Source organism: Cyanistes caeruleus, chromosome 1, assembly GCF_971803275.1.
Source record: "Cyanistes caeruleus chromosome 1, bCyaCae1.hap1.1, whole genome shotgun sequence".
NCBI lineage: Eukaryota > Metazoa > Chordata > Aves > Passeriformes > Paridae > Cyanistes > Cyanistes caeruleus.
Window position 1 is genome coordinate 21357880 of NC_141701.1, and position 71798 is coordinate 21429677.

Consider the following 71798-nt stretch of genomic DNA (forward strand, 5'->3'; position numbering starts at 1 on the left):
GCAGGAGAAAATATGTTTATGCATTGCTCTCCTGCCTGTGAGAGAGCAGGGTGGCCTTGTCCATCTCCAGAGGTCCTTTGCTTTAGCTGATGCTCTCTGCCCCTACCTGGCAATCTTGCCATGGCCATAGGAGCCATCTGTGTTTGTGTGATGGATGCACTTTCAGCACTGCAACAGCTTTGAGCCAACCATCCTCTCTTCCAAAAAAGAGCTCAATTGAAGAGCAGTTGGTGATGCTGCAGATCTGCTCTAAAGGCCAGTAAGCAATAACCTGCAATTAATGCAGAGGAATGGAAAGGAGGTAGAAACAGAGAGAAAATCCCTGACCTCCTTTAGAGCCACCGCTTCTCTTCATCCTTGCCAAGAATTCTGGAGCTCTTCACCCTGTTTGAGCCTGTCACTTGAAAGCATTTTACTTACAGATCCTACCAGATGCACAAACAATTTGGTATCTCCTCCAGGTGCTTTGGACTTCAGTAGGTTAGGAACTGGGTTCAAAATTCAAGTCATATTTCATCCACCATATTCCAGCCCTCAGTGAAAGGCAGTCACTTACGGGATGGGACAATGGAGCTTTGTAACAGCTCCTGCTGGCATTAATTACCAGCCTCCACAGTCAAGGGCTACCTTTTTGGCCAAATGGACACACAGACAATTGCTAACACTAAGCCACTTCTGTTTGCTCATCCTAAAGCAGCAGCCTCTATCATTCTCCCACAATCTCCTGCCAAACAGAATTAAACTGGCTACTCCCGATATAAATTTGTGCAACCTTATATGTAAGTTGTCTTTCTAATCAAAACCACATACATATATTTGATTAGTAATATAGGATAATATGGTGTGCAAAATGATACCAATACTTTCAAAACAATCCTCTTTTGGAAATGGGCCATTCTGAGTCTTTTGTTCCCAACAGCATACAAATAATTTCCTTCAGAGTTTTCAGCCTTCACCTCTATACACACTCTGAGTGCAGGTACATGATAGTCCACATATTTTATTAAATATTTTCTGTGTAAAAACCAACAAAAATCAAACCGATGACAATTATTATGGCAGTTCTTTCTCTAAGATTATGGAAGGAACTAACCTCTGATAAAGGAAGACAGTTATGTCCTGAGCCAGTAAACAGTTGTCTAAGTGTTCACTAGCCCATTTTACAGAGGGGTTGTGTTTCGAAGAGGCTCTCATCCTAAAATCATGCCCTCTGTGTAGATGATCCTGTAGCCTTCATCATCTGCTGCTCTCTTGTTTCAGTTCTGAATGAAGAAATAAAACTATTCTTGCACAGTTCAAAGGACTAACTTCCAAAGAAATCTTACAGCTGCATAGAAGACAGCATGGTTCAGCCAGCAAAGAAATGATGGACTGGCTTTAACAAGACTTACTCCATCACCACATCTCTCTCTCTCTTCTAATGGCAATAAAGAAATAAATAATGATACTACAAAAGCCAAGTTTGGCACTAGCTTTGTGTAAAAAATGAGGATGCTTCATTGCTGTCAGAAATTTTTTAATTAGATGGATTATCAGCTACTAGGCTACAATTTAAAGTGTTCTTTTGGCCAAGTGCCCCTGTAGACTGTAATAAATTGTCCAAAACTCTCTTCTCCCCACTATTCCCAAAGCTAAAACTTTCTACAGCATTTGCAAACAGCTGCACTTTTCAGAAAGGTAGAAATACTCTCAAATTTAGCTACATTTGGCAACCTCTATCCCAGACATTGACAGGACTCCAACCATTGCTTCTCCCACCTCATGAAAAGAACTGCTTTTGAGTGACAAAGCTTGCATTTTGACTCAGCCAAACCACAGTGCAGGTACATAAAATCCGTGGCCAGTTGGCACTAGCTCAATCCTGGAGTTGATGGTACCTGCCCTTCAGATTTTCCAAAGGAGAATAACCCTTGCGTCACACTGTTCAATGCCTCTTTTGTTCTGGTTTTAATCCTGTGTCCAGCCATGAGTTTTTGTGACTCCTGAACTGCTGTCAGCAGGAAAGATGCCACTCGGTGCCATTTACAAGAGATTCAGCACCTGCAGGCTCAAGCTATGAGTCAAAAACCACAATTACAGGAAAGTGAGTTATGCACAGAGCAGCAAAAGCAAGCATATCGGAGTAATGCCTATTATTCAGAGAAAAGCCAGTGACATAAAGACAACTGTGTTGTTATGATACATGAGAAAGAGAAAATGTAGGTATATAGGCTGAAACAAACTCTATTTTTATTAAAAAAAAAAAAAAATATGTGAAACAAAACCGTATTTGGTTTATTCTAGAAAAGGACACACTTGGTCCAAGTCATACTATCTTCATGAGGCAAGAAGATTATGGTATCACTTGTTTTTAGCGGACCAGCTGTGCAAGAGGACGGTCCGGGACGGCTGGACCGGCCCCAGCTGGGCGCTCAGGAGCTCCCGTCCTCCCAGGCGCAGCCATTTCCTGTTCCTTCCCAAGGTTCCTTCCCGAGGCTCCTCTCCCGGGTCCCGCCGTGAGGCGGAGCGAGCAGGCCCGCGCTCGGCGCCATGGCCGCCCCGGGCCCGGCGGCGGCGCAACGCCGCCATCTCGCGGCTGCGAGCGCGGCGCCATGGCCCCCGCGGCGGGGAGCGGGGCTCTGAGGGGCTCTGAGGGGCTCTGAGGGGCTCTGAGGGGCTGCGGGTCAGGGACAGCGACGGCTCCGCGGGCGTTGGGAGCGGAGGGGCTGGGAACAACAGAAGGATAAAACCCGCACGATCGGGGCGCCTCAGTGACTCACGAGTAAGGGCCGTGCTGCAGGCCGCCTGCATCCCTCCATGAGGGGCGCGCCTCTCGCCTGAGGCGAGCAGGGCAGCTTTTACTTTACATAGAAATTGACATCTTCCCTGCAAATTTAGTTGGGGGGGGGGGGGGGGGGAGGCGTGGGGGGGGGGGGGGGGGGAGGGGAAAGGGGGGTGCGGCACAAATGTCAAACCCAGAAAGGCAGATCTACATCTGATGGGAAGAAAGAAGGACTTTCTTGCTCTCTGCTGGCTCTGTAACAGCCAGATGCGCTCGTGTTTTTTCACAGAATCACACAGTCAATTAGACTGGAAAAGGCCTCTGAGATCATCCAGTCCAACCTATGACCAAACCACCGCCATGTCAACTAGACCAAGCACTGAGTTCCATGTCCGGTCTTTCCTCAAACACCTCCAAGGATGGTGACCCCACCACCTCCCTGGGCAGCCCATTTCAGTTCCTGATCACCCTCTCTATGAAGAAATTTCTCCTAATGTCTGACCTGAACCTCCCCTGGCAGATTCGGTCCTTTTGTCTGGTTATTGGGAGAAGAGGCCGATCCCCATCTGGCTACAACCTCTATTCAAGGAGTTCTAGAGAATGGTAAGGTCCCCTCTGAGACTCCTCAGAGCTTGCAGATACCATGTAGAGAGAGGGCTGCTCCATCCCATTTCCCTGTCAAACTGCATTGCTTTGAAATTTCTTGTACCATTTTCCTGCATCTGGCTGAATTTCAGCTTGAAATTTTCAGCTTGAAAAAATAGTTGTGCCAGGACCAGGTAGGGGTGAAGCACTTCTTCTTGCCCATGTTAAAAATCACATACAGTCATTTTGTACTATCAAACCCCAGAAATTTGTGTAAACTTGAGTGAGTCCCTACTTTGAGGCATGAATTTGGTAAGGAGCCAAAGAAATGTAACTTTAGCTGAAACAATTAAAATGTTAAAACATGTAGAAAATGTTCTGCTCAGTTGGAAATTTTTAGACTTTGGCAGCTAAAATCCTTGGAGATATATTAAATTGTAGCATAGGACAACGACGTATAAAGGTGACTCTCCCAGTGCTGCCTTTGGGTGCTGCAGGCTGCAGCTGTATGGCTGGGTGTCTTGAAGCACTCTGTTTGGTGTTTTGTGTGCTTAACTACTCCTAGTGATGGTTCACAGAGAGTGGCAGCTCAGTGCCATCAGCTCAGGGACTGTCACACCCTCCACTCAAGCAGAGGTGGGTGTCATACCATGGATGTTTCAGCTGTGACCCGTGTCACCCATGTACCGTGACCCATACAGGTGTGGATATGAGGTCATGTGGTGGATTTGTTTTCCAGTTTGGTCTTTAAAAATCTGGGCAGTTAAACATTCACAGAAGTTAACATTAAGGTCACGAAGCCACCTAAACCACTCTGAAATGAGAGGCTGGCTGTGCAGCCATCATTCCAGCCCTTGTTTGTCAGCATTACAAGATGTCTGAACTTCAGACGTCTGGCTTTGGCTGGATGGGGTTCAGTCTGTGGTACCCTCTATATCACAGTGATGGAAGCCCTGGGCATGTAAAGATCAGTGCTGTACCAAGTCCATGTGAAACCAGAGAGACCAAGCTAGGAGTCGTGCAGCTTCACATTGTTCAGTGTCTGAGCAGGAGGAGCTCAGGTGCAGCCAGACCACAGTCCTACCTTCCCATAGCTCCGTATGCCATACTTCCTCGTGGGTCGGCAGGCTCATGTTCTTCATAGGCACGAGCAGGACAAGTAGTTTCGTGGTCTCTGAGAGGTCAGATGTTTCTAAACCTAAGGTGGACATTAAGAACCCAGCATTTCTGCTGTTAAAAATGTGCATCTCCAAAATAAGAGAGATCACTAATTAATACAAACATGCCTTTTCAGTTTGAAATGAGCTCTGCTACTGAGGCCTCCGTGACTTGGATTAGGACAAGGACGTTCAGCTCTATGGGGGAAACCAGCTTTCACCCACCAGAACCAGACAGCAGTGCAATCTTAGAAACGCGGGCCATTGCTTCCCGCTTCTCTCCCACAGAGGAGTAAGTGGGGCAGCGGCGGGGAATTCCTTCTCCCGCAGCTCCTTCCTGTGCGGTCAGAGCCCACCCCCTGCCGGGGACTGGGCTCCGGCTGCCGGCGCGGCCGCGTTCCTGCCCTCCAGCCCTGCGCTCCGCAGGCTCGTGCCGTTTGTCTCCGCATCACACAGTTTCCGGCTGGCTGCACAGCAGGCAGCTCTCTGGAGCACAAACACCCGGCTTGTAGCTGACAGCGCGCTGCTTTCCTACACACAGCCGTGCTCTGCTGTCTCCAGCAAAAACTGGGGAGACAGTCAACCATTAATTTTGAGGACCTGTGAAAAATTTATATCGCAAGAATCCTTCCCTTCTACATTTTGTTATATGCAGATAATGATGAGTTTGTTTTGTTTGTGGTTTTTAAATATATGTTTTTGCTGTAGTTTTAGAGTTCACTGAAGATGTATGAGTATCAGACATCATTGCTGTAGCTCCAGTAGGGAAGCGGCTAGAGGGTCAGGGAAACCCCAACCTCTGGTTGCCCTGGTTTCTTTCAGTGAGGAGGGAATGCTGAGGCAATAAAAATTACCAGCTCTTTGTCACTGGATATCTCACATGTTTGGGAAGTGACTAAGTTGTGGTTTTGGGGAGACTACCTTTTAGAGGTGAACAAGAAGAAAAGACTGCTCAGTTTGTGTGAAGTTAGAGATCAAAAATCTGTAAATGGTAGCAGAGCTCAGGAAAGCCTCTGGAGTGGGTTGTCTCTAAGAGCCAATAGGGTGAAGAGAAGGTACAGCAAATAGCAAAAACATTTCTTGTGTAGGTTTGACTTCTTGATTTTTTCCAATGAACGCAGAAACAATTTCATACCCTGAAACCCAAGTGTTTAGTAAACTGCAGGTCTTCCTTTATGTATCCAGTTGTGATACATATGAGAATATTGCTTGTTAATATTATCACCAGATTAAGTTGACTGTGAGAAGGCAGTCCAAATATGTTTCAGAGGGCACGTAATGACGGTCTTGATAGTCCTATATCTAGAACAAACCAGAAAATGCTGTCAATTGACCAGTTTCCTTTCAGACAAATTCATAAGATCATGTTACCATGCAGTTCTCATGACAGGCTGCAGAGAGATCTCCTGTGAGTTTCCATCTTGCCTATTCAGTAGTACAAGAAATTTCTCTAGGAGCATCTGGTGGGAAGACCATTTCCACTGTAGCCTGAGATTACCTAGACTACAAGGCTTCCACAAGAAACTCCTGCTCCAGGAGGTCCAACAGATCAGCTGTCTAAGCAGAGTGAGTATTTCTGCTTTAATTCTGTTTGCATTGATTTTCAAGTGTGCTCATGTTTCTGCCAAGACTCACTAGAAGGAGGGCCTGCAGGGCTTTAATCATCAGTTTGAACTGAATTTGTGCTGACTCTTGGACCCACAGGATATAATTTCTGGTCAGCTGTAGCCTTTCCAGCATGCCAGCACATTAAGTGGTGGCTCTCTGCATTTCTGAAAACTGTAGGTTATAATTTCTAGTAAAATCAACCATTTTTTTCTATTCTTCTACTATTCTGCTGTTTATTGGATGAATCAATAAATGATTTGAGCTCCAATGTCAAGCATTGCTGAACCTTGACTAGAAGCCTGAACTGGCAGCAGTGAGGAATTTCCACCTGCAGGATTTGCCTTACCTTGTACTTCTGTTCTCACCTTTGACTTGTCCAAATGTCCTACCCCTGGGGCAGGAGCTGATTTCTGCCTTGTGTTTGTCCTACACCCAAATGATCCTGCTCCTTAAACAACAGGCCTTCTAATTCTTTAACACGTTTTCATAATCCTATGGGAACCTTTAAATCCTACTGGGTTAAGAGGTGCCACATAGCCAAACAGATTGCAGGCTATGTGGTAGCTAATTTATTGGCACAAAATTACAGGGTGGCCCAGGCTGATCTGAGCCATAGCCTGCTACTGCATATCCATCCAGGTTCTTTCCAATTTTTTTAAATTTCCTGGTTTGGCAGGATTCAAGTTTTTTGATAAAGTTACAAACTCAGTTGACAGGCTAAACCAAAATAAGGTCAAAGTATACAGAAATTATAACTGGAAATAAAGGTCGGTTTTCTGAAATAAATACTAATTTTGACCTCTGATTTTTTAACGAAAGCAAGACATTGAATTCTACCTCAGTTCCCACCAGGGCAGCTAGCGAGAACCAGAAAAGCACATAACTCTGACTAGTCATGCACACGCATATGTAGGAGCCAGGTACTATGCAATGTTCACAGTCCAGCGGGATGGAAGCAGGCTTCAGCTGGGGCTTCAGGGAACTGCTGCCATGCAAATTAGAAGTAGCTCTGTTCTGTCTCCACCATAAGTGATAAACAAGGCATGAAAGTGGTACAGTTGAATTATGTCATTCTTGAGCACAGTATGCACCTTTTAGTGGGCTGAAATTTGTTCTACTAGCTTTGGAAGTTAGCATGCAGGTATTTCATGCTTTTGGTTAACTATGCATTATGTTAATGCATAGTTAATATGTTAGTATTATATATGCATAAATATGCATTTGTTGACTTCTTAGATGTCATGTGAAGGGCCTGCTCTCTGTCTTCTCTGTCTGTGACAGCCATATAGGCTATGTCAAAAGTATAGCCAAGGCAAGCACTTTGCTCCAGATGTAAGCTGCCCCGATTGTAACTCCTGCACACTGTTAACAGGCTTCTATAAGTTTGAAAACCAGCATAAAACACAGATTTCTCTGAAGTTAAAACTTTGCTGTTTTTACAGTGTGTTACGTTTCTGAGCAGGAAATCTTGATCAGATGCCAAATTGGTAGGTTATTCAATACCCCCCTATAAAATGTTTATAGTTGGGCATGTATATCTAAATGGACCTTTCTGTTGCTAAGTGAACATGATTAAAAGAATCCCCCATCTGAGAATCACTTAGGCAGCTGCAGAGTGCAGAGAAATTCCAATAAACAGTGTAAGCATGAGAGCGCCATTCCTGTCAGGGTCTCAGATCCAGAGTTCCCCACAGTATCTTCAGCATTTCCTGGTGTATAGACTTGAGTTTTAATTTGGTTCATCATTTTAAATGACAGAACTGTGGTTAAAGCTATGCACCTCATTTGCTTTCACAGTATAAACCAGAAGCTTGATCCTACCCTAACAAAGGCAGATCCTTAGTGATTCTAGTATTGTAACTACAACAGTAACTAAATGGCAGACATCAGATTATTTTTCATAAATATATGCTTTTACAATTTTTCAGAAGTATAAAATTTGCATGTACATTTGTAAATTATGTATGTGGTTCAGTTGCACAAAACAATGTGTCTTCTCATACTAGGTAATATATTTACATGATACCATTACAACTATAGGGTTGTAGAAGGTTAGCTTTACAAATACCCTGTCCTCATTCATATCTTATAAGGACATGCTAAAACATCTCCATTATGTAGTTTGCAAACATGGCAAATCACTGTATAAAGTATACTCCATGGTTAAATGATCTTACTATTCCACGAGCAGGAACCATGTGACCATCCTCACATTAAAATTAGCCTCTTTATGCCACTTTTACATTCAAAAGTATTTGCTCATTTATAGAAGCTGAAATAAGTTTTAGAGAGCCTTTACAAAAGTATCCTTGGTTTCCATTTGCCACCCATTATTTCAGAAAGCCTTTCTATAAGCTGAATATCTTAGTAAGGAGACTTGACAGAGCAGGCACATGGATGTGCCAAGTGAGCTCCTCCCAAAGCTGCGATGTCCTTCGGGACATGCCAAACCTCCACCAGCCATTGTGAGCGCCCAGCTCTGTTTTTCAGTCTGGGTGTCTTTGGGAGCCCCACCTGTTGTTCAGTGTCTCAGGCCTTGCAGAAGCATGTTTGACTGAGGAGCGGATCCACAATGGCTGTAACCCATGCATGTTGGCTGTGTCACTGACATCCTACAGCCTGTGTGCTGCTTACAAGAGGTCACTGATGACAGTGCATTTGGTCCTGTCACAGTCTCTTTTTATGTGTCTCTAACCCCCTGTAGAGCATGGCACATTAAGCAATCAGCTAAGCAAATTGGACCCAGGAGTGCAGTAGAGCATACTGCAGAGAAAGGCAGCAAGCTGCTAGGAAAGCTGCACGTGTGACCTTACACAGCACTAGTCCTTTTATGACTGGCTGAGGCCAGTGATGCTCTCAGGAGGACAGCTGCATACTCGCTTCTGGAGGGCTGGTGCCAAGCCACTGGAATTCCACCACTGTAACTAATGAACTCCCTTAGGAACCTCTGAGTTAGGTTTAACATTTTGCAAAATGCTTTTATTCCCAAATGCACCAATACAGATGTCCAGCTGGTCTGGATACACAAGACTTCACAGGACACACAGTACACAGCCAAAGGTTAATAAAGCTAAGGGACAAACTTAAAACCACTTTTGTTCTTTGAATAGTTCACCAGACAGTGTGATTTCCCACCAAATTAGCAGCAGATGAGTTATCAGGGTTATACTGCTTGAGGAAAGGAGGAACTTTCACACAAGTGTGCTAGAGAACATGCAGCTGGGGAGCACTGCTACCTCGCTGTTAGTCAGACAGAAAAATGCCCTTCTCCAGCACAAACTGCAGTTCAGCTAGAACACTCACCCTAACAGTCTCTGCCAGGTTCCCTAGATAGTGTCTGTAAGAACAATCAGTAAGTAGAGAGCTGGGTGCATTTAGTCTGCTGTGCAATTCATACCTGGACAAGGTAAGCTGTGACAATCCATTTCCTTGGCACCCAACAGGCACTAATGCCTATGCAAAAGAGGTGTAGTAGTAGTAGTAGTATAGGTGTATAGGTAGTTCTGTTCAGCTCCAAGCAAGCAAAAAACACTCTGCAAGCATAGGATGATGATAAAACCAAAGGGAGTTCTGATGTTGACTTTGACCAGCACAAAAGCTGATGCATTTCATTAGGGACTCCATGGTGAAATTAAATTGTCCTCTTGGCACTCTTGCTGCCCCTTGCAGGTAAAATCATGTGTGTTTTAGCCTCTGCCTAAGCCTAAGGCTTTAACTACAGTTTACCTTTATTCTCTGATATAATTCCTGCCCTTAGGTACTTTGCCAGTAGCTTCCTTAGAGTTTAATGTACCATCTTCAGCCTCACATTGGCAAGACTCCTCAGCTGTCTCTCAAAGTTCATTAATAGAGTGGTTTATATATTTGTAAAGCATTACAGTGCTTTAGTAAGTGAAAAAGTTAATAGCAAAAGGCAGTTTTGTATGTAATGCTATCTCTGCACAATCGCTGTTTATCTTTTGGAGGGAACCTGCAGTATCTGTTGTTAATTCACACCACAAAGGAATACTTCCTTTCCTGCTCTGTCTACACCAGAAAATAAAGGGTGGCTGGCTGGAAAAAAGGTGGAGATACAGAAATAATCGTAAGTGAAATGGTCAAGAAGCTAACAGCATTTAGTGTTTGCAGACTGAGAGAAGAAACAAATTTATCTGTATCAAAGGTTTTGAAGATTTGATGTATAAAACACAAGTTTTAAAATTAAGGAGTGCTGCAACCTGACAGCAGAACAGTAAGCGCCATACCTATACTTACTAGAAACACAGAGATTATCTTGGCAGAGAATTACCAGTCTTTCTACAATCATAAGCAAGCCTTAGAACAATTTTTGAAGGAGTGAATAATTAAGACCTAAAGGTAAGTAAAAAATATGTAGATTAAATGATTAGGGCAAACTCAGCTGGTATCTCTCATTGATTTCCCAGGCATAACTTTTTTACCTGGATGCTAAACTGTCAAGCTAATTTGCTAAGCCAGGTTGATCTGATCACTTGCAATGATTCTTGTCGTGGACCAGACAAATACCCTTAGAACTGGGTATCAAAGTGTATAAGGAGCCAGCACAAGACAACTTGGTCAAGGAGTTTCTGTGTGGGAAGGAAAATAATACTGGCATTCTTCAAGTTGTTGTGCCTGATAATCTTAAAGATTTTTATTTATTACCATGGCACAGGTGAAAAAGTTCTGAAGTATTGTCAGCATGAAAGAGGGAGGGAACATTAAAAGTACTGCATACCACTGGTGCCTAAAGCAGTGCAAATAAGGTGGCATTTTTTGGGAAGAATACAGGGCATATATGAAAGTAGGAGCTGTTTGGAGGTTAGATGTCAAAAACAAACAGTTTATTAGGCTTCTTTGTTAGTGATACAGAAAGAAAAGCACTTCTGGAAGTTCAGTCTTAGTACTTGAGAAAATTTATCTGGCATGAATCTCCTGTGGGAGGTGTCTCATGCACTCAAAAGGTAGATATGAAACCTACTGTTCAGTCAGCTAAAGCTGTGTCAGATTAGTTTGGTATTTAGAAGAGGATCTGCTCCAAAAAGGCCACCCATAACTCTGAGGGGGCTGCAGCAAGGAAGGAATGAGGGCAGTTATTGATCATATAATGACGGTGATGGGTTGGTTGTGAAAAAAGCAAACATATTTTATGTATCCAAAAAAGGTTTTTCTAAAGCAGAGTACTGACTTACTCCCAGGCATATATAACCAGAACTCATAGGTGTGAGTTCAACAGACCTGTACTCAAAGAGGAACAACTCAAGACTGCACCATGGGCAAAGAAAGCTGCAACCATCCATGGGAGAATGAAAAAGAGATTTATTAACAGTGTCTGAAAGAACTGGGCTTCTTTTCTCTCACAGAGTGAAGGTTGAAGGGGCCTCTGTCACCTCTTTAAATGTATTATAGCAAAGGAAGAGCTTTAAAATAGAATTGTAGTCTGGTTAAGAATAAATTTGAACCCAAAATACAAAGTTCTGAAACTGTCAGAGCTTTTGGTATTGTCCAATGACCATTTTCAAAATGTTGCTTGGTATGTTTGTAATCAGAGGTTTTTCTCTGAGATAAATATCATAATGAAGGTTCCTGCAGAAACAAGGATGTTCCACTGTTATTTAAGACCCTTACAATGAAATCTTGCTACATCCTCTTAATTTCTGCTTCAGGCTTCAATATTGTACCTTCTTGAGCACATTCTCAGTATCAGCCTATTAAAGAAGTTTTAGTTGTAAAGGTTATTTTCTGATAATGGATGAGTCTTGCTGAGCTGCTAGTCTTGCCTGATAAATGCTTACCAGTATCTTACACCCAGAAACTCCTGTGCCCAAAAGGCAGGATGTCAGGGGAGTTCTGATGCTCAGTAGGGCATAAATAGCAGGGTGCCACTAGACATTAGGAATACTTGGTAGGTCGTAAACTGGTACTGTCTGTGACAAGTTACCCTAACAGCCAGGAGTTGCTTTATAAATCAGCCTGTGTTGGAAGCTGAATGAGTGAATGATGCTTCTGGACTGCTTGCAAGCATTCTGACTTGTGGTCATCATTAAGAATCAGCCCCACTAGTCTGGGTTCAGTGTGTAAGAAATACTTCCTTTTGTGCTGACAATTCTACAGGTTCCTCAGGTAGAAGTTTGCAAGTGCAAATAAAGTGGAAGGAAGAATAAGAGCCTATTAAAATTTTACTTGGAAGAAGAATTGCAACCCAGTTCTTTTCATGAGCTTTTAAAGATCTTAATTTCAGTGATACAGATGTTACCTAATGTTTGATTAAAATCTAACATATAGACAGATTAGAATTGTGAACTCAAAGCAGTTGCCACAGATCAGGACTGTCTTCACCTGGAAATACAGTCCAATTGGTGCTCTCTCCTAGTACATGGTAAGTCAAGGATTTTCAAAGATAAAAAAAGATGAAAGCACTCTCTTCTTCAGAACCCTTTCTCTGAAAGTAAGGGTGAACTGGATGAGGTACAACAGAACAAATCACCCAGTTCGCTGTTGTTTTCCCATCACCCTGTTCCGAAGGATCACAAGACATGGGCTAGTGTGTCTTGCCACTGGTAGGATGAACATCTGCAGGTTGGGTCCTGTAAGAAGGATGCCAAAATGTTATTTACATTGGAATTTTTGGTCTGACACTATGAAAAGGAGAGGATGTAATAGAGTTCTGACCATGATGCCATATAATGGCTGGGCTCTCAAGTTTTTCAGTGGTATTCTTGATGGGTGTGTTGTTAATGCACATCTCCAGGTACGTATTGGTGTCATGGTGACAGAATTTGTCCTCTAACCAGTAATAAAGGCCTAAAGTGGAGTTTGCAGATTACTTCTTTATCCTCTCTGCACCATCATTTTCTGTACAGAAATGTAAAACCTTCCTGTTACATGCTTGTGAGATTCATAGAAAGTCTCAGATATGCTCCTTCTCTGCCTCATGCAAGTCAGGATCAGCTCTTACTCATGCAAAGAGGAGTGAAAAATGTTGTCTGTCATCTTTCGATTTCTCTTTGTATGGCTTAATGAGTGCTGCGGTAGTGCAGGTTGCTCAGAATTGCTGTTGGGGGCATTGTGAGAATGCAGTGAACTTTTGCAGTTTTCCTAGAAAGTAGGACAGGAGCAAAGAGGCAGCAAGAATCAGTTCTGCAACGCAGTAAAGAAGTGTGAGACTCCTCTGCGGGGGCTCTTCCTCACTGACTCATCTGAGAGCTGTACTCCCACTTTTCATTTGAAAATGAACCTCTACCCCTCCCTCAACTGTAGTTGTCCCTAACAGTGTTGGCGTCACCTTTACACCCTTCTCTCACAAGTGTGTGTGGGCGGTGCTAGCTTTGCTCATGAAAACACTGGCTAGTGCACAGCCTTGCTCTTTTGTTCTAGTAGTGGTCACCATTGGATACACTTTCTTTTGTACTGTCAAAAATGTTTCTGTCGTGGCAAACATAGGGATGGAGACTGCTGTGAGGTGAGGTGCTCGTCCTAGCACACAGTGGATAACACCAGCCAGCAGAGACATGGGAGGAAGGTCTCTGCTCTGGAATTCTAGCACCTGCCTCGCTTTTTAAATACCCGTGAGACAGTCTTGTATTATGTGTGAGATGATTCCATCAAAAATTATGACAGGGGAACATGGATCAAACTGCCAGATGGAGGAAAGGCATACTTACAAGACTCCTTGCTAATCATACCGAATGTTTCAGATGGGAGCATGGTGACTCACAGAAGGGAGCTGCTCTTCTTCTGTCCTCCATGCAGGTGTACTGATGGTGACAGCATATTGCCATTCCATGTGGGTGGAGGCTCTTTGAAACATGAAAGGAAGGAGTAAAAAGTCCTGGAAATTTGGATACTAGAATTACTTACCCTTAGGTTAATTCCGTCCTTCAAGCTTTACATTGTCTTCTTCAGACACTCTGATTCTACAGCTGAATGTGATGGCCAAGTCACAACTTGGCAAGTCTGGCACTACCCAGAGTCAACGACTTGAATCCTAAATGCTGACTGCAGGCACATCCCTTGCAGGGAATGGCTTTTCAAGGATGTGACAGATGTGACCTCACAGTCACCTTCCAGCCATGGGCTCCTGCTGCTCATGAGATCCATGTAAAGCATCAATTTGTACTGAAAATCACACTGTGAAAAGCCAGTGTCCATAAAGGAGATGGAGGAATTCTGCAACTTTCTTTGAATAAAGGGAGAGAGTCTGGGCATATGCCCACAAGGCTTTCTCTCTCTCAGTTTTGGAGGGCACAGCCTCCTTTTATCTTAAACTCCCAGCTGCATGTTGCCCTCTTCGTTTCCCCATTGGCTGAGGTTCTAGGAAGGTACAGCCTTCCCAAACCACCTACTACATATTCCACCCTTGAACCTGTCATTTTCTCCCAAAGTTCAGAAACTCAGGCTTTTGGAGACCCATTTGGCTATTTCAGGAGTCAAAGTGAGTTCTGTAACAAACCCGTGGCTTGAAGTTGGTAGAGATATTAAGACCCATTTTGAAGACATTAACACCCATAGCCTCACCAAACATGGAATTGTTTGTAAAGACATTAGCATACATCTTTCCTATCAAACTCATGTAAACCTGTAATCTCTTGGAAAGTTACTGAATGGTACTTAGCCTTTATGGGTCAAATCCTTTACAAAGATTAGAAGCAGTGAGTCAAGGCATCTCTAGAATCACAAAATCTGCATCTTACCCCAAAACCATTTGCTGTTAGAATGGGCACACAGGAAGCAGGAAACAGAACTCAGCCCATCACTCCTGCACAAACAGGATGCAGCAGCAACACACCCAGAAAGCTTTAACGACATCTCACCTGAAAAATGAGTCAACAGATTAGCATTTTGAGGAGTGAGTAGAAATTTTCTGTTCCCAGGACAACAGCACTAAGCAAGGCTGAAAAATGGTATTTTCTATTATTGTGGAAATGCAGTCTAGTCTTCTACATCCAGGATGGAGTCAGGCTGATTTCAGCATTAGAGCTGACTTAATCAATAATAGTTTAATATCCTTCTCTGTTGCTGTTGTCACAGCTGCTGCTTCATCTTAGCAAGCGCGTCTCAGCCCAGTCCATCTTTTAGACCACTTTGGTTTCCTCAAGAATGAGGACATAGCCATCACAAAAAGTGGTGTCCCATGTAAAGACCAAGATCAGGGTTGCAATATCCAGCATGAAAAATACACAGGAATTCAGTGGTAATTGGAGAGCTATTTCTGTCCACAAATGTTTCATGAGTGGTTTTGGTTTTTTTTCTAAGCTGTAAAAATAGAAGGCATGATGCTGAAGAAAGACATGCTTCTTTTAGGCACTAGAGAAATTGTGCAGCAAAAATTAGCCTTTATGCAAAGATTAATCCTTAAGTAAGGAGGTATGGGTCTCTTTTAACGCTGCTTGACTTTTCCACAGGAGGTTTTGTATTTATAAGTGATTGTTCCTGCTCACACAGAAAACTTCTCTCTCTTCATCTGCTTCCCTGGAGACTTCTGAACTTGTCATCAACCTGATATCCCAGTCAGAGGAACACTTCCCCACTGTGCAATGAAAATTTATCAGCTTGTCCTTCAGCATGTCTCAACAACTCAGAGACTATTAACTCATCTTTCAAGTGATTAATACTTCTGGGTGTTAGAGAGGCATAACTCTGGTACTTGTGAGCTGCTGAGAGGCCACAGAAAAGAAGACAGAAAGGGAATGCAAAGTGTGACAGTTTGGATTGAGGGGCAGACTAACCTTGTTCCAGTTCAAGTCTTGTACCCACTCCACCTGGGTCCCATTTTAACTGACCTCTGTAGCCCCTGCAACACAAATAGTGAGCAGCCCCTTTTAATCTCCTTCCTTTGTATGACAATCCAGATCTTTGGATTCTCAAGGGAGTACATCTGAGAAAAAGTCATTTCACTTAGAGCTGCCTAATTATAGCTACATTGACAGCCACAGTTGTAACTCCTCTGCTAAGAGATTTTTAGTATTCATTGGTAGGCACCTCATTGGTTGCTGCAGAATACCTGTCAGTCATGATAATTACTAATTTGTTTTAACTTGCCTCAGAAGCATTCCTAGAATTTATGGCTGTGCTGTGAGTTGATACAAGCCTTGCTATTCCAGCTTTGCCTTCTACTATGACAGAGATATGGCAGAAATGCAACACATATAGTCATCATGGCCTGTCTGTAAGTGATGCACTAAGAAAATGCATGACCCCATGTTTCCACCATGTACAACACCCAGCAGCAACTTACTGTGAAATCACTCCTAGGGTTGCTTTTGTGGCTCTGCCTGCATTTTGAACATACACACTCATAGGTATGTGTATATAATTTTCCAGAAAATACTGTCTGTCTGTCCTTGCACATATGACTGAGGCAGCTAATACAGCTGCTGCATTCAAATAGGGTCAGGTCAAGCAAAGAAGAGCAAGGCAGGACAAAGGATAAAGACTACTTCACAGCAAGCAGGCATGGGTCCAGTGCTTTTGTCCAAAAGCTTTCATATATCATATATAAATTGATCTTGACAGCCTTGCAGAAAGCGAAGTTGCTTCAGAAGATTGTCATACCCCTGTTACAATAGGGGATGTCCACAATACTGCTTTACAGGAATGCAGTGGTAGCAGTAAAGAGCACCCAGATCATGTAAAACACAGGGCAAGGGTAGCAGAAATACAGAAATCTGTGCTATAATAAAAGGTTAATGTTCTAACCATAAAGTTGGAAATAAAGCAAAATTCCCCTTCCCCCCTACCACATACTGCATGGCAAGCCTAGACCATGCTTCACCTCCACCTGCACACCAGGACTTCTCCACAGCATTGGCCACCAAGCTCCCCAGCAACTCTGAACTGCTCCCCCACAAGCCTCCCCGTCCACTTCCCACCCAGATTTCTGCTTCCTGCAAATATTCAGTGGCTTTCCAAGCCATGATGAGCATGAAAGCTTTCCAGCTTGGACCAGTAGAGCTTCTTCCCCATTTTGTCTCTAATTTCTGCACCCCTGTAGTGCTGAGCCATGGCTGCCAGCCTGGAAAATGCAGTCTCTGTGAACTCCTGAATCACCCATGCATGTCAGAAGGGCATTTACATGCCAACACCTCAGCTCTGCTGTGCTACTGGTGTCAGGAGAGTTCCCCAAGCATGTATCATAAATTGCTCTAAGTGTGCCAGAATTGTGATTTTTTCAGCTTGGGTGCCTGTTACCCATGTGTCCATCCTGACCAGAGGCAGTTTTCTTGTACACCCTGCTCCAATTCTTGAGCTTTTGAAAGTGCCCTGGGCATCTCTGTTTAGTTGTAGCAATTCCAACAAGAGTATCATGACATTTTTCTCAAAGCTAGGCAGGGAGGGGTCCCTAGCAGGGAGAGCAGGCTTACTAAGCATGTGTACATACAGTCATTCTGCCCAGATCAAGATATCCCTCTGCCAGCACCACCTCTTTGCAGGAACACCTGGGCCATAATCCTACAGAGACCAGTGCCAAAGTCTGAAGCATGGTAGCTATTAAAAATTTTGTAGTTTAGAAGAGGTTCACTCATATTACTGACTCATATGAGTCATATTACAGATATACTATTAATTACTTTGAGCAAGTATCGAAGCAGTAAGACTCTGTGTGTTCCCTGCAGGAGAAGACTGCTACAGAAGCACCACTCTGGCTTTTGATGCTATTGTTTCAACTCAAAGACCCATCCTACAATCATTTCTGCTACTAGTCCTTGAAATCTAAAGAATTTCCCTTCCATCAAACAGAAAGTTTAATTTGATGAACAGAGAGACATTTCAAAATGTGACCTTTCCCAAGGTGAAGTACTCAGTGGATGTATTATTTATTGGTTTTCAATTTTTCCACAGGCAGACATGTCTATTCTGTCAGGAAGGTTAAACAAGAAGATGTTTAAAAATTCATTTAAGTGCAAATGCAGTCCTTACTAGTGTAGTAATTCTTTCTCTTAACTACACATTTAAGAGCAAGATGTGCTTATACAGAAGGATAAATGATAGCTTGTCTGAGGCAGGACTGACAGCTTGTAGATATCCACTGCTGGCTGCAGGTGCAGCTTAAATTGTCTCCTTTCCTTGAGCTCGCTTGCCATCCATCTGCTCTCTGAAATTGGACCGTCCTTTAAGTGTGGAGTATCTCGGCTTGTCTCAGCATCTAAGTCAGGATCTTTGGAGGGGACAGCACTGAGGTGCTCAGAGCAGCTCCAGTCACACCAGCTGACCTTGCAGGGCTCTCACTAGGTGGGCCAGGGCCTTGTGCAGGGGTGCAAGTGAAGGAAGGGCTCTTCATTTTGGAAACATTGCTCTTGTCTCCCTCTGGGGTAGGAGCAGAGGTCACCTTGGAGGTCACATGCAGGCTTGTCTCTTCTGGCTCCTAAGCATTTTGATAATTGAGTGTGACTAATTCACAAGATTCTCTTTTCTTCCAGACTAGTGTGGTTTAAATTTTTCCAGATTGGTTAAATGATATTTCCAACAGATGCAAGCAAAAACCCCACTAGTGGATTATGGCAAAGTAGAACAATTTGCTGAGAAATTAGTTCATTTGATTGGAAGTAGTACATTATATGTGGTAGTGAATCCTTTAGACCTAGAAATACATGCATGAATAATGTAAATAAGAGCAGCATTTTGCACTCATCTTTCTGGGAAAATAAGTCCTGACAGCTTGTTGCCTCTTCTGGCTATTTATGATGGTGACTTAGAAACTCTTCCTGATTGAGTGCTCAGTCAAGTAAAAAGCAAGAATAAAACCATCTTATATGTTCTGTTATAAAAACTGACAGTGGCCCTAACACAATGTGTTATTCTCCCGTGCCAAATTGGGGCTGGGTCCCTACACAGACTTTATTCTGGAGCTCTGGCTGCTGACACCATCTTCTGATTTACACTGTGTAACACAGAATCATTAACATATGTTGAGCAAGTTTAAATTCGTTCATAATCAGGAGTAATCAGTAACACAGAATAAAAATAGTAAGTAAAAACTGCAGCCCAAGTGATAAAAATAGCCTGACTGAAGCAGTGAAGATGGGAAACAGCAGAGCTTGTGGCTGCAAGACCAGGAACTCAGAGTCTTCCTCTTCCTCTGCCTCCCATGTGCGCATTTATAGTCTCAGCACAAGGTGCCACTAATACCCCATGGACCATGGAAATGGGGATTTCTGCACCAAGCAAAGGATTTTTCTGTAAGCTCTCCAGACCCTAGAAGTAATGGCAGGATTGACAGTGTTTGCATTGCAGGCATCACAGCCCAGCTCCCCATCTCTCTTTTGGTGCCCAGGAGAGTCCCTGCACGAGCGGCCAGACTCTGAGTCTGACCAGTCCAGCACATCTTTTTCACACCCACATCACTTCCTTATCCCTTGGCAAGAGCCACCCTGGTGCACACTGGCAGGTGAGTGATCCCAGGTGCTGCTCTGGGGAGCAGTGAGCCCCTCCAGGTGCCTGCAGTGCAGCACCCAGCATGACAGGGTCAGCACTCGCAGTTCTGGTGCAGCACTCCTCTCCCTCGAAGCCCTCTCAGATGAATCAGAAGCACTCTGAGCATGAAGCACTGTCCCCTGGCACTCCCAGAGCCCACTGCAAAGTCCTCATCTTGCCACTGAAGAAATCTGGTGGCACTGTCACATCCTGCTCTTTGGGCACGTCAGTCTTTTGGAGCTACACAGGCTGCAGAGGGCAGATCCCCCAGGGCACAGAAAGGATTGCCTGGCTCTGTATCTGCACTGCAAGTGAAACATGGTTAGCAGGGTGTGGAAGATGTAGGGACTTCCAGTACTTTCCAGTTCTTTACCACATTCTTAGCATGGGTGTGTAGAAAATAAAGAAATTAAGCCACTTGCTCTATTTTTCCTCTCCTGTGACCCAGGCGACAGTGAGTAAGTGTAGTGCCCATGATATACTCTTATTACCATAGTAACTCAGCCAGGAGCTGATGATTGCACAAGTAGATGCCAAAAGGAAAAGACTGTCTAAGGAATAAATCAGCTCTGTGCTAAACGGGTGCATCGTCCCTATCTGCACTTGATACGCCTTAGAAGGCAGTGGGATTCCTCTGGCACACAGTGAGAGCAAATTACCCCTTAGGTCTAAGTCTGTGCTTGCAAAGCAATCTTCCTGAAGGATCTAACATTTTATACCTAAACTAAAAATTACCGACCTCTTATTAGAACGATTTTCAGCAAGGGTCTCCACTGCCCTCTGTATTTCTCTATTTTCTTTTGAAGAAAGGACATGGGGTGCAGCTCCAGCTGTACCACCTGTGAGAGCACAGGCCTGTCTGCAGTTCTCCATAACAGCAAATTTGCTCCATGCAAAGAGGAGGCCAACATTAATGTTTCAGCTTGGTGAGAGTGGCTGGAGCCTCCAGGCACAGGATGCCCTTGGCAGCACATTGACTAATCTTTGGAATCTCTGCTCTAGTTCTGGTGCTCTGGGATGAGAAGGCCTTAGAAGTGAATGTGGTGATGAGACAGCCCCTTGCTCCAGGCTATACCATCTACCTGAAAACCTCACAACAGCAGCTGCTGTTTTGTGCTCTTGCCATCACAGTGCTTCATGGGGTCTGAAATCACTGTCGCACCCGGGCAAGTAAGGACTGAAATACAAAGGAGTTAGCCAGGTACCAGGGCCATCAAAGGGACAAGTAGCAGGGCAAGAATTTGAAAGTTCATGTCTCAGGTGAATATAGTATGAGTCCACAGGTGATCTCAGGGTCACACAGCCTTGTATAAAACAATTAAGATCAAAGAAAGCTGCTTCAAGTACATGGAGCTTTCTTCATATTTTCTTCTTAGTTTTGCCTTTTGGGTAGTAATCCTTATACCAGCATTAAAACTGCCAGTATAACACTCACGACTGTTATTCGGGGCCAAAGCATTTCTTCTTAGTAGCCAAGGAGTGAGAGGGACACAGATGAGCAGGATTACACCATTTTGGCAGTCATGGACACCATGATACTGTGAAGGCAACATCAGATAGTGACCACCCTTCAAACTCCATCCTTCCTGACAGCCCAGGACACCTCCTTTGATAAGACAGAAAAAAACATGTCCATCACTGACATTACATTATGATGGGAAGTAGCAAAGTCCTGCCACACAATCATGCCTATATAGATAAAAATGCTTCACAAATATTTTCATAACCTTTCCACCAAGTGCTGTTAACAGGTACAAGGACAAGGCTCCACTAAACGGAAGGTTTCCACTAAAAGTGTCTGGTCAGCAATAGCTCAAGCTCAAGCTCCTCTGTACCCCCACTGAGAAACCTGCAAAAGGAAAACCATCTCTTGAGTCCTGAAGCTGCACCAAAACCAATTTTTTTTTTTTTTTTATATATATATATATATATATATATATATATTGTGGAGGAGAGAAGAACTGGTGCGTTCATTTGCGAACACACAGAACATAACTCATGTAGATGAGCTGTATATATATATATATGTGTGTGTGTGTGTGTGTGTGTGTATGTGTGTCTGCCTATTTGTGCATATAAATCCTCACAGATCTCTCCCCTGCTGCTGTGGGTAATAAACCTCTGTCCTCTTGGGGCATGAGGTGACAAAGCTACCTGGGCTCCTGTCCCCATCTCACACTTTTCTCTTGGCCCATAAAGGCACCTGCTGACATTAATTCTGCACTATTCTGCACATTTGAGCAGAATATCCAAAATGCTTCACCAGGCCACCAGAAGCAAGTGTAAAAGAATCCTGTCACTGGGTCTTCCTGAGCTTTACCAGCAGAGAGCAACAGGTGATCATGCTGCTGGTCCATTGTTTCAGGGCTGATACTGGAGCCAGGGACATGCCACAGGGCCAGGCTGGGTCTCAGCACACACAGGACAGACACACACTTCTTGGATGGCCTCTCCTGCTTCCAATGCTAGCCACTCATGAAAACCAGAACCCAAAGGCATTGCAGTCACTGGGGTTCTGGAGAGCTCTGCCAGGGCAGAGGCTTGTTTCAGCAGGGCTGCTTGTGGGAACACACAAAACATCCTCCAAAGCATGGACAATGGCTGCAGAAGGCACATGACTGACAGTCACACCGAGAAGGAAGGTATGCTTGCCAGAGCCAAGACTGCCATCCCAGTGCTGCCACTGCAATCAGACAGAGTAGTACATAGGCTGAAAAATAAGAGTAAACTGGAAGACAGACTTTTCATTTCGCTGTACCTGAGCTGCAAGGAGGACAATTCTACTTGAAAGGGAAGTGAATAAACGAATGAGCTGCTGCTTCTGTTACAGGAAAAATTAATAGTGTTGTTATAAATGTCTCCACAAATCCCAGTGACATTTGCAGGGGACTATTAGCATTTGATCTTCCTTGTCTCACGCCAGTGTTTCTGGTAGCACACACCACCTGTATGCCAGAGCCTGACAGAGTGCCCACCACACAAAATATACCAAGCAGAGTATGTAAGTTCTGAGTTAATTGAACTCAGATGAACAAAGACACAAAACTTTTGACTGAGTGCACACATCATGGAAATAGAAATAGCATCAGTCTGGTCTGTGCTCAGGTCAGATGAGCTCCTAAGGAAGATCCCCATTTCATTTACCTCCCTCTTTGACAGATACAACCCTCTTGCCTTTCTCCTGAAGTTAAGGTTTTTGGGGGTTTTTTCACATTTCCTGAATCTTGAAGGAATTCAGCTCTGCTATACAGCAAGGACGATTTGTTTCATACAGATCACCAACAAAATCTGAGCCTGCACAACTTAGTTCCTACCTGGATGAAAAACATAATCTCTGAGTCCTTATTGCTCATGCATGAAACTTAGTGGTGAGCCATCAGGAGGTGTTGGCAAGGGAGAGCAGACACTTCTGATAGCCACTGTTGCTTTCATAGCAAAATCTGAGGGGAAAACAGGCAAGTAAGTAAAATATAGTAAACGTGTCAGTGAAGAGGACCCTTGTCCTCTGGCAATGCAATTCCCATGATAGGACATCCAATCAAAACCAGACTTGGACAACTTACTTTGAAAGCTAATGCAGTGTTTTACCTATTCTTCTCATGAGATACTCATGCAAAGTATTGGGGGAAATGCCTTTAGTTATAAGGCTTATGTATAAAAGTCTTGATGCAAGGAAGAGCCTCGTTGCAAGGCTGACTGGCCAGCTCATACCTCCATTCCCACTGGGGTCAGACACCAATAGGTATTGAGTCTGTCCAAAACCCCAGAGCACCTGCCCCTTTCTCTCTGCTAAAATCTCTTTACAACAGGACAAACAAATCATACTGGAAAGAGTTCAGGGCCGAGGAAAGATGAAAAGGAGAAGAAAGTGGAGATAAAAGTCAGTGGTACGGCTGGAGTGTGTGATACAGCTGGGGGAGACTCTGCAGCTAATGATGAGATGACAGTAAGCAAAGAGATTTGAAAGTGGAAGCCAAACTGGGAAGTCAGATGAAAAGCTGGAAAAGGCAGGTGCTGAAGTGTGTGTGATCATGGAAAATAGTGTGGAGAGAGAATGAAAGTGGGAACAGGAGAACAGAAAGATTTCCTGAAAGGAGAAGAGACATCTGTCATCTGCTCTATTAGGCTCAAAGAAAAGCAAAGCAAGTCAGTGGCACCTCAGCCCTTTCTTTAGCGGGTGACTTGCAGGCTCCCTCCCCACCAAAGCTCTGGGCAGTCACAATTAAATGCAATGAAGTGGAATAAGATAGGCTGGAGCATTGTAGCGTGGCAGTGTGTGAAGGCTGGAAGGTAGTTCATAAATCCACCTGGAATTTGTTCCTCTGATCTGCAAGGAAATTTGTGTTCACAGACCTGCTAAGAGCCAAAAAATAAAAAAGTTCAAGTTTACTATATGGTGGCAAAACATTGACTTCTGGAGCAGTAGGGGAAGGAGCTATGGGTGGCCAAAGCCCTGAGACAGATCTAGTGTAAGCCTTTGGGACTCTAGGGATCCCAGGAGCACTTCTGTCAGGGTAGCATTCTTAGAAATCATTTTCCTTCTCAACTGTGAGGACTTTGTGATCTCTCCACAGCTGTCTGCAGGCTGTTTTCTGAGGAACAGAGGGAACTGAGGCATTGTGTGCACTTTGTTTTCAGCAAGGCCATCTTAGTCTCAGGTGTGTGGAACTGGACATTTAAGCACCCACACCCTGTCCTTGCACTGATTGTCAGCCCAGTTGGTTATGTTCCTGTAGTGGTTTAGGTTCGCTGATTTGAGTTTCCCGGCCAACGCACCAAATAATGTGGTGGGTTTAGAGCTGGCTAAAATTGCTAGTACACCTATTAGAATTATTTACTCATTTCCTGCTGTGAGATATAAATTAGGAGAAGGGCAAAACAGGCTCAAAACTTAAAAGGTATGAAGAAAACTATTAACAGAACTAGGAGAATAAGAAGCATCAGAATAAAACCTTCAGAACACTTTTCCTCTCCCTGCCTGACTTCTTTTCCTTCCCAACTGACAACACAGAGACAAAACCTGGAATTTTAAGTCGGTTACCACTTCTACAATAGTCTTCCATCAGTTCTTGTAGGGAGAGGAATTTTCTCTTGCCATGCCATGGAGACTTCTCCACAAGAAACAGTTCTCTCATGGCTTTTCATTTCCATGAAATTTTCAAGGCCACACAGCAGGAGTGGGGCTGGCCCCACCAGAGCTCAGTTACCTTTCAAGGCTGGAAGCAAGAGAGTGATTTCCTGGGTTTGCCTGTTTTTAAAATGTGGAATTCACAGAGGCAGACCCAGCTTCTAAATGGTTTCATAGGATGTCAATTCTCAGAGCTAGACAGCTACTGGATTTTTCCAGGCACAGAGGAAGCTCTTAGCAGCTTCTCTAAAGAAAATAATTTCCATGGGTGATTTCTTCTCTCTTCACCATATATCAGTTAATGCAAAATCAGCACATTCCACCCCTTGCCTCTGTGAATACACATTTAAAAAATTATTATCAAAATAACTTTCAACATACAACTTTTACCTAGAATAAAACTACTTAAATTTACAGAAGGGGAAAAAAATCCACCAATTCAGTGTAATGTTTTAGGTTTACCAGTTGGTGTTTCTGTCTGGTTCAAACTGAAACCACCACATCATCCCTCGCTGCTCCAGCCCCACATGAAAAGGAAACCCAGCCTTTGAGGTCTCTCCTTGCACAGGGATACCAAAGATGCCTGCCTCCAGCCCATGCACTAGGATCTGCAAAAGGCCCATTTCCATTAAAACCAACTGCAGCCTGCCTTTGGGACAGACTCTGAGCTTCCTCATTCCCATCTCAAATGATGATGGGAGCAGATGTATGAGCCAAATACAACTGGGGAGCCAAATGCCTGCATCCCCAGCTTTTCTTTCAGGTGCTGTAGCTCTGCAAGCCTGGGTCACTGTGGTGGGTTAACCCTGGCTTAGCTTGGAGAAATTAATGGAATTTATTAACAATCATATCAGAGTAGTATGAGAATTAAACCCAAATCTTAAAAAAACATTTCCCCCACCCCCCCAATCTTCCTCGGCTTAATTTTGTTCCTGACTTTCTACCTTCTGCCAGCAGCACAGGGGGACTGTGCAGGGGAACAGGGAATGGGGGTTGTGGTCAACTCACCACACGCTGTTTCTACCACTGCCTCCTCCCAGGGAGAGCACTTATTTCCCTGCTCCAGCGTGTGGTCCTTCCCCTGAGAAACACTCTTCCATGAAGAAGAGTGTTCTTCTCCAGTGTGAGTCCTTCCCATGGGCTGTAGTTCCTCACAAACTGCTCCAGTGTGGGTCCCTCCCACTGGGTGACTTTCTTCAGGCACAGCCTGCTTCAGTGCAAGTCCCCCTTGGGGCTGCAAGTTGTGCCAGCAAACCTGCTCTAGCATGGGCTCCTTTGCCCACAGGTTCACAGGTCCGGCCAGGAGCCTGCTTTAGCGTGGGCTTAACACAGGGTCTCAGCCTCCTTCTGGCATCCCCCTGCTCTGGTGTGGGATCCTCCACAGGCTGCAGGTGGATATCTGTTCCACCATGGGCTGCCTCACCATGGTCTTCAACATGGGCTACAGGGGAATCTCTGCTTGAGTTCCTGGAGCACCTCCATCCCCCCTCCTTCACTGACCTTCATGCCCGCAGTTACTGCTATCACATAATCTCATTCTGGTCTTCTCTGACCACAATGGTTTCTGTGCAATAACATTTTTCTCTTATTAAATACATCATCCAGGAGTGCTACCACCAAGACCAATGGGCTCAGCTTTCCCGGGGGTGCTGCCCTCATCCCTGATGAGTTCAGCCTTGGCCAACCACTCGTCTGCCTAGATGCCACTTGGCATTGACACTGTGGGACACAGAGGAAGCTCCTAGCAGCTTCTCACAGAAGCCAACCCCTATAGCCACCCACCTGTCCCCCCAAAACCCTGCCATGTAAACTCAATACATTCACTTTCCAGATCAGGAGTCCATGACATCCAGTGGTGGCTTTACCACCATCAGGGAATATAAAGAAGAGTGGAGGTTCATCCCTTAAGCGTAAATGTCTCATAGTGGCCAAACTCACAGAGAGGTTGTATTTTGAACATGTCCCATCACAGCCTGTGAGTTAGCCTCTAGTGTGGCATTGCATGCTGGTGGCCATGAGGAATCCCAGGCACTTACCAGTTCAGGTCTTCCCATTACAGCTTGGGATGCTGTTGCCCACTGTCCGTGAGACATCAAGGACTCAAAGATTCCTGCCTTATCTGTGTATTGGCACCCTTCTCTGATGCTCCAAGACTTCCCAAATATATCTATATATCTATATATCTATATATCTATATATCTATATATCTATATATCTATATATCTATATATCTATATATCTATATATCTATATATCTATATATCTATATATCTAAACATCTACATATCTATATATAAGGAGCCCAAATCCAAGGTTTCAGCAGTATGAACAATGGGAACCTGACACTATGTTTAAACTCCCTCTGGAGTTAACCATACACATACACTGCTTGGAAGGATCCAGTAGCTAAGTTCCCAACATGAATATGCTTCATTAGTTCCATTTATTTTTGTTTCTATTAGACAAACATCTCTATTTGTCTCATCACACAATGACACCCACAAAGCAGACAAATAGCTTTTCCCAGCTTCTGTTAAGTTGTTTCATACCAGCAAAGACTAGTTATGCTGGTCTCAGGAAGCTGACCTACATCCTTTTGGCTGTTATTATCTCATCAAACAGGCCAACTTCATACTAGCTAGTTCTTGCCCTGTCTTGTTTCAATCAGTTGGCAGAGTGGCTCATTTTTCAAGGATTCACATTTCATTTGCATAAGAATGTTAATGGAGTCATTTCAGAAATAAATGCACAGCTTAACCCCGCTGTACCCTTAGGAAAAGTTCTCTTCACTGTGAAGGCTTTTTGGCATTTCCCTTCCCCTCCACTGGCTAACAAAGGCACACAGGAGAGAGGTCAAGCTCCTCTTTGTGCCACTTTCAAAAACAGTGGCTTTCACAATAATAAAACACATCCAACATTTCCTGTCTGGCTTAGGCTAAAGTCATAATTTGTCTTCTCCAGATGGACCAAACAAATCTAAAACCAGAGTAGGCAGGCCAGAGAATCTTCCTGCTGGCAAACTTCTGAACTATACACTCCAGGAGTGTATGATCAGCACACATGGCTGAGGCAGTACCACATTCAGAACCCTGTTTTACACATTTCACCTGAGGCAATGATGGGTATTTAGAAAAAAGCACAGTAGTCCCAAGAGTGGAAAATCCCAGATCTCCCTGCACAGGACACAGAGCCCAGTGTTGGAGTTTAGAACCAAACATCTTTTGTTTCTTGCTTTCTTCCCCACAATTTTTGCATCCATGGCCACACTGTAGTGTTCCCAGTTCCAGCAAGGAACGATTAGAAAATCTTTCTTTATCTTTGAAAGAATAAAGGTGAGGTAAAGGTGAGGTGTGGGCTACCTCACTGGTTTCTGGGAGAAGGTGGTGGATGTGTGCTCAGGCCCCTCCAGCTGAGCAGATATTCCAAGTGCAGATGCCACTCTCCAGCAGGGAGGGAAGCTGGTGCCTGTTTCATCCCATCCTTCACACTCACTTTCTCTTTTGCTATGAGCTGTAAAGAAAGATGGTGCTTTGTCAAGGTTAATGAGATATTTATTCTACATTTGATCTCTCCATTTAAAGCTTAATTACTGCCCTAGAAGGCTCCAGTCCTTGGAAATCAGCATCTGTGAGTAACAAAAAGATGGAACTCTCAGCTATTTCACACTACATGAAAGGAGCACCATGTCAGGTCATGTTATGAGGTACCTCCATTATCTGTGAGTCAGTCAATCATAGGTTTTCCTCAAGCATGTGTTATCATCCTTGATGCTCCTTTTCAAGACACTCTCCTCCCTCCCTCTTTGATGCTTGTTTGAGGACACCTAACTGGTGTGCATGGTCCCCAAGACTGGGAGATCCCTCAGTCCCTCAGGGAAAGGTTTTCTTGCCATGAAGGCACTCCCCTATTTGGTTGATTATCCTCCTCCAGAGATAATCTCAAGCTTTCTGCATGATGTTCTACCTGTCTGTCCCCTAGAGAGGTGAATGCCTCCCTGGGGATGCCTTCCCTGGGATATAGCTATGGGCCTTGAATGACAAGGGGAGAAGACACAGAAACCCAAGAGAAGCAAAAAGGGTCGCTCCAAATGCAGGGCTAGCTCCATGTGCAGAGCCTGTGCACACTCTTTTGCAGAGGCTTCTGGCTACACCAGCCTGGTGCCAGGAGTGGTCTTGCACCCCAGACATCTCCATGCAGGTCTCTGCTGCTGCTCCCACTATTGCCAGTGTCCCACACCAAGGCCTTGTAAATGAGATGTCAATGTCACCTCTGACATCTCCACCCAACCTGGATAACATGGCAGAGCCAAGTCCCGTGGTGTTGCACTGGGGCAAGGGGGCATTTGAGCAAGAAAAGCAGTGGAGCTCTGCCTACAACACACCAGCACCACCCCAGATCCCACTGACCAGTGATGCCAACCCAGCAACTGGCAGAGGAGCCAGCATACCCTGTCAGGCCTGATCTCGAACCCAAGCATTCCTTTGCTTGCCATCATTTTCAGAAGGCTAACATGACAGCAGTCCATCAGCATCTGGGGGCAGCTCAGCCTCTGGGCTGATAAGTTTTGGGTGTCTCTCATGTCCATCACAGTGTGGGCGCTGCTACAGTTCACCTTCATTGTCTCAAAGGAGCTGTGTGTGAGCTGCATGGTGTGGCATCTGGAGAACGAGGAGCACCAGGGCTGGCACGCACACCAGGAGGCACAGGCATGGATTTGACATTGACATCAAGCCCCAGAAGGCCTGGCACTGGATCACAGTGAATGTGCAGGTGGCACTGTGGACTGAGAGCCGCTGACACCTTCATTGTATGGCTGAGGCCCTCGGTGGCAGATGTCACCCTTTACAGTGTGCACATTACTGGCCCCATGGAACCCAGAACCAGGACACTGATGCAGTTACAGGTGGGGACCTCCAGAGGTTGGGGGACTTCCAGTGGGGGATAGGGATCTGCATGGAGGTGTCTGAGGGGGGTTGGGGACACCTGTGGTGACAGGGACCTCTAGGACTGGTTAAGGACCGTGGGAGGTTAAGAAAATCCATGGGTTGGGATTGTTCAGAGACACAGGGGACATGCAGGGAAGGGGTCAGGAGTAGGTGATGCCCCTGCACCATAGTGACCCTATACCAAACACCATGTGCCTCTGCTCCCCCCTGCATATGGCTGCAGGTGTTGGGAGCCCCTCTGTGGGGTGTGTTGGGGGAACTACAACCAAAAAACAACATCAGGTCAGAAGCTTCTGCCAGGCAGGATGCAAAGTAGCACAGGCCAAACCTCCAGACTGCGTCAGCCCAGCACGTTACACTGAGCTGCACTAATTAGTAGCCTAAAGAGAAACGGCATCAGCATGGATGAGTTCTCTCTGAATCAAGTCTCCCTGCAGAGACCTGCTTGTGCATCAGCCCTTTCTGCAGGCATTGCACCAGTTTCCAGCTCCGGCTCCAGGTCATTGTGTTGGTCTCCCATGCTGAGGTCAGGTGCTCTTGGCAGGCGCCTTCATGGGGGTCAAGAAGGGCTTGTGGGGTCACTCAGGCTCTTAGAACAGAGAAGTGCTGAGCAGGAAGCTGAATACTCTTTTGGAAACTCTTCTGTTCTAGGCCCCATGACTTCCTGAGGAGGCAGGGTAAATGGGTCAGTGGGAAGTGTGAGCAGTGACTCCTCAAGTGTCAGCATGGAACATTTTGACTGGGACATGTTTCTGAAGTCAGGAGTATGTGTATTCTCTGAGCTTTATATAGCTGTTTCTGTAAAGAGAGGAACAGTCATATGTTGAATATCATAAAAAATTTTAACAATCTCTTCTCCAGCAAGAAAGTTATCCTGAACAATTATGTTTTCAGTATGGCCCATGAATACATGAATATAAATTATTATATTATAATCAAAATACTGGGGTTCACTCAACTAGTCTGATTCATGGCTCTTTGCAAAACAGTCTGAAGATAAGGGAGCAGTTACGACTCATCAAACAGAGATAAATTTAACTATGGGCAAGTGAAAACATTTTTAAATGTAGCTGCATGCCTCTTAAAGACTTGCTACATTTAAGAGGTCAGTGTCCTCCCAAGGCCACTGCTACAATTGCAGTTATTCATAAGGAAAAAATGCTCAGCCTCTGTATTTCAATTTAAGATAGACTGGTGAAATAAAATCCACAGAATGTGTCCAACTTGATTTTTCAAAGCTTGATTTTTACCATTTACTTTGATATAATATAGTTTTTCTATTGGTATTTTAGCCCAAATTGATTTAAAATTTCTTGGTTACTTAAAGAACAAGTAAAGAGAACAGCAACCAGCCTTCTCCCAGCCTTCTTCCCTTCCTGTGGGAAGAGCTCTTTGGCTCTCCATATCAACCTGTTGTCCCCCCAGTGCAGTTCTATACAGTGCTGCATGGTTGTGTTCAGTCTTACAAGAGAAACATCAGTTTATGACACTCCACAGACTCCATCTGAAAACTGCTCCACTCTTGGAATAAAACTCATTTAATGCTTGCCTTAAACTATCTTCTGTTGTATTATACTATCAGCAACATTTATCTGTGCCATTTTGAATATCCCAGAACAAGACACTATTGCTCTTTTTCAGGCCTCATGTTTTAAAAGAATTGCTCAAATTTTAAAACAAACAAACAATAACAAAACAACAACAACAAAAAAATCATCCAATAGTAATAGAGGTGAGTCTCTCATCCTCTGTTGCAATAACAAAGTTAAACAATTCAAGATGTCATCACCACTCTGAGAGGTATTCCTGCTTACGACAGCTCTGACGCAGGGAAGGGAAACTCCTTTCGGAAGTGTCAAGACATGCCCAGCAGTGGCAATGCGTCATGTTTCCTGTTATCATGGGATCTTTCATTAAATATGAAAGGAAAACAAGGTATGTTATGCTGGAAAAGCCATGTTCCTTGTACTGTAGCCACAGCCCGCGAGGTGGCAGAAGGAAGCGGGTGTCACCACAGGCTCAGCCAGCTCAGCCTGCACTTCTCTTGATCACTGTTTAGAATTTTTAAAAGAAAGGCAAAAGAAAAAAACAATTGAAGAACAGAAGCATGCTTAACTCTCATGTACAAACTTTCCTGAAGAGGAGGATAAGCTACTAAGAGGCTTGTTTATATACCTTAAAGACAGAGAGAAGTGCAGAAAACAAAGCACACACTTTTAGCACCTTTTAGCACTATGCATTTCAAAATGGTAAGAGAAATAATAGCAATGGCTAGGAATTATTTTTTGATTCTTAGTGAAGTGATGACTGCCAAGAAGATGCCTTCAGACAGCTCTGTTGCAATATAAATTTGCAACAAAATTATCAAAACAGCTCTCTACTAAGCCCACCTGTCCTGTACATTTATTGACTTGTTTACTGACCAGGTCTATATCCAGTGGTATTTAGTTAAAAAAACAGAACACTGAGAGCTTGTTCAGCTCTTAGGTCTAACACATTTTGAAATCATGAAGGAATGCAATACATGAATTTATTCAGAAATCATCAATTAACTTCTCAAGCTCCAAGAAACCTGAGTTCCAATGAAGGGAATTCCACCACACACCTTACCCACACAAGATTGCAGCTCTTTCCTTCATAGAGAAGACACAGTGGTGTGTGTATACATATATATATATATATATATATATATAGAGAGAGAGAGAGAGAGAGAGAGAGAGAGAGAGAGAGAGAGAGAGAGAGAGAGGGAGAGAGGGAGAGAGGGAGAGAGGGAGAGGGAGAGGGAGAGGGAGAGGGAGAGGGAGAGGGAGAGGGAGAGGGAGAAGGAGCAAGCACATTACTGAGTAGCATTCCTGATAGCCATGTAATTGGAGGATTTGCTTCCTGGCAAAGTTGTGCCTCAGGCAGGAGGGTCCTATACATGTATTTCTTAACCATCTTTGCGGGATTCCCAGTATGTCCAGCATCTGTTGGAATTATCTGCTGAAGAAAGCTCATGCAAACACCTGGTTTTATCTTATATTGCAAAGGAGATTTAAATCACAGCTGCAAGATACTGCTCTCCTCAGCTTGATAGTTCAGCAATATGACTTGATAGTTCAGCAATATGGCTTTATTAGTAGTTTATTGGGAAAAGACCATAGCAAACAAAACAATAATCTGTTTAATTCCCCCAATTAGCAAGTGTAGGGAGGCCAACATGAGCTTATCACATCTCAGAGAGCAGAGTACCCCATGAAAACTTCCTGTTCAACCCTGTGCATGCCCCAAAGGGAAGGCTATGATGAGAGCTTGTGCTGTTACATCCAACCACAAAGCATAAAGTCTCAGAAAACCAGTTGTGCTCAGCCTGTCCCTCACTCCTGCAGGCATTGCTGCTGGCCTGAGATCATGTGCTGTATTTTCTAGATAAAAGTGAGTGAGGTCACCTTAGACTGTCTTTATAGCAGATCTCAATTAGATTGCCCATGGACTATGTCCTTTCCTTGCCACATCTTCTCCGATAAAGTAGGCTTGCTGGCCATTATCTGAGGAGTTTTGTTGCCTGGCTGAGCTGCCTGTGCTCTGGACTCCCTGGAAGCAGGTGCCACAGCACTCAGTGCTCACTGGCTCACCCTGTAATGCCAACCCTGCCTGCACAACCTGAAGAAAGCACTTTAGGAAGGGGTCCCCTTTACTATGACAGTATTCCTGCTCCATGTTCCCTTCATTAACTTGATTCTCCATAAAGCTCTCTCACCAGCAGGCTGACACCCCCTCCTCAGAAACCTGCAGTGTTTCTTGCAGATCCAGCACAAGTCTAAAGCACCCAGCACTGGGAAATGTTCCTGCTCTGGTGCTCTTTGTGTATCAACTTAGGTTCTTCTGCCTTAGGAAACTCTTAGTCCTCTTTAGTGGAGCCAGCTTTGTGCTTTTCTGTCACTACAAAGTTCAGTACATTTATAGTGCCACTGTGTAATTAATATTGGCATCACTTTCTGACAATCTTCATTTGTTTCTCTTATGCTGCAGTTTTGGGCTAATGCAGATATCACCAGCAAAAGAATGACTGTAAAGTCATTTGCCCCTGAGAGTTTCTTTGGAAGTAGAACCAGTGCTCTTATAGTTATAATAAAACTCTTACCTTAAAAGTTAAAAAGCAGTTGAACAGCACAGTTATTCAAAATCTGTTTTCCCATTGATTTTCAGCTGGGTTCTCTGGGTTCAGCAAGACACAAACTCCCCCCCAAAAATTTGCATTGGTGGCATGCAATATCTCTTTCATGTATATTTTGTGGTGTCTGAGAGCAAAACTCACAGCACAGCTCTCAGGACCTGGGGAGGACGCTCTGTGCATGGATGGCTGCTTCTGATGATTAACTGCTCCCTCAGATTCTGACTGAAATCAGACAGTGGGTCCAAAATTCCTAGCAGGACAGACTGAATGGTTGTATAAGCCTCCTCTCCATGGGAAAATGCTCCAGAAGAATACATGGTCAGACCAACTGTGCATGTGACTAACTGCTCTGAGTAAGCCAATTTACCTCAACCCGTCTGGTCCTGTTAACAAAACGTAACTACTAATATAGGAGACATGCCAGCAAAACCTAAGTAGCTCTGATAACACTGTGTATGGAACAGGAAGTTTAAGATAAAGTCAATGGAAACAATTTGAAGAAATAAGGTTGAAGCAGAATCCTGACATGGTTGGGACCCCTGTACTCAGCTGAGCTTTTCCATCTTTTCCATTTCTGTGGCAGAAGGACCCCCTGTGCTTGTAAAGGCTCCCCTTTAGAGGAGAGACTGGTGGGGACTGATTGCAGGGTGCTACACTCCTCCTGAAGATAAATCCCTTAAAAATGCTGTCATCATCTTAATTGCTGATTATGTCTGTTGGCAACAGAAAAGAAATGAGAGCTACTTCTGAGTTAGTGAGTTTGTATAGACTGGGTCAATGTACTGCAGAATCAATGGATGTTGTGCTGCAAATAAATTGGACTCTATAGCTTGAATAGATGCCAAGGAGCAAGTCTGATCTCCAAAACTGCAGCTAGCAGACCATGAAGAGAAATTGGCAGAAAAACACAGTGATCAGCCATTGAAAGCTGCAACACTTCCTGCAGATGAGGAGCTCAGGGCTGGGTACCACATTCTCATACAATGTGCAAGCTGCAAATGAACAACTCCACCTCTTTGACATTCACTTGTGGGCCTTCTGGAAAGAATTAAACACAGGCAACAGCACTCAAACCAAAAGTAGAGGTGGGCTGGATTTCTGCCAGTATTTATCATACATAAGACTTCATTTAACAGAGAGCAGAACCAGAGAGGAGGTTAGGTACATCTGTTGACTGAGCCTTTGCCATGCTCTTGATGCTAATGGACCTGTGCACATCAGTGCCCATGAGCAGTGCAGCCCACAGTATGATGCAGGATTATCTTTTAGAATGCCTTGCAAGCAAACCAAAGTTCAGAAATTCTTAGTCTTATCTTCCTTATATGTTAGGGAATAATGTTATTCCTACCTGACATTATCTGTCATGATAATTCTGTCCTTATCCAGACTAGGGCTGGTTAAGGCTCTGCTGTGACATGAGCCATTGAATTGCTGTGAGCCTCCTTCAAAGTCAGGGCAGCAGTGGAGATGTGCCTGGAGAGCAGCTACCCCAAAGGGGTTGGGGTTTAGCTTCTCTAGGTTCTGCTGTGTCTGTAGTAGACACTTAGATAGCAGGCTAATCTATGATGTTTGCTAACATCAGACTTATCTGGACTCAGCCCCTTCTTTGAAGAATGGGTATTGGATACTTTTTGAGGATTACTGGTATTGTGCTGGATATCACTGCTGCGGTCCTTCTGTCACAGCCCGCGGAACAGCTGTTTTCCCCTTAGTCTAAGTAACAGGATCTTGAGACCCTTCCTAGAGGCCATGTGACACTTGGTCAGAAGTGCCATCACTAGACTGTGCCAGGGCAAATAACCTTAATGCTATAAACTGCTGTCTCTCCTCTCACAAGCAGCTTAAGAGCTGCAGGCACTTGGGAGCAACCAGGCTTTCTATCATGTGATCAAGTCCATTCATTGTTTCTGCTCCAGTAAATCCCACCTAAAACTCTTCAGGATGAACTGAGGTTAGATGAGAGACAACATGCAAGTATGCCTGCTGCTTTAATATCCCCTTGCCATCATGCTTTGTCCTAACTGTTAAAATCCAAGTATTTTGCACTGAGAAGGTTGTTGGCTGAAGTGGTCACAGGCTTCCACAGCCACAATGCCTTTTTCCAGGGCAGGATGCTGATGTGTCGGGGACTCTGTGTGTTGTGCAACACATCCCAGAGAAACTGCAGCCACATCTAACATCACCACTGAGATTTAAGAATGTAGCTGTCCCATCATGAGACAGCTGAGAGCAGGGGATCCAGCATGTGAGGTCAGCGTATGCCATAGGATCATAAAAAAGCAGAGGTGCGTAGTGAGCCTGCTGTGAGCCTGCCAACTGTGTCCTTCACCGTTTTTTGTCATATAATTCTCCCTAACAGCCCTGAAGAAATTCACAGAGGCTTGATCAGAGTCTTTTCTCTTGCCTAGGCTGTCCTAAGCACAAGGGTGGTTCCTCCCATCTCCTCCTCTTCCCCGTGAAAACATTTCTGCCTCCTTTGAAGGTGGGTGTGGTAAAAAGCCACCTCCAGTGCTGAGACAGCAAAGCCATACGTTCTTTCCCATATCATCACTGTTTGCCTAAGCACCTCGCCCTCTACAGCACCTCTGAGCAATGAGAGCCACAGGCTCTCGGGCTGTGTAGAGCACTAAGGTCATTTCCTGACCCAGGGTGAGGTCTAATTGGTGGAGTTATGAGCTGCAGTGCCTGTGCAGAGCATTAGCAAGGCTCTGTTCTGGCAAGAGCCTGCAGGGTTAGAGTGGTGAGGAAAAAGGGATTCAACCTTCAGAGTGGCTGTGTCCGCCTTAGTTGTTCCATTGGTGTGTTTGACATGCACAGCTGCATCTGGGTACTATTGGAGGCTTCCAAGTCAACAGTGGTGTCAGGGCAGCCACAGGGACTAGTGAACATCAGGCTTTGTAGTGGTGGTTGTGAAAACTTTGCCTAGCATATGGGAAAAGACAGCTAGAGAAAGATCTGGGGAAGACCCTCGGGACTTCAGGGCACCCAGTAAAGCAGTCAGGACCTGGACCTGGACCTGGTCACCTTGAGGGGCAGGTTGTCCACAGCATGGTCTTGAGAAGTCAAAAGAGAAATATAGATGTCCTGTTCATAGGCTGATGGAAGCCATGGGAACAGACTGGGAGCTGACTGTACAAAATCTCAGAAAATAATTGCTAATGGGAAGCCATCCTTGCTGCCAGTCATTTTTGGTAGCGCTAGTCCCACAAGGACATGTTCTTACAAAGTATATTAGTTTAAGCTCTTTGGTTTATCAAACAGAAAAGTGAAAAAAGGATCTGAACCTGATTTTAAGTATCTGTGGAAAAATATTTCTCTCACCAAGGAACTCTACATTAACAGAGAAAAATATAAAAGCAATAAGCCTGGGAGGTTGTTTCCGGGCTAAATTTATTTTACTTAAAGGTGCACATTTTAAAGTAGGGAACAGGTGAAGTGTGCAAAGGCTCATGTTGTGCAGGCAGCCTTTAGTTTGGGCTTTGAACAGATGGAGTTGTTCCCATGAATACTGGGACATAGGGGACAGTACCAGGAAAACTGGTTTGGAGAAGAGTACCCTGGAGATGTGGGAGTAGGAAGGTTCAGGTGCAGGATGTTAAGGGGTTGCAGTCTTGGTTTGGGGACGGAGGGAATCAGCTTGCAGGTATTTAAGCTGTTCCTGCCTATGCTTAGACAGGATCAGGCCTTTGTATTCTAACCTGGTCTTCCTGCCTATGGAAGCATTGTAAAAGTCGTTCTCCCACTGGGACAAACAGGCATGTCTCCAGCACCAGGCATTTCCACTTCACTTCTTTATAATTCTTTAACCATGTTGCAAGAGCACAGTTTTTCAAATGAGCTTTGCAGACTAGTAGTCAGATTAAAATGAGTCTGGGTTGTTGGGTGGTTTTTGGGAGGGGGGTTGTTTGCTTGGTTGGTTGGTTTGGTTGTGTTTTTTGTTTAGTTTTTTTACCAGGTAATTTAAATTAGAGCTTTACATCTTTCTAGCCTAGGGAATACTAATGTGCGAAATCTGTACCTAATAATACCTCACAACCAGCTCTTGGGACTCTTCTTGAGGAGCCATTCTGCCTTGACTGATTAGAGATGTGCACTGAGTGTTTTCACAGAAGCATTAATTCATCCTTCTTGGTTTTCTCCCCCAGTTTCCAAGCAAAAGCCAGGCTAAAGGACAGAGTGAAAAAACAGCCCTCTGCCTGTGCTGCTCAGACACCAGCCATATAGCAGGAAAAGGGTTTTCCATTCCTTCATCCCACAGCAGTCTGTCCTAAGAGTACATTTAGGAGCATCTACTGAGACATGACTTTGTATATCCACAGTAACTCAGCTGCAGAAGTTCTGACAATTAGCACAGTCTTGCTGCCCCATAAATAAAGTCTTTTACCTCTACATAGCTGCCATCTTCTGGCATTGCTGGCTCCTTCCAGGAATGTGTTTTCTGTTCTGCTCCACATCCCATAGCACATTCCTCTGGTGCAGCAGTCTGCGATGTTTTGTACAAAGAAATGGGATCCAGTGGTCTGGTGCAAACCAAATAATTCCCCTGATTTCTCTTGCCAGGTCCTGTTTATCCACCACTGTTTGTTAGCTAGACCTTACTGTGTTCCAAGCACTGTCAGCAGCTGGCAGGAAACACTAGCAATCAGAGCAGTCCCCACAGCTCACTGCAGCAAGGCACTTTGGATTCCTGCCTTTAAGTCATGCAGTGATTCCAGAGTGAGTGTAATGGGGCATCTGAAAAGGAGAAAGTTGAAATCCAGCAGATGTTTCTCACTGATCTCTTCCTTAAGCAGCAGACTGCTGGGACTGAGCCAGCACTGCTAACCTGGGAAAACCAGCAGTGCATGTGTGGCACTTTTGGATGTCCAAGGCTACTTCCCTTCCATGGAGACTATCCTACAGCTGCAGAGCCCTTTCCTGTGTACTCTCTGTGTTTATTCTCTTATGTGTAATTCTAACATGCACCTTTGGCCTTTTGCTTCCTTATCCTGCAAGATTTTACGTGCTGTTTGGAAAACATGAAGAGCTTCCCACCCTGCCCTTAGCAGTTCTAGAATGGCAATGAAATCTGCACGTGGATAACTGAAAAACACATGGAGAGGCTGGCTCTGGATGAGAAGTAATTGCCCCTTCCTCAAGGTACAATAAGAAGCTACCAAAATACTTCCAGTACAAGGCTGGAGTGTTGCAGATGGGCTGAAGAAGGAAGCAGAGATAGTGAACACTTTGAGCCACCTCAACACAGAGGCATCTCTGGGATGTGCAGCCATTCAGAAGCACAGGCTGAGGGATGCATTTCTCTTCTTGAGGCTAGAGGTCAGTTGTCAACAATGTTTGGAGGGGTTTTAGTCACAATTGCAGCAGGTTTTAACGTGCATATGACACAGTGTGTGGATTTTCTTTATGCCTCATACATGCACTTCTATTGGTGGAGAGGAGGGAAACCCTGCTATTCTGAATTCATTAAAAATGTACAGATATATTTGTTTTCATGATAAGGCAAGGACTTGAACACGTACGAGATTCAAAAGCATGAATGGAGGACACAGGCAAAAAAAGGGAATGATTAATTGGAGTGCATTTAAAAATAGTAGCTGTACGTAATGCTAAGCAAAGCTAAAATCTATTTTAAACTGTTTATACAGAACGGAAGCGTATGTTCTCAAGGTCTCCAGTTTGTCTATGTGGGTTGGTCAAAAAAGTTGTGACATGCTGAGAAAGGCATTTGTGCTTTGTTGTTTTTAGCAAAACTCACTTCCAACAAAATGAATTTAAAAGAGGAGAGACTGCAAAATACTTAAAGGTCACAAGGCAATCTTGGCCCATGCTCTCCAGGAGGTACATATGCCTTGAAATGTTTGAGGTACTGCATCTCCATGCTTCTGACTGCCTCCATCTGTCATTCTTCATGAGCCTTTTCCTCAAGTCCTCACATTTTTGTCTCTCAGAGGATGTGGGCAGGTCCTTATTGCATCCTCCCTTGTACATATTTTGCACTTCCAGTGGAGAGGAATGCTCACTGAAGCAGCTCTGACCATTCTTGCTGGAAAGGGTCAGGAGTTATGGGAAGAAAAAAAACAACCACCAAACCCAGAAAAAGGACAATTAGCTGTAGTCTCTGTGTCACCAAAATCTACCATTGACTGTGGGACACTTCCTTGGGTTTGTCCTAATTTAAGGTTTGGTGGCAAAAGTATTTCTGCAATCTGCCTTGCTGCACAAGAGCCTAAGCCCATGGTAGAGGCAAGGTAAAGGTGAGAATTGTATCAACTTTTGGAAAAGGTTTACAAATATGTGGCCATCTGGTACACTGCCAGCTCACTGGGGGTGTGAAAGTACGGAGCACTGTCCAGCTAGGAAAGATAATGTCCCTCTTATTTATGTGCTTCTGGAGTCTATTGATGGGACCAGGAGTACTGTGAGGAGCACAGGGAGGCTGGCAATGTGGTGGACATCATCTGATGTTGTCCTTATTCTGGAGGCTGCCATCCATCAGGTGTCCCTGGAACAAAGCAGCTGTTCAGAAAGACAGCAGGCAAACCAGAAAAGGATGCTGCACTGCTGCTAATGGGGCTGCTTCTTTAAAGCTAGTGTGGAATTGGAAGGGTACCACAAGCCTGAGGGTGTCCTGCCAAGAAAGCTGCATTGTTGTGCTGGATTCTTTCCAAAACAGAGCTTAATCTTTGGCTTTCCCTTTCAATTTGTTAGTTCTCCTTTTTTCCTACCTTCATTTTCCATTTTTAAACCTCATGGATCAGCATACTGTACACTACAGAACACCTAGTTCTACAGCAGCATGCAAAAGCAGGCATAACATCACGTGCCTTGAAATATTTATTTCTGCAGTATATATGCATTGTGACTTGGTATCATCTCATGCCAGTACAGTGCTAAGAATCTACTGAATCTGTGAGCCAAATATGTGATTTAAGATCTCACAATTCTTTTCTATTTGCCACAACAGCAATACTGTTCAAGCCCATGAGGTGCCCACACTACAGCTCTGGAGAAGTAGCACAAATCAATCAGGTCAGTGGAGGGACAGGAGTTAATGCTGTGTCAGGGAGGCGTGAACTGGATGTATGAAAGTTGTAGCTGTAGCTGTGAAAAATGCCTTTACAGGGAAAAGATCGGTATGCTAACGTGTGGGGGAGGGAGGAGGTGAAAGTCCACAAAGCAGAGAAAGGGTAAATGAGCAAAACACTACCTTGTGAAGCTCCCAAGTTGGGATAGGCATTGCTGCATGATGTTTTCTATCAACCAGCACTAACTACCAGGATTACAGCATGGCTGGGGTTCTGTCTGCTTCCATGTCATCCTGTCCCTAATATTCAGTGATGCTGACTCGGATCTACCATTGCATCAGCCTTGACTATTCTTTGAAAGGCTGTTGGGTTCAAAGCCAATCTCTGCTATTCTGTGTTTGTGTCAACATTGGTCTGCATCCACAAAAATCGAGTGAGAAGGCTGCTGTCACTTGCAGGCCCAGAGCATTTCCTTCCTTTTCATTCACTTCTTTAGACATGACAAGGGGTCATGGTGGGGTACCAAATAAAACCCCTCAATAGGCAGGCACACGGTATTAGCATGTTCCTCCCTGTGAGCGAGGGCCCAGGGCAGCCCTTGGCCACAAGCCAACATTTAGCCAGTTGAGATGATGTTTGATGTGACACTGGATCAATAGTGAACAGAGGAGCAAATGAACAGGAAAAATACACCACAGTAAGTGCAGCTGGGAATGGCAGTGGGAGGACCTGGCAGATGTACAGGGGCTGATTCAGAAGGGAGATGCAGCCCCACCTATGCTGTTGTGAGCAAACTTGCCCTGCAGCTCACGACAATTGCTTTTAAAATGGGTTTAATAACACATGTCAAGATGCCACCTGGTTCCCAGCAGGGAACTGTGGTGGGGACATACCAGGGTGAGACAGCTTAAACTGGCCTGCAACAAAATCCAAGTGTCAACAAGCTGCTGCTGAGCAGAACAGGTATTCTGACCTAATGGCAGAAATTGCCCCACTCTGTGGGCACAGAAAATGATGGCGGGCTGGAATCCAAGGGGATGAGAAATAAGCATCAGAATAAAAAACAATCATAACTGTTTAAAAAAACCCCCAACAAACTAAGAAACAATTCTGCCTTACAGCACTGCTCCTTCCAGTTTCCTTTGCTGCTTCCCTCCTCAGAAGACCATAATTTTGGGGTTTATTTGATCACGCTGTTCACCACATTCAAGCTTGGGCTTAAATCAAAGTCTTGTTTCACATCAGTTGCCTCAACGTGAGAAGATAACATTTTTATTTTTTTTTTAATTCGGACTATTTTTAGGGGCTACATAAGAGCTAAAATGCCTTATCCTTAAGGAGCTGTGTTTTCTATGCATATGATGCTTCTACAGATTTCAGTGAATAGTAATTTTGTTAGGCTTGGCTTGGGGTAATAAATGCCTTGCATTTCATCTACCCTTAATTACGGAGAGATGTTCTTGTTTTTCACTCTGTTTTAATGCAGAGTACTTGGTATTATCTGTGGGGTTTGGGAGACATTTTTAAACTAGAAAACAACAATTAAACAAGAAGCACACAGAAGAGTGCTGAAGTGTATTTCTAGTAATTTTAAGATTAACACTTCAGTGTAAAGTTTGCATTTATTTTACATTTTAACTTTTATTTATACTTTCATTCATGCACTCTGTCTTGTTTCACCTCATGTGGGAGCAACACAAAGGAGAGGAAGTCCACAAGACAGATGAACTGCAATTACCACAGGTTCATTTTGTCAGAGCTGTGCAAAGCATCCAGGCCCGCCTTGCCTCTCTAACAGCTCACCACATCCACCCCGTATCTCTTTGCTAACTTGCACATGCACATGGAAATATCCCCTTTGGCGTGATAAATAAGTTTCATGCAATGAATCAATTTTGAAAAATTATCTACAGTGATTGGGAAGTTTTCCTTATTATCTTAGTAGTAGAAATCTCAGCTGTGGGCACTTAAAGTCTTCTTTCACTGTGGTGTTTTTTTCTATCAGTCTCTTTGGAATGATATACAGAATCTACAGCACAGTGAGATAGAAGATAGAGCAGAGAAGCAGTCACAGTCCCCTGTCCTGCAACACCTATTCCTTGTTCTCCTAAAAGCAGAAAAAGCTTCTAAGACCAGCCAGAGCTCAGCATGTGCTTGGGAGATCCGCTTTATTTGAAATCCTTGTCCAGCCAGATGTATAGCAATGCTATAGTATGGGAACACAACTCTTGAAAAGCCCCTCCAGTTCTGCCAGCAGTCCTTAAAAATAGCATCAGCCAGGACAGAAACTGCTTTTTCACTTGTCAATCTCCTCCCTGATGAAAGCAAAACTTCATTCTGAAAGCCACCTGCTTGTGAGCATAGAACACAAAATGCCTCCCTCTCCACATCACTCCACAAGCACATATGCACTTAGAATGTTTTTTTTAATAGTTGCTTCTTTCCATAAAGTTCAGTGACAAGACCATTTTAATGCAGTGTGGATTGCACCGTCCTGGTATAAGCGTTCTCAGTGTTATCAGTTTAATGTGGAAGACATAGTTGCAATATGGAATGTTACAATTCTCTTGGTTCTTGGTTTTTTTTTAAGAAGAATTTTAGGAAATTAATTCTCTATCACAGGCTTATGTTTGACTATCTTAGATGTTGTGACATCTGGACCAACTCGCAGTGATTTAAGTGTCAGTCAGAAATCTACTATACAGCTCCTTTGTAACAGCTGTCATGCTCTAGGCAAGACTCATGATAATGGCCTAAACCCTTCACTGTACTTCTTTATGGATTTTTTTTGTTGTTGCTGCATTTTCCCCTCTTGGATCAGAAAATTACAATCATTCTGCCTAAGCTCTGCAAAACATCAAGCTAATACCTTATAGTTCCTCTGGTAGGCATGTTATGTTTGCTCTTGTGCCCCAGACACAGAACTGCTCAAGATGCCAGGTTTCGAAGCTACAACAATTACTCAATGAGTGGCAGAATGTCATCTCTAAGCAGAGATGCTGCCTGTATTTCACCTTTTCCTAACAGGTGCTTAATCTCAGCAGGCACAAACATTCAGCCTTCCTTTGGCTAAATCCTACGAAGAGGTCCATAGAAAATAAAGAGCTCCTCCTTTATGCTTCCTTACAGCGCCTGCCTACATCTGTATTCATGCAAGTCAGTAATTTTCAAATCACACGTGCAGCGGACACTGCCTGTAAACTTCCTCTGCGATCCTTGCGAAACGCGTCCAAACCATATCTAGTGCACTTTATTCTTGAATAAAATTCTGCTTCTCATCGCAGGCTGTTTCCTTCTACTTTCCTTAACCCTTCAAGCCGACACACGGGCCGTCAGTGTGAACTGCAGCCAGAAGAGAATCCCCTTCTCTCCGCCATCCCCGCCTGGCCTCCTCTGCAGCGCCTTCCCGAGAGCCCCTCCCGAGCCATTTATCCGGCTCCCACTGAGCAGCAGCAGCAGCAGCGCTATTTTTAGGCCGCGCCCGTACGCTAAGCACCGAGGAATGTGGCTGGGAGCGGGCCCGCCGGGCAGCGCTGCCGCATCCCGCGGGCTCTGCGGCACCGCGAGCCGGGGCTCCGCCAGGGCCGCGCTCCGGGAACCGGGCGGGGCAAGGCTGGCTGTCCCGGCTCATCCCGCTGCGCCCCAGCACCGGACCCCGCCCAGCGCGGGACTCCGGCGCGCCCCTGCCCGCAGCCAGCGTAGCGGAGTCCCGAGGGTCCTACCGCCGGGCTTGGCGGCCCGAGCCCCCCAGTCCGGCTGCTCGCGGTGGAAGCCCGGAGGGCGCGACCGCCGCCGGGACGCGAACCCGCGGCCCCGCAAGCGCCGCGACCTCCCTGCTGCGGCCCCGGCGGGTCCCGCTGCCCCCCCGCCGGCGTTATGTAACGGCCGCGCGCCGCCATTGGCCAGCGCCGCCCGGGGCGCGCGGGCGCGGGGGCGGGTCCGGCGCGCGCGCAGTGCTGGTCCCGTCCCTCCTCCTCCTCCTCCTCGTTCTCCTCCCGAGCGGCGGCGGCGGCGGGGCCGCGCGGAGCCTTCACAGCGCTCGGCAGGGCCGCCCAGCCCGGATCCCGCACGGGTGAGCAGCGCCGGGGAAGCGGAGCGGGGCGGGGTGGAGGAAAGGAAGCAGTCCTGGCCCGGCAGAAGGGGGGCGGCCCGACCCGGCCCGGCCCGGCAGCGGGGCGCGCTCAGCTCTCGGGCCGCCGCTCCCGAACTGCGGCCTCCGTCCCTCTGTCTTTCCGTGGTCACTTCCCTCCCTCGGGGCACGTGGTGGGGCTGCGGCCGTCCCTGTCCCCCCGGGCCTGCCCGACGGCCGCGGTCGCCCCCGGTCCCTGCGCGCCGCAGGCCGGGCCCGGGCCCGGGCGTCCCTCGCGGAGCAGCCGCCCGAGCCCTTCGCTCCCGGCCGGGGAAGCCGCGGTGCCTCGAGCTGCCGTGTGCCTCTGGAAGTGACAGCGGAAGCAGCTGCCGGTGTCCGGTTTTAGGACACGAAACTCCGCTCGGGTTCTGATTACTTACATGGAAATGACCCCGTGTGAAGCATGGCTGTGCTGCGGATATCAGCCTCGCTTCCCGACAGTGCCCGTGCTGCTGCTGCTGTTATGATTTGGCAGCAAAAAATCCTGTTATGGTTTGGCAGCAGGTTTTCTCAGTGTGTTCTGTTTCCTACGTGCTCGCGCGTTCTTTATTTGGAGACAGTCTGCTCTGCTGGACTCTGAGAATGTCCCTGATAGGGAAAACAACACTTACCTGCGTTGTGCAATTGAAATTACTGATTTGGCCTTGTAGATTAACTCATCCTTCTTTTCAACGAGCTTTGAGATTACTTTTTCCGTCATTTTCTTAACATAATAGTCTAAACAGTACTTTTCTCTGTTTCAGAAACACTCTGTTTCAGCTGTATTAATGTAACTTGCAGTATTTAAACTCTTGGATTTTTGATCTTGGGCATTGTGTGCTGGTTGATATTTTTGAAAAAATGTTTATGGCCATGTTTTTTTGTCTGTGCCTTAACTTAAAACCAGCAGTTGCCAAGTCCATAAAAGCTCAGTGTGGTTTGCTGTTGTGATGTAGTACTTATCAAGGCACTAAAATACAAAGTAATATGCAAACACTTTGTGAAAAGAATTATTTTTTGTTACATCTTAGTATTTTCTGTCAGGCACTCTCTAACTTCTGGACAATTGCTGTAATGCTGATAAAATAGAAGTGAAATGAAACCTACTGTTTCTTCTTGCGTATGCAAAGCTATTGGCAATATATCTTCTTTGTTTTAATAATTTTAAATGGGAATGCAGTGTTCTGATTGAGCCATGCTGTATGTAAGCAGCATGAGGCCCTGGCTGGGGCGTTCTGGAGTAGTTGTAGCATCCAGCAAAACATAGACTGGCACTTTTAGTCTTACTATCATTGAGAGATTTTATCTTAGGGAAACTGCTGGACGCCAAATGTATTTCTATCTACTTGTTAATGGAATTAATGTTGTGTTCAATTTTATTAGTGTATGGACCTCTGAATTCTCTTTTAGAGAAACTGGTGGGGGAAGAGGAGGGGACACTGAAGATGTAGTGTAAAACTTCTGTAGAGGGTTACATGGTGGTGTTTGATGCCACGAAAGAACCGGGCTGTGGCCTGAGAGGTGTCTCTCCATTCACAAGAGCTGTGCTGCGTCTCAGGGCCATCATTTTGCTCAGACGTTAGGCACATGTCCAAAAATTCCTACAATACCAGTGAATTTTCACGTGTTGTTGATGTGTCATAGAAAGTTAATTTTCATAATTGTTTTTAAGGGCTTTTAATATATATTTACTAGAGGTCGGTCACTGTTTGGATGGGCTTTCCTCTCACCTTGGGAGGCCTCGTGTCCTGATGGGAGGGATTGTGTGGCAGGCCTGGTGTAGCCATGCAGTGTGTCTGTCCCACAAGTACTAAACCTGGGGCAAGTGCCCAGGTTACCCAGAGGAGCAGTGATCAAGCAGCTGCTCTCCTGGGAACACGAGACAATGGGCTTTGCTGGCTGTCCTGTGCTTGGGCAGTGTTATGCTTCTGAGAGAGCTACACAACTGAACCGTGTATGGGCCGTGAGGGACTGGGAGAGAGGCAAGAGCAGAAATTTGGCTGCTGGGTTATATAACCACGTGCTGAATCCTGTTCTGTTGATGTGCCCAAATCCTGTCTGCTGCCTGCTCTGAGGGTGGGGTGCAGGCTGAATTGGGTGTCCTGGTGGGTTGTGTGCAGGTGGAGTGCGCTGCTGTGCAATGCGATGTCTTGATGCTCCCTGAATTGTTACACTTTTGTCTCATCTTCTGGTGGACCTTGTAATGGCATATGGCAATAGAATTTACTTCCTTTGTGCTCCTGGGTTAGGTGGAGTAATGGCTTCTGATGCGAGCAGTCTTTTTTCTTTCCAAGAAATCATATGCACATAAATGTGGCTGAAAATAAAGATACAATAGCCACCTGAAAAAATCACCTTCAATAAAGAGGAGTGACCCTGTTGTTCTTGGTGTTCCCAACTTCAAAGCAGCTCATAAACACCTACAACAGAAGAAAATAATATGCCTTGTGTAATACTTTGATTTGCCTTTCTTGAAATTTGTTTCAAGTTCCAGAGATAAAAGTTGAGTCTTAAGCTTTAATTTAAGAAAACACAAACAACCAAACCGCTGAATTTTTTAGTACCTTTTAAAAAAGAGAATAAGTTTCTATTAACTGTAAAGGAAACTTTTAATTATTCTGACTATTGATAACATTTTTCAAAAGTAGAGCTGAGTCTTAGTAGAGGAAGACACTTAGAATGGCCTAGTAATTCTGGTGTTTATTTTAAGAATGATACTGAACCCAGAGGCTTTACATAGCAAAGAGCTTGAACAGATGTCTGCTGTGTTTGAGTTATGGGAGTTGTAGACCTTGTGGACAGAGCGCATGACTGCATTGTGCTTATGGTTATGGCTCCTCAGTCAGATAGCAGCAGTAGTTTCTCTTGTTGTAGACTAAATGTCTTCTTTTTGTTTGTAGATATGGCTCGTGGACAGCAGAAGATTCAATCGCAACAGAAAAATGCCAAAAAGCAAGCTGAGCAAAAAAAGAAACAAGGACATGATCAGAAGGCTGCAGCCAAGGCTGCCTTGATATATACCTGCACTGTCTGTAGGGTAAGAGGAACTGAAGTCACACTAGTCTTATAGGGAGAGGTCTGCCTTCCTGCCCAGAACAGGATTTTTAGAAAATTTTATAGTGGAAACTAAAATACTTAAGTGGTTGTCTAGCTTGTTGCTTTAAGAACCATTTGCATCTGTTATGTGACTTGCTTACAGATTACTCAGGTGTACTGGTAATTGAGATAGAGAATCTGAGAGGTCATGTTCAGGTCTGATTTGGGTAGTTATTTTGCCTTTTGTATTACAGTGGTCTGCATGTGCTGTTAGTAAGAAACAGAACATGTAAGAAGTGTGCGGTCAATTCTTGTTTAGTCTCCAGGTGGAAACATATTTTCTTTGTGATGGAATTGGCCTGTCTTGGAATCAGTGGTTATGGATGTTGCTGTAGAAAGGAGGAGTGGTGGTGAAAAAGCTTTAATGTAAGCTTGATACACAGTAGCTTTTGCTAGAAAACTTATCGACAAGAAAAGAGAAATTTAAGTACTAGTCAGCTTGTACTTTTCCTTCTATCTGGTGTTCCTAAATGCTTCTTTTGGAGCTGAAGGATAAACTTGCCATTTTCACTTCAGTGGTCAGTCTCAGAATTGATCTGCCACTTCAAATGTCTTAAATAAGATTCCAAACTGAGGGTTGATTACTTAAGTACTTGTAACCAGCTCCTCTTGTTGTGAAATCAGGCTGTAGTATCAATCACTTAGGGCATTTGATGCCTGCAACTGTGTTGTAGCAAAGGTCTGAGATAGCCTGTGCCAAGTAGAGACTTGGTTCATGCTGTTCTTGGGCTATTGGTGAACTAAAAAAATAGCTTTCATAAAGATTTTATTTTGAAAAGGACAAGTGTTTATATTTAAGGTGTTGAAAAAGAAAATGGGGAGCAGGAGGTAGGTTTTCCACCAAACCAGCCTGTGAAATGTAAGATGTGCAAGGAGATACCTAGCCAGAATAACACCATTGATGGACATGCCAAAGCAAGTGTGAGAGTAGTGCTTAAATGCACCTCTGAAAGTAGGCAGTTAAATACTCCATCTTACCCTGCAGCTAAATTAGCGGTGCTTCTGTCACTAGAGAAGTAATCATCAAGGAGGTAGTTGTCTTCCAGGCAAAGAAAAGAAAGGTTTTGTAGTATTATTTAAGTTTTGTACTGTGCATAAAGTTTAATGTCTCTCTTTAATCAGACTCAAATGCCGGATCCCAAGACCTTCAAACAGCACTTTGAAAGCAAGCATCCTAAGACTCCACTTCCTCCAGAACTGGCTGATGTTCAGGCATAAAGTTGTCTACAGGTCATTACCTTAATTTTTAATTGATTGAGAAAGGTGTATTATAAATTGTTTTTTTTTTTTCTACCAACAACTGGGACTTACAACTTGCTTCAGTTCTTTTAATTTGAAAATTACTGTAGGTTAAAGTTGTACCCTTGAACTGTTAAAAGTAGAAGAAAGAAACAAGCTAGTTCTTATATGGATGAAATGGCTGTGGCATTTTGCTGTGCCTGGGGGTTGTTTTAAAAGAGATTAATTTTATTTCAAATGGTCATTCTTAGTGTTGTAGGAATACTTGATTATTTTGAAATGTTAGTTTTGCTTTCAACAAAATACATAAGTACAATCTGTCTGTTACTACAAAACATGTAATGTAAAAGGTCATTTAGTATTTTTCCAACAATTGAGCCTTTTTGTTCCTGAAGCTATGCAAGTGAATGCAGAAAAATCTGAATTTCTGTGTTAACTGTAGAAGAGATTTCCCAGTAGCCAGTTGTTAGGCTGTAACTGAAAGTAGTTATAATAAAAGGCTGAAATAAGGTAAAAAGCAGTAGTACAGTATTTCATTCTTGCAGAGGTAAGCAGCATTGTGTAATGGTTCAGCTTAACCAAGTTGTTCTTGTTTTTTATAGGTGAAGTCATGACACCTATTGACTCTTCTACTGTCAGACCTTACATAACAAACCTGCAGCTGCTTTTCTAAAACTGTTGATCAGCAAAAATGAAGGGGCTACAGAAACATTCATATTTTTATGCTGTTCCCTCTTGGGCTTCATGCAAAGACAATTCTGTGTAAATGTACAGTTGTGCCCTATTTGGAAAACCTAAAAAATCAGTCCATACTTGTTATAAAAAATTTTTTACAATTGTAATTATATTGATGTTCATATTGTGTAAAATAACTCACTTAATAAAGTAGTACTTTGATTTTACAATATCACAGATTAACTCCTTGTAGAAATTCTCTTTCACCTTTCTGCATTATCTGCCTTATAAAATAATAAAAAAGACAAAAGTGGAATTTTCCCCATCCTGCCAAAACATGAGCAGTATCATTCCACTGCAAGTAATGTACATTACAGTGAATTAAAGTGGAGAGGGAAGCTGCTCAGATTTACTGTCCAATCTTGAGCCCAGCCACTAGTGGTCAAGCTGATGGCTCAGGGTGCAACACACCCCTGAGCAGCTGCATGAGAATCAAGAGACTTCCTCCTACGTTTTTGTCCTATGTACTGGAGTCTTAAGTACTGCAAGCCATTCCTAATGGGATTCCTTTACTGTGAGGGATCGTGTTCCTTGAAGTCATGCACTGGAGGAACTCTGGTTATGCTTGTTATCCTTTCTATTTGGGTAGATGGCTGAGGAAGCTTGAGAGGTTGCAGGATTGAAATGCTGGCTTGAAAAATGCTTGCCAAATACTAGGTTAGAGCAGCTCTGCTCTTAGTTGAAAACTGGATTTGAAAATATTTTAAATAATATTTTGAGCAGTCAACCATATCTCTTCTCCCTCAAATGTCTGGTTATTGCTCTCTTGAAGGAATACATCAAATAGCCAGCCATTAATAACCTTCCTTCACAACCAGCTTAAAATAAGCCTGTTGGAAAAGAGCCAAAGTAACTAAAATAATATGGCTGCTTTAAGAAATTTGATGCGATTAAAGTTGCAATGACAAGAAAAAGCTGGATAATAACTCTGGCCAAGACCATTTCACCAGATAAGCATAATTACCCCTAAAGTGTTCTGGGCTGTGTTCTAATCTGAGATGTACAGCATAAAAGTAGTGGAGAAACATCTGAATTGTGCTGGAAGAAGGTCTACTATACAAAATCCCATCTTGGGCTTAAGAGCTTTAGTTTTGACCCTGCAGTAAGAAGCAGTACTAGAATTGCTGTGATGTGCAGTTTACAACAGATGTAAAAATTCTGGCAGTCCAAGTAACCCTTGCTATGCAGCAGGACTATACATGACCTTCAAATGGCTTCCTAAAATCTAGGACCATAGTCTCAAAGACTCATTCACTTAAAAGAATGCACTTGGTATTTTATTATATAAAGTCAAACCTTTGTCTTTGTCCACTCATTTGCTCTTTATTGAACTACTTCTGTGAGACTAGCTTCCTGTCCTCTTTGCTGTGACAGTATCTCTGTAAATACTTACTTTGGCATAAAGTTTCTCTGTATTATAGTCACTCTGGGATAACCTGTATACCACTTAACTTTTATAGATAATGTTATTCTTCTCAGCGTAATCCACTACTGCACTTGTACACCTGACATCAGAATGTAACAATTCATTTATTTTTCTTTAATGTTATCAATACATACATCCTGACAAACTGGCTCCACAAGGCAAGAAATCTGCTTTCAACCTTTGTGCTGTATGGGGGAGAGGTACTTCAATGTTTTAATGCTGTAGTTTGTCTAAAAATACGCTGAGTAGAAATGGAAAAGATGTTTCTTGAGCTGATTGGTATTTGATAATCTGGTTTTACTCTGGAAAATGTTTGGGGATGTATCCCTAAAGCTTGGGCCTGAGGTGAAGTAAATGTTCTATTCCTTCAATTCAGATTGTGTAGCATTAAATAAAAGACTTGTTTCATAAACAATCTCTGTTAATGAGCACTGAAGAGCCGGAAAGCTGCATCTTTAGTGAGATGGTTAACTTCAGTTAGAATTGTATTTTCAAAACTCTTACCATGCTGAAGTTGAAAATATCCTGTGAAATGATGGGCTTTATATGTTGGAAGGCAAGGATGATCCTTAGTTCAGTAAGATTCCCAGCTACAGTAACTGCCATCTTAATAATAGAAGTAAATGAAAGCTGTGACTGAATTGTTATAAAGGCTGTACTAAATGTGGCAATACTCCTCAGTCAGAATACCTGCTGTACTCTTGGTACCTAAAAGATCAGAGGAAGGACTAGTTCTCCCATCATCTCTTCCTGATCTGAAAGACAGCACACCCTAGTACCTGGCTGAAGACACAGTTTTGCATTGTAGTGTGGCTGATTAAAGAGAATTAAAAATATAAAACATAAAATGTCATATTTCCTTCCTGCTTTTAAAATCAAGTATTGCTTGCTGCACCTAAAAAATTAATTTCCTGGCTGTGGACAGCCATGTAACTTGAAGCTGTCTAGCTATGCAAGAAAGAAAAATAGACATGGAAAGCTTCCTGTATTCCCTTGAGAAAGGTTCATTTCTGTGCAGGGTCAGCATTCAGGTGAGGGGCTCTTGCTGTGTCAGTATGGACATCAGCTGTCATGGATACTTGTGGAGCAACTTTTAGGAGGGGTTTTGGATTTTCACAAGTCTTCATCTTCTGGGAATCTCTTTGAGTAGCATATGAAATTGCATTTTAAATGAGGCTTAAAATAATCTGAAAATGTCTCACCTTAGAACAGAGTAAAAAGTTACCAGGTGTGGTTATGATGAGGCCATCATCATGGGGACTACTGAGTAATCAAGAACAGTTTTGCAATTTTTGTTACTCAGGCTTATTTCTGTTCCTCTGCTTTACCTATGTAAGGGCTTCTAGTTTCTTGCTGTCAAAAAGCTGTGTGAAAAATCCAAGCTAGAAACTGAAGACAGTTGCTGTGTGGCCTTAGGGAGATAGTCTATGCAGTGCTCTTGAAACATCTCTGGAGCCCATCCCTTTTGGTTATTTGCTGAAAGCAATAAAGCTCAAGTAAGTAAAGCTAATGACCATGAGCTATTTGCAAATCACACAGTAATGAAGGAATTTGTGTAATTTCTGTAAACTATACTGATTTATTTTCCCATCTTGATAAGAATATCTAATAGGTGGAATGTCTTTTATTATTATCAGGTACTGATAGGCTTTCCCATTTTCACCGAAACAAGTTGATAATTACTGGGCTTTACTAGAAGCATGATCTTCCAGAGTCTGACAAGTAAATTTCATTAGTGCTATAGGATCCACGAGCAAAGTAAAGGTCAGTTCGTGTTTCTGTCTACCCAGCCACCCTCTGCTGTGTGTAACTGGGGGGAACCTTTGTTTTGCCTGTTTAGAACCTTACTGGTTTTGGAGTGCACTTTGAATTCAGCTCCAAATCTCACTTTGCACTGGTATTCAGTGTGTGATTTTACATATTCTGTAGCATCAGCTGCGATTTTGCTCTAGTCCAGACACTGGGAGGGTGTCAAGTGCTGTCTGGAATTTTTCTGTAAGTTTTTTTAAATTATTTTGAAATCTTTTAATACATTGTCTATTGTGTTACAGGTTTTTGTATAGATAAGACACAACAAAGGCTCACTGAGGGATTTCTCTTGGGAGCTGTCAAAGAAGAGTAGATTAGGTTGTATGTATGTTTTATAATTCTCTTACATAGCATTTCACACTGGGGTTCCTGGGAGAGTAGGAATCTATAGCTGTCCCAACATAGTTATCTAGCTTCAAGCCATGTCTCAGCTTTTTCAGGTAATATGGCACAGCTTTCCTCTGAGAAATACTGTCCATTAAATATATAAAGCCAAGGTCCATGCAGCACTTTGATGGCATGGCAAATACATTTTTGTGTTCCTTTTCTGTAGCTGTGACAAAGTCAGTGTGCAAAGCAAAGCCTAACTGAAAGCTGGAGCTCTTTCAGAGGACTATGCATTAAGGGAAATTTCAGGAATCTGTCTAGTCCATCTCCCTACACTGAGGCTGGATAAAATCTGGCAACACAAACTACCAAATGTTCCTCTAATTCTTAAAAGCTTCCAGTGAAAGGGGTCCCATGATCCCAGATCTAGTAAGCAGAATGTGTCACTGCTGAACTGTATAAGTGGACAGTTAACACAGCAAGAGTTTATCCCTGCCAATTAAGTCAATTGCTTACTGTTCTTATTGGCAGTAGATGTGATGAATAGTGCCTTTATTTGAACATTGCTACTGTGTTCTTCTAGTCTTCAGAGTTAACCCAGTTAATTGAATCACTCTTCTTAGGTCACATTTTCTAAATCTGCCAATGGTTGGTGCTCTGGATGCTCTGCAGTTTATGCTCTTAAATCATATGGTCCAATATATGACCCAGAGTGCTGGCTGAGGCTTGCGCAGAGAAGCTGGAACAGCTAAGGTCTGGCACTTGCATACACTGGAATTATATTAGGCTTTCTGAAACAACATCTCAGATTCATTTGGTACCAACAATAATTTCCACTTTGTGCCTCTATTTAGTGTCCACATGCCTGCCTCTCAGGGATCTCAGACCAAGCTATTTACAGTTCATCCAAGTGTGGTATCATGGGGGATATTGCAGATGTCCTCTTTTACTCTAGTCTGTATTGTTCATGAACACACTGATGGGATATATTGCAGGCAAAGCCTTGCAGGACCTCGCTTGACTATCTTGCTAGACTCCAGGAAGCCTTTGGTAATTGGTTCTTGAGAGCACTTTGTACTGCTGTGATTCTCTTTGTGGTCAGTATGGATTGGAGCCCCATACCTCTTAGGACTTTGCAGGCTGACAATGTCAAAGGCATTTACAACAACAAGGAGATTTTGGATCTTGTGTGCCTGTGGCCACCAGGCCAGTTTTCTCAAAGAAATGAAGGGTAGTGAGGTATGCCATAGCTTGTTCCTCACAAATCCATATTGTCTGGCTGTTGCTTGGTTACGTTTTCATATGCATTTACAAAGGGAATTCCATAAAAATGATCCTAGCCTTTTTCCAGGTTTAGGATGACTGACAAGAGACCCTTTATTTTTAAATTCCTTGTGCTTGTCCCACTACTCTCTTGGGCTCTTTCCTGTGCTCTGTGAGTTCTCAGAGAGCAACACTTATGGTCCCTAGTGACGTGGCTGATGGCTGGAGCATCCTAGCAATAAGAGTTACTAGCTGTTGCCAACTTGAATTCCATCAAAATCCTCTGACTACTTTAGCTTACTTTTTCAACTTCTTAACATGGTTTGTTAACTTTTAAGTGAAGTCAAAAATGCTGTTTATTACTTATTTGTAAATCTTATCTTGAATTTTCTTTCCTTCTTCATCAGGTAATGGACCTATAGTTAACTTTACCTTTCCTTAGATATTTGTAGTCTTTGTATCTGCCTTTTTAGAACCTCAGCTGTGTTTTTGAGCTCTGGTAATGAAGGTGTTACTGTGTTGACTTTTGAGTCGTCTAAAACCCAGTCTTTTGTCTGTCTCAGGATCCACACTCTTGTATTTGCAACTACTGTGGTGAACTCTTTTAAATACTTTTTTTTTTTCATGGTTTGCCCACTGTCAAGCTATCAGCAGCTTTATATACTCCATCCTGATCCGTTCAAGGCCCCAAACATGCAAGAGCATTCTCATTAAACTTTGAGCTCTGCTGAGTATTTACTTACCTACAGGCTAGCCATGAGAAGGACCAGGCTGGCCTGATGAATTTGAATGTGCAGTGGTTGTTAACGTTGGATATAAAACTGCAGAGCACTAATTAAACTAAATGCTTGACTGACTTTTCATCAGACATCATTCTTGCCATTTCTTCCTCTAATTTTCAAGACTATCCCTATACTTTAATCATTGCTGCCTATCTTTTCCATATGGATGCTAATGTAATCCAGCCCCTCACAAGAGCACATCATGTCTGTCTCTTTACTCTTCGTTTACCAATAGAAGAGTAATATGCAAGCTGTCTCTGTGTCTTTTTCAGTGCTTTGCAAAATGAAAGTATGCCTGGACATCGTATCCATGTTAATTGTCCCAGCATCCTTGTAGACCATCAGGATAGGCCTTAATTCTTAATTTGTTATTCCTGATACGCCTTCAAATTTCAGTGGCCATTACCTACTGATAGTTCTTTCTTTTGGTACACAATTTCTTTAGCTGTTGATAGTCATTACATATTTTTCTATAAAGTGGTTTCTTTATTTATTTCCTGTGAACATTTGTGGATCCTTTGAAGAGGGAAAACATAAGTATTTCCAAACAGAAGAGTAATAAAAGAATGATATCATCTTTTAAAAAAATTCACAAAAAGTCTAAAGTGTTTGATTGTGTCCTCATGGTATTCAGAATTATTATTATGGACCTTATTCATTTCTGTTACAGTAATGCTTAAGGCAGTTGTATTTTCTGTTGTTGGGAGACACAACTCAGATTTTATATCACAATGGGCTGTGTGCAGTAAGGGAACTGATCAGTATGTCAATGAAACTCCTTTTTCTTTCCACACAAACTGAGGGCAAAATAATTTTTATTTGTGACTGGTTTTCTCTTGCTGCATTTTTATTTAGAAAGTAACTTTAGATTCATTATGATTCTACAACAATTGCTTAACCCTAAGAGATTTTCTAAGGGATGTCTGCTGCTGTTAGCTCTTATCAGACCAGTGCTAGAAGAGAATATTCTTACTGAAGTCTAAGAAATAGTTTTTATTAAAGACCATGTTAAGTAAGGTTAAGAAATAGTAAACAGCTGCTTTTTGCTGCTGCAGTAAATCATTCAAAGAATTTGCTGTTATGCGTCTGAAAACAAGAGCTGTTACGCAGCTGAAAGAATGTGACACTGTTTGCACTGTAACCACCAATAGCAAAGGAGGACAACTTCTCAGCTTCTGGACTGACTTCTAAATGGACAAAGCCTGCCTGTATTTTTCTCAAACAATAATTGAATTCTACATCACTGAAGTCAGTAGAAATTTAATTTTGTCATGTGCTAAATACTCACATGCATGTATAGAAAGCTGCTAGCTTGAACACATTTGTAAAATCTATGTCACATATGTTACTAAAATCAGTGTAACTGATGTCTGTATATCAGGAGACAATTTATGCATGGCTGGAAGATGCAGTAGTCTGTCTTGAAAACATATACAGTGCTGTACCAAGACAGACTTTACAAATTCTAATTGTTGATGTCAGAAGATGTTTTTGGGCTGTAGTCACCATCAGTCCTCAATATTTCTCCTGTTCTGTTATCATAAACCTTTTGTTTGGAAACTTTGTGGGCCGTATGACTCTGTGGACCTCAGAGAGGTTAATGCCCTATGGACAGAGATTTGGATACCACTGTCTTGGACACTTCTGAAATTAATTGTCTCTCTAGCTTGCTCTGTGACTCCAGCCAGGACCCAGGCTCTTTGTGTTGTGCCCACTTCCCCACTTGCGGTGGGTGAATGAGTGGGATCACAATAACAGTAAAATTGTCCAGTGCTAATACTGCCTTGACAGTGCTGTTTTTAGTCAGTGGTGGCCAGCCTTCACCTTTCACTCCCTACAAAGAGACAGAAGTAATGTGGCATCTGCAGAGTGCTTGCTGGGACTGCACTCCTGACCTGCCATTGTCTCACATGAGGTTCAAGGAGCCACACAAGCAGGGTAACTGGTCGTGTCTAATTTGCCCGAGGCCCTTACTGTTAAAACCCTTGGCTAAGCACAGCCAGATTTGTACAAAGGGAGGTATCTTAAAGACAATCCTGTTGTTCCTGTTTGTGAAAATGGCACTGTAGAGGAAAGGCTTTCTGTCATTATGAGGGACAGTGGAGGATTAGGGCTGCAAAATAAACTGCTGCAGAGCTGGATGTAGAGAAACACTTGAGAAATGCCCAAACTACAAGGCAGATTTTCTTTGGTGCTTGCATTTTTTTTAGTCAGGGAGGTGAATTCAGACTAAAGCACCTGGTATAGAATCCTTTTCCCAAGTCTGGGCAAGTGAGCAGTAAGCCCCTGGAAGAGTCTGGCAAACAGGTGCTTGTGTGGGGAAGCTTGTGTTTGGGAACAGGGAAGCAGCAGGGAGTCTGCATTTCTGGAGGAGCTCAGCAAAGACAAACACCTTTCCTTGACAGCTGCCCTGCATGGGGAAAGGAGAAGAGGCAGTGGCAGGATCCCAATTAGACTGTAAGAAAGTTCATTCTGCATTTGCTTAGATGAAAGGTTTGCTTTTGAGCACCTAGGGCTGGCTCAGGATTGACTGATTGCTAATGATGGTTAGGGTCCATTTAAAGGCAATAAACTCACAATATCTTGATGAAAATGTGCTTTATATGGCACTCAGGACAGATATTTTTCAAGTACTGACACACCATCCCTCTAACAAATGTGGTAATGAATGTGCTAAATGTTTGGGGATTTTTTCTCCTCCATCCCTCCTTGTTGTAGGTGTGTCTATACAAGACCTCCTTGTGCTGCACTCATCCTTACCCAGATAGTCATCTCTTCAAGTACAATTGAGCAGGCTTGTATATAATTGGGATGTCTCATGAAGAGAAAAACTGTATGGGAACTTAAAGCTAATGCTGAGACTTCAATGTCAGCAGTGAAGTTTATGAGCTGCTTTTGACCAGAATTTGACTCCCACAGATGACATGCTGTAGAGCTAGCAGGGAGAGAACAGAAGCCCTTCCATTTCCAGGAAGCTCTGTGGGAGAAAATTAACAGGAAACTCCAGTGAAAGCAGTCCCCATTCAAGAGAAGACTAGAACAGAAAAATGGGAACATTAAAAAGTTTCACCAAGAAAACAGTATTGTCACCTTATGAACTTGACAGCCAAAAAGTGCTGCTTTCCAGAACTTTCTTTGCAAAAGACCCTGGCTCTTGGGCAGATACGAGCTCTACTAAGAGCTCGTTGCCATTGTTGCTAAACTGATTATGAGAGAAAGTGTTGAAATGTTACTGCTCCTGATGGTTAGTTGTCCAGTTTCTTAAAATAAATAAAACTGTTACTGTCCCCGTGGAGAGTGAATGGAAGCAGATTATAATGAAACAGATGGTGCAGAGTTTAACTTGAAATCAAGATTCTTATTGAGACCGGTCTGTCTCAAGCCACTCTTCAGGCAAATTGGTATGCAGAGACATTAAACAAATAATCCCAGTGGTCACCCTTGGATCGGTTTCTTAGTTAAAGATTTCAGAGTGCAGGACACATTGCTAATTTTTTAGGAAGGCATCTCTTGTTTTTCTTAAGGTATAGTAAATACCACCTGTTTTAAAAGGCAGATCCCAATCTGTGGATTTATATTGTGTAGAAATGGTCCTTCTTTTATTTTAGTAAGACCTATCAAAACCAACACTATTTATAAACCTTTTTTGTCTTCCCACCATTGCCATTTTCTAGTTTCTCCATTCTTATGGCAGTCTTTTCTTTATCCCCATTTCCAGCCAGCTTTCTAGGAGAGCTGTATTAAGTCTTTCCTCTCCAAAAACATGAGAGAGCTACCGTTTTTACTCCAAATAACTCCCCTGTCTTCTTCTTTATTGTGGAATAAATCACAGCCATTCCCTCTGACATTTCCAAATGAATGTCTAACCAAAAGCTGTAGCTCTGTACCCCTGAAAGAAAACTCTAAGCCCACAACTCTTCTACCCCTTAATCTTTTTCGCAGTGCTACAACTAGCATGTCCCTTTGGATTGCCCATGAGCCCTTGGTTTGGGTCTCCATCTTGGTCCCTCTGTATGAGTTAGAAGTCTTGCCAATTCTTCTGCCTTCCTTAGTCGGTGCTTTTTTCCAGGTCCTTAACATCTCTTTGCAGCACCTCTTCCTCTAATGTCCAGCCTTCACATACACTGCCTGGCCCTGTTCATTTCAACAGTCTTGGAGAGTGTTGGTACAAAAAGCTGCCCAAAAGATCATTGTCCTCATCTCTTGTTTCCTGTATTCTCATCTCCTCCTTCCTCACTCTCAGTCTGAACCTCTCTTCCTTCCTTCAAAACCCTTCTTTGCCAGGAAGCATCCAGAAGCTGATAGCAGCAGTCAGGCTATTCTTGTTTTCCTCCCAGTCTCTCCTATTTTCCAGCATCTTCCCAGCCCTTTGCAGCATCCACCAGTGCTGACTCTAATAGCACCCAGCACAGTTGTCTCCAGCTCCATGGCCGAACTTCCCAAATTATCACTGGTCACAGCCACACTGTCCTGTTTCTCAGGTCACATTGACAAGTCTTTCTCCTGCAGAACAGGTACAGAACTTACTGCAGCTGATAGATGCTGAAACAGCTCAGTCTCTGCCTCTCTGTGCTCCTCACTGGATAAACAGCTTGTGAGCAGCAGAGGAGCTCCCTTGCTCCTTCTTCACTGAGTTAATAGTTTATTCCACAAGGTCTTTGCTTTTCAGACTATATATTTTTTAATTCTGATTTACTGCCTTGGCCCTTAGCATTCAAATTCATCTCTCTTTTTTAAAGATCACATTTCCCTCTGCCATGCTGCCTTCTCCTTTCCATCCCTTAATCACATATGTGTCCTTATTTAGTGACAGGAAACTGGCAAGTCAGAGACATAAGGGCAAGACTTGGGACTGAGTGGGGCAGAGAGCAGGGTTGCACATCCACAGCCACCCCCACACGATGCCCTCTGTTCGCTGTTTGCTGTGCAGTTGGCAGTATAGCAGCGGACAGGTAAGTTTTTTACTGCCGTATGAATGTGCAGCTGGTAGAGTTAACCCAGAGAGGAGGGTTTGAGAGCAGCCCAAACCTGCTCTCCCTACATTTAAAATCACTGTGAACCTAAGCAGCCCTTGTTCTGAAGTGAGCAACCAGACAGCTCTTAAAAAAACCTTGGGTGTGTTTCACAGTATGTACTTAACATAATTAGTTCCCAGGTCAAGGCTTACCACTGTGGTTTTACCCCCAGTGAACCCTGAACTGACAACTCCTTGCAGATGAGCTTTGCTGAATTTCCAGCATCTCCTGCCCAACCTGCTTACTTCTTCCTCTTCCTTGTGCTTCATCATCTTGTTTATTTTTCATTGAGTGTTCTTCTGTCTGGAGGCACTTTCTTGTGTGAGGAAATGAATCCCCAGCCCACCTGCCCTCCTCAGCACAGTGCACAAGTGAGAGTGGGCACTATAAAGTCCACGTAAGGGATCCCACCTATGCAGCTCAAGTGCTGAATAAATCTTAGGAGCAGGAGCAGGACTTGCTGAATCCAGCCCTTGGATTTTCAATGTCAGGCCAAGAACTGGTCTTTGTTTTGTGAGCCATCACTTTTCCCTTTAGCATCCTCTCAGGATCATTAATATGCCTTAGTCCACTCTGTTATCCAAAGTGCAGTTTGCATGTGTGTTTTGCTTTATCCTGTATTTTCCAGAGCATTATTACTTTCTGGGCACAAGCTGTGATTGTTCAAGGTGCTGGATTTGTTCAACTTTACTGTGACTTTGCATAAATACAATTCATGTATGTCTTGATATGGCCCTTTGAGTTGACAAAAACATACTTTGGATGCTGATTCAACTTTAGTTGTAGGATTAGCTCAAAATTTGTGATTGCCTTTGTAGGTGCCATTGCTTCCTGCACATACATTTTCCATTAAAAAAAGAAATCCTAGCTGTTTATAATCAAAATTTATAAAGCTATATTTTCAGTCTTAATCTCTTGCCATTTCAGGCAGATCTGCAGGAGTAATTCTTCAAGCAGCTACCAGAGTATTCTCTTCCATGGTGATTTAAATTAGCCGAACAATAACCACTTCAGTAATTAAAACACCCAAAAAAATCAGAACAAAAGGCTTCCCATTTAAGTCTGTGTTAAACCAATTCATTGGAGTGACACAGTTAAAATCTTGGGGCCAAATCCTGCTTGTCCTCCTCATATAAGTGCTGCTTTTGAGAGCAAATGGATGAGTGAGAGCAGCATTGAGTCTATACATTAATAATGTATATCCTTTGACTGACAGGGAATGGGCTGACAGAACAAATGAAAGCACCCTGGGGTAAGAGGAAGAAAGCCTCAGTTTGTTGCTTCAAACTGCACAGGAATAAAAGTACATTTTGTTCCACTGTTAAATAAGGAGATTGGGGATATAATACTGTCTCTTCTGCAGCACTTCCATTTTTTGCTCTTGGCAAAGAGGATAAAGCTGTCCGCAGCTGTAATTGTTCCGTCCAGCACTCACATGCCTGGGAGAATTAATTGTGATATGCAAAATCTAACTCCTCTTAGCTGCTGAGCAGCATACCCGTGTACAGCCAACATCTACTGGCCTGTGAGTCTGTGCTCTGTGTCCCCTGCACCCTGCGAAGCTGTCAGCTTCACGCCTGGGGTAGCTCGTGCTGGACACCCAGAGCCTTCTTCTTTTCACTTAGCTTTGTCCTGGTCAGAAAGGCATTCAGCTGGTTGGAAATGGAGACAAGAGCTGCAATCCTACGTGAACAGCCCCCAACATTGTGGCTGCAGCGAGGGCAGGATGCACTGGGAGGGTGCCTCCAGTTGGTGGCACAGGGCTCCTGCTGCCCATGAGCAGCCAGAGCCAGCCTTCCTGGATTCATCTGTCTCAGGAGGTTTAATGTTAATTTGAATTGGATTTACTGATTACCTTTCTTTGCAGGTTGTTTGTTTTGGGGGAGATTTTTTGTTTGTTTGTTGGGGTTTTTGTTTGGTTTTGGTGGGGGTTTTTTTGCAAGAGGAATTCTAGACAGAATTAATACTAAGAGAAACAAAGCAAATTCAAGGAACAAATTACCTCAAATTTTGCACAGTGTAATAAAAGTGCACTTCTACCATCTTTCCAGACATTCGATAGTGATTGTTATCATTTGAATTATTTCATAATGTTCTTCTCTAGCACTTGCCAAAGCAATGCTTCCCTTTTCGTTACTGGGCTGTTTCCTGCATGATTGTTGTATTCCTATTGTACCTGATATTTTTCATGCCTCCAGAGCAAAGCCAGAAAACTCCTGCATCGGTGCTGAAGGTAGCCAGGGAGGGTGAGTCAGCTTTTCACTTCCAATCACAAAATTAAGACTCAGTAACCAATGAAGACCTGATAATCAGGGTAAGCACCTTGCCATCTCCTTAGTTTCGAGCATGTAATTTCTACTGAGATACAATTATTACCAAAAAAAACATATTAAAAGAAGCATGTTTGGATACTTCACCACCCAAAGGCAGAATGATGACCTTGCACCTGGGCACCCCTTCAGCAGAGCAGCTGAGCTGAGCTTTATGCAGCTGCATTTCTTCGCCAGCTTGCCCTCACACATGGTCATTGCTGGGACATTTGCCCAAGGCCAGCTCATGGGAATGTCTACAGCTGTCGAGCCTTGTGGATGGATTCCACAGTCAGGCAAGCCTAGTGTTGAGACCCAAGAGCATAAGGGAGGACAGCAAGTATTCAAGACAAGGGTGTTGACTGCCCCATGTGACATAGGATGTCCTTGGGGTGAGGTGGGCATTGTGAAGGTTGTGAAAAATAATAGCCCTGCTAGTTAAATGTGAATATGTAACATCATAAATTCTTTATAACACATAAAAAGAACTACTAGGAAACAAAAAAATGTTTTATAATCGTGCACTAGTTTCCAACCTACCATTTGAAAGCTTTCTCCTTCAGTGGATGTAAAGCAAAGGGCGTGGATTGAGATCTTCCTTTGGTCAACAGAAGATACATCCCTGAAAGGCACAGCTTCATACCCAAGGTAGGGCTCAGGATAGGGGAAGTTGTCTTCTCAAGGGACTTCACTCCTGTGTTTTGACAACTAGTTTAGAACTTCTAGAAAGTCAGTGTGCATGAGAGCAGTCCTGCTCCTGAAGTCTAAATGCCTTTGGAGCATGACCCAAGCTCCTGGGTTTTATGGATAAGCAGATACACTTCATTTTAAAAATACAGGTAATTTTTAAAAGGTATTTCTCTTGCTAAAATTTTTTTAAGACTTCTTTAATCCTACTCAGCTGTCTGGCTGAGGCTTCTCCAAAGCCAGCCAAGTTCTTGTTGAGCAGAAGCAGGGGACATTGCAGCTCTGCAATCCCAGCAGCAGGCTAAAACCCAGGACAGGTGGCACCAAGCAGCCACTGATGACCAAAGCATGCTCAGGCCACCCTCAGGCCAGGGCTACCTGTTGCTGGGCATGTGAAATGGTGTGAGGCCATGCCCTGAGGTCTGGGGAGCCTGAGGCTGACTGGCAGGAGATGGGAAATGGAAAAGAAAGCAGAGGGTGGACAAACCAGCAGTGAAAGCTAGGGTGATTGACTTAGAGGAGAGAGAGGAAATGGGAACGGGCAGAATGACTAGAGACTGACATGAGTAGGGAGTTGAAGGAAGGGGGTGCTGCTAAGCTGGGAGCAGGTCTTGGCACCCCCTGGGGATGTCCCCTCCCAAGCAGAATATGGGGCCCAGGAGTCCTCTGCTGTGAGCAAGCAGTGAAACAGGGTGCCCATGGCAGGGCAGGGTGCCAGGACCATGGATTGGGCACTCTGTGCAGTGGCCCCAACCAGCACTGGGGGTTCATTGTTTGGTGGTGGAGGGGTTAATTCCACATATGAAACCCTGTGGGAAGGTAGCAACGCCAGACACCCACAGCTGGGAAATACCACCTACTCAAACCTAAATTCAGTCTCTGGAAACCAGTTACTGTGATACTGTCTCTAACGGCAGCCCCGCAGGCATCCATCCCTGCAGCACAGGGCCAGGCATACTCCCGGTGGTCCCATGGCAAAAGGAGATGCAATCCCTGCCCAAGGACACATTATCTAGCTCAAGGAGAGAGACAACCCCATTCTTCCATCATTGCTTCATTAGAACCTAATGTAAATTTGAAGTGATGAAGCTATCAGGAGTTGACATTCATTCAAGTTGGATTTACTGCTTTCTTTCCTTTTCCCCAGGACACCCTCAGTTGCTGGTCCATCAACAGGGGAAGGTACAAGCTCTCCATAGATGGTGGTGCTCATCTCTGCCCTGGTCCCTGGCTCAGCAGCAAAGTTCCTGCCAGCCTAGGGTAATGGATGGTAGATAAGTTAGGTTTATGCCTGTGGGGGAGTTCAACCAGGGACATTCCTGAGCTGAAGATCCCATTTGTTAGTACCCATTTTACTATATAAAAATCAGGAAGGGCATGACCAGCAGATCCCAAATTTCTTCTCCAGCAGGTCTTTAGGTAGCTGACCACTAGCAGCTGATCCTCAGGAGCTGTGTGTAAAACTTATTTTTCCCAGCAAAGGGCTGGTGTTAGTTTGTGATTAGCTCCTTGCATTTCACTCCAAGGCAGAAAAAGTAGACTTGGCCATAAGGTATGACAAACTGCTGGAGTGTTTGAAAAATCAAGAAGCTCTTAGAGTTGTCAGATGCTTGAAAATGAGACTTTAGGTTTTATTTGGATATCTGAAATTATGACTATGTTCATAATTTCTGTGTAGCAGCCCTGCTGCATTGGGCTCACAAAGTTAAGGTACTCTGTCTGACAGGCAGCAAATAAGTGAGTTTGTGTCCTGGTCACCAGCAGATCAACATCAAAATGCTAATGGTGGGACTGAGAGCTGGTGCCTGCTTCCACACTTCAGGATCTAGATGGGCGCTGCCCGGTTTTCCGAGCCCAAGGTTAGAAGTGTAAATCTGACTGACCATCACAGGGCTGTAAATGAGGTCTGGCCTGTGTGACACAGTGTTTTTGGGGTGACCCAGGCCAGGCACAGCTCTGTAATCAGGTATTCTGTGACACCATGACCCATCCAGCACCAACCACGGCTCATGTATGTAAGAGAGCTTGAACCTGGAGCTGGTGGCTGTCTCCAGACTAAGAAGGACGTGCTCCTCTCGCTGGGTACACGGGCCTGGGCAGGAGAGGTGGATAGACCAGCTGGTCCTTCCAAACCAAAAGGAGAGTTTTGGCATCCTCTCGGAGATAGTAGCAGTCCAAAACATTTTTGCTTGACACCCCTTTCATTCCAGGTCTGCTCTTCTACCTAGCCAAAGGTGCAGGGGAGGCAGCAGTCTCTCCAAGGGCTCCTGTGGGCTGCACTGCTCCCCATCCACATGGGGATCTCCTGTGGAAACTGGCTGCTTGCTGTGCTTCAGAGGGGGTGGAGGTTGTGCTCTGTACACAGTGAAGGGAAGCAGAGGGATGCTGTGCTCATGGCTGATTAGCAAGCTGGCTCAGCTGTGTTAGTTTGTTCCTCGTTTAATGTTAGATTTTAGGAATGCTGGATGTATTAGATTCTCAGAAAATTAATTGTCAGGGTGATGCAAAGACCTTTGTGCTCTTTACTACTAATCAAAGCTAAATAGTTTTTTTCTTGAACATTACAACTTTAAGATTTTTTTTTTTTAGATTTTAAGATTTAAAGACCAAGTTCCCTGAATGTCACCATGATGCAGTCAGTGGCACTGCTCTTGCTTGTGTATTGGCACCCTTTTCTCATCCTTCTTCCCAGCTCACTCCTCTGCTGAGAAAATCCTCATGGCCCCACTCCTTTATCTTTATGCCCATAACCTGCTCATGCTTTCCTCTCTCTCCTCTTTTCCTCACACAACTCCTGGGCCAGGGATCCTTTCCAAGCTGCCCCAGACCTCTTCAGTACTATACTACCTTTCTTCCTTTCCCTCAGTGCCTCGGGTGCCCAGGAAATTCCCTTAATTACGGCAAGCCCAAATCCCTCCTTCTTTCTGAAAACCATGAAATATTTCACCTACTTTGCTAAAGCACAGAGCCAAATCCACAGGGCAAACCAACCACCCAGCCAGTGTACTGCCAACCAGAGTCTGCTGTAAGGCAGGATTTTACCTCCTGCCCTCTCCTGCTTTCACACCTTCCTTTTGCCTCAGAGCTTATTTCACATGGCCCCACCATGGGCTGCACAAGAACCAGCTCTGTGAACCAGCACCCATGGCACACACCAGCACCTCAGAAGAACGTGCAGCATTCTGGCTGGCATCCCACAGTATTCCCGATACTTGCATGGAGCTGGGGGTCCTGCACTGTGTGGTGTGCTAGAAGGCATTGGGGTTCAGGGTATCAGCATCAAATAGGGCTATTAAAACATTCCTGTTTTATTTCAAAAGCTCTACTGAATGCTACGATTTGCATCATGATGGACATGGACCAGATGCTGCAAATAGGGTTTAAGCTACATATTTATTTCAGACTCAAGGCAATGAAACAGAGAAGGCTGAAAGTATCTGTTTATCCTTTGCCTTCACTGGGGAGCTTTCACATGGTGTCATGCTTTGGAGCTTGTGGAGCACTTCTGCTGGAACATCAGGTCAGGACCCCAAGATGCCAGTCTCCCTGCCCTGGTGAGGAAACCTCACCACAGATGCTTCATGAAGAAAGAACAAAAACCCACTGAAATCCACCTTTTGTCGGCATTCCTGGGTCATGGTGAACCTGGTGTGGTACTGGCAGAGTAACCAGTAATAGATAGTGCTGTATAAACAACTACAAAAAAAACAAGAAAAAGCCAAGTTAGCTAGATTTGTCCAAAGTGACACAGTCAGTGTGAATTCTGCTTTGGAGCAGCCTGCTAAGCAGTAAAGTATTCCAAGACACTGCCAGTTCTGATTTCTGTGGTTTCCATTTGTCAGTCTCTCCTATAATTGTCTCATCTTCAGTCTGGGGCTCTGCCTGTGGCTGGGGCTCATCCTCCTCCATGACCAGTTACTCAGAGAACAGCCCCTCTGGCTTAATAGGGCCAGGAGGTGCTGGCAGGAGGTCTCATCCTGCTGGCAGCTCCTAAGGATGGTCTTGGGTCTGTTGCTGGCCTTCTGGAACACAAAGCTAGGGGAATGTTCAGTGTATCTTTCCTTGGTTAGCATTCCTGGGGAAAGTGGCACAGCAGCAGTTTAGCACACACCCCCTTAACCTGGAAAAGGAAAGATAGCTTTGGACAAAAGGACAGCGTTGGCTCGTCGCAGTCACAGGCTCTGTTGCTGTTGCTGGTGAGGAGAGCAGCACCAGGCTGCTGTGTAAGCAGGTGCTGAGGCAGAGGCAGGGTATCTCTCACCTCTGCAGCGAGGCAATGGCTGTGATCCAGCCATTCCCTTGGCCAGCTGAGCCCCTGGGTTACTATGAGCACAGTGGCCTCAGCCCCAAAGCCCCCCAGGTCACTGTGGAGAGGCAACATGAGCCCATTTTTGCACCAGGCAGTGACCAGCAGTAAGCTCCAGAAAGGCAGCTCTATTCTCTTTGAATCCTGCCCTCAGAGAAGCTGAAAACACTTCTGCACCATGTTTGACAGCTTGGGCATCACTTCTGAAGGTTGCCAAGCTGATAACAGCAGCAGAACCCAAATAAGCCATGTTTGCTGGAGCTGAGCTTCCACCCTAAGTGTTGCAGAGCTGCTCACTGTTCTGACTCACACTGTTTATCACAGGGTCTCTCCTCAGTCACTGTATTCTGCAGAGCAAATACCTGGTCCCTTCACTTTCCCATCTCTTTACCTACTATATCTAATACATATTATTCTAACAAGATTATTTTCACATTGCCAGAGGTCTCTGGTTTAAGAAGGCCTGTATATCTAGCCTTGGTCTACAGCAGCCGTTCCTCACTCATTGGAACTGTTTGTATAGCATAGCCAGGGTTCAGCAATATCAAGGCCTGTACAAATTTGTTTTGCTGTTAAGTTCTTGTAGCAGTAGTTAGTTTAAAGAAACCAAGGGGTTATGAAGTGGTCCCATGAGAGCAGAGGTAATTGGCTTAGGTTATTACCATGATCTCTTGCAAACAGCTCCCCAGAATATCTCTGCTAGCAAGGCACAAGACTAGGAAACAGGGACTCCTCCAGACTGGCTTACCTGTCAGGTGTCACCACCCCCCTTGCTGGCCATGGCAACGTCTCTGATCAGAAGATGATTCTTCCCCACAAGACAGCTGAGTGATAGGCTGGCTATGGTGCTGGGACAGCTGTATCTCTTGGAAACCAGTAAGCTGAGTTTCATAACCCATGTTCAGTAAGTTCCTTTACATAAGAATGTGAGGTTGGTCACTCAGGGTTAGGCCAGCTGGGCATGGGAGCTGCCTGCAGCAGAGCCCATGTGCTGACTGGAGCAGGGTGTACCCAGGAGGCACTTGTCCCAGCACTCCTCCAATTCCCAGCCATTTCAGGTGAATAAAACAAGCCACAGTTGGCTGACAGTCTTTTTTTTTTACCTTGTGCAAATTTCCCCTGAGCTGTGCTGTTGTTATTGTGCAAAAAATAGAGCAAGATATGTATTAACTCTCAAAGGAAGGGAACTAGAAAAGCTAGCAGGAGCAGGGCACCCTCATTAACTCCTTTGGCTGAAAGTGGGGCACTCACCTGCAGCAGCAGCAGCCTCTGCCTGGGCTGGGGGAGAACATGTGGGGGCCACTCACCCATCACCCATGGGCAGTGGGTGGGTGGGTGAGAGGGGTTGAGGGTCATACTGAGATACCAAGCCATAGCCCTGCTGCAGTCCCAAAACATGAGGGACCTTAAAGGGCCATGGCCTGGCTGACAATCCCACCGGGTGCCACAGAGGGCAAGTCTTAGGTAGGGATAGGCAGGGATGGGTGTCCAAAACCATGCTAACACCCTGGTTCTGGAGCACATGGTGTTTCCATGAAGAGCACAAATAATCTTTTCTTACAGCTGAGCAAGAATAAGGGGATTTCAGTGTGATGTGGCCTCTGTTCTGTGCAGCCCCTCTGTGTGAGTGCCCATGGAGAGGCAGCACCGAGGGTTCCTCACCCCCAGGCAGGCTGGAGCTGCACCAGCCATTAACCAGCATCAGTGGTGCTGGCAAAGCAGGCTCTGGTCTGTACAGCATGGGGCATGTCTGCTGTTCCCTAAGACACCTACAGCATGCCATAGCCACCTGCCTGTTCCCTTGTCCCTCCATAAAGCACAAGTCTGGGCTGAAACAAGGCCAGAGACTCAGCCAACTCAGACTGACTTCCCTTTCTCCAAAAGTTAGGTGTTACCAATATCCTAAGGGCCTCTACTGTTTCAAATGGAGATTCAAGGGCATGGTACAGCTGGAGAGCTGCAGCCAGCATCTAAGCCAGCTCAGCTCAGAATCTGGAAATCAATATGGGTCAAATTTTATTCAGGTCCATTAGCAATTGCTCTGTTGGATACCATGATAAAAATAAGGATGGGCATTCAGCTGGTGAATCCCTGCTTTGTTTTGTGCTGGTCTTCTGAGATCAAAGTTACTGGTGGCTGCATTTACTCTTTAGCCTAATAACGGCAAAATGTTTAGCATATTTTATATTTTCTGGCCTCAGCTTTAGACTTGGGTGACAGACAGTACTTCCCAGAGAAGCAGCAGCCTTTGAGCAGCCCAGCATGATGCATTGCTGCAGTACAAGAGAGGATGTAGAGCAGAGTTGGAGCAGTAAGAGAAGCCTTAACAGGAAAATAATGAAGCTATAGCACAGTTTCTGGTTATTGCACAAGCAATATTTGGCCAAGGCACTCAAGCTTTCATATCTATCTCTGTGAGAAGAATTCACAGACATTTTACTCATACATAAACTGCCCATCATGAATAAACCAGGAAAACTCTGCTGGGACATCACAAGGGAATGGAAAAATTACTAAACCCAGCAGAAGGTAACTGAGCATCATCTCCTTGTGTTCTGGTTTGCTCAGTCATGTCAGGGAAGAAGTGGTTCAAAAACTCACAGGAAGGGCTTTAATTCCGTGCAGACCTGGGAACTGGAGCCCAGGGATGCTCAGCACTGTCAGGTGGGGTGCAGGTCTCCAGCCACAGGCACTGCAGCGTGAGGAAATGCAGCAGTGGGGTACAGGGCCTCGAGACACCCTGGAAAGAGGCATGAAATCACTGCTCTCCTTTTGAGTAGGATTTTGTGGCTCTCCTTGGATATATGTACACAAACATTTAATGGGAGTTTGTTTGCTCTGCCAGCAGAGCATGATACCGTGCTGGGACCCCTCAAAATTCATTCCCTAGCTAAAACTAGGAATTATTAAGCTAAAACAAACTGGGAATTATTGCTCCTACCTTCAAGGTGCAAAGACAGCGCTGCTGGGCCATGGGCTGGCAGGGGGCACAGGCTGGGTGGGGTATAGGTATGAGCCCTTGCCAAATGCAGGGCTGGGCTGCAGGGCTGCAGTGCCTGCACACGCTGGGGAAGCCATACATTTGTTTACTGCAAATGTCTCCATAGAAACTCCTTCTCCAGGGCTGAAGATGTGGATCCTGGAGCTGTGGTGGAGCAAGCTTTCTGCCCCCAGCACACCTCGAGCAGCTTTGGCAGTCTTCTCAGCAGAACTGTTTGGCAGGAAATAATTCAGACTAATGTATCCCCCTGTGCTCCTAAAATTGTATGGAATTTAAAATGCTGAATGAACTAAATCATTCTAAGTGTGCAAGCAGTGTAATTGTGAAGAGAGGCAAATATGCCTGCCTGTTCCAATGCTTTCCAGCTATAATTCTTGAAACCATATAGCTTCAAAACAAAGCAAGCTGAGAAGCAGAGAAACTGCACCAACAAAGAGCTGCTCCAAGATCTAAAAAGGGACAGCAAACTTAGGACTTTCAAAGGACAGAAACAGCTGGAATGGTTGAATTCTTACCCCTTCTTCAGACAAACACAGAGTCCCATGCTACCAGGAAGGTCTCAGCTGCTGACATGGGCATGATAAAAGTCCCTTGCCACATCTTGGCCTGTGATTGACCCAACCAACAAGCAAGAGAACACATAAATCAAAAGAAAACAGATTTAAATGAATAAGGTATCTAGAGAAGCAAAGGTGGTAACTGAACTGAAGTAACTTTTCAAGAGGCTGCACTGGGAAAGGGAAGATGAAACGTATGAGAGCAGGAAATTTGATGAACAAGGCACAGCCTTGGGTGTCAGAGGGTGTTAGAGGCTGCAATGCTACAATGGGTTAATGAGGGAGAAGAATGCAAAAGCCTAGGGCAGGGGAGGGAACTAGCTGGCATCCCAGGTAATTTACAAGCAGTAGGAGAAGGAACA

The 71798-nt window shown here is 44.3% G+C and overlaps 1 protein-coding gene across 2 annotated transcripts; it reads left to right on the forward strand.

Moving 5' to 3' along the window:
- The first annotated feature begins 2497 nt into the window (after nt 1-2497).
- ZNF706 (zinc finger protein 706) lies at nt 2498-51792 on the forward strand. Of its 2 annotated transcripts, XM_086889870.1 has the most exons (5): nt 2498-2761; nt 3051-3364; nt 47785-47921; nt 49103-49210; nt 49822-51792. In XM_086889870.1, the coding sequence occupies exons 3-4, from the start codon at nt 47787-47789 to the stop codon at nt 49196-49198; spliced, it is 231 nt and encodes a 76-aa protein (XP_086745996.1). In that variant the 5' UTR covers nt 2498-2761; nt 3051-3364; nt 47785-47786; the 3' UTR covers nt 49199-49210; nt 49822-51792. The 2 variants fall into 2 exon arrangements, with proteins under 2 accessions (XP_086745996.1, XP_086745921.1); XM_086889795.1 differs by lacking the exons at nt 2498-2761; nt 3051-3364 and adding an exon at nt 44680-44848.
- Nucleotides 51793-71798: the final 20006 nt, after the last annotated feature.

What these genes read in the sequence shown, in the direction of transcription:
- ZNF706 (XM_086889870.1), top strand. Translation starts at nt 47,787, where the DNA reads ATGGCTCGTGGACAGCAGAAGATTCAATCGCAACAGAAAAATGCCAAA. An exon ending in ATACCTGCACTGTCTGTAGG is followed by an intron (nt 47,922 to 49,102) that starts GTAAGAGGAACT and finishes CTCTTTAATCAG; the next exon opens with ACTCAAATGCCGGATCCCAA.